This window comes from Asterias amurensis, chromosome 1 (genome assembly GCF_032118995.1).
Source record: "Asterias amurensis chromosome 1, ASM3211899v1".
NCBI lineage: Eukaryota > Metazoa > Echinodermata > Asteroidea > Forcipulatida > Asteriidae > Asterias > Asterias amurensis.
In genome coordinates, this window is record NC_092648.1 from 37,100,984 (window position 1) to 37,171,573 (window position 70,590).

The 70,590-nt window shown below is 38.0% G+C and overlaps 3 protein-coding genes across 3 annotated transcripts; 2 read left to right on the plus strand and 1 right to left on the minus strand.

Annotated features, from left to right (window-relative positions):
* Nucleotides 1-354: 354 nt before the first annotated feature.
* On the plus strand, nucleotides 355-6,723 carry LOC139938867 (ubiquitin thioesterase OTUB1-like). Its single transcript, XM_071934514.1, has 7 exons — nucleotides 355-520; nucleotides 1,231-1,283; nucleotides 3,129-3,224; nucleotides 3,513-3,631; nucleotides 4,191-4,275; nucleotides 5,358-5,552; nucleotides 6,156-6,723. The coding sequence occupies exons 1-7, from the start codon at nucleotides 454-456 to the stop codon at nucleotides 6,363-6,365; spliced, it is 825 nt and encodes a 274-aa protein (XP_071790615.1). The 5' UTR covers nucleotides 355-453; the 3' UTR covers nucleotides 6,366-6,723.
* Nucleotides 6,724-9,406: 2,683 nt separating this feature from the next.
* On the minus strand, nucleotides 9,407-30,264 carry LOC139938849 (nuclear valosin-containing protein-like). The gene is made up of 25 exons (XM_071934492.1): nucleotides 30,064-30,264; nucleotides 28,600-28,673; nucleotides 28,139-28,188; nucleotides 27,644-27,743; nucleotides 26,843-26,927; nucleotides 26,128-26,236; nucleotides 25,668-25,837; nucleotides 24,709-24,868; nucleotides 24,100-24,164; nucleotides 22,906-23,040; nucleotides 22,515-22,616; nucleotides 21,909-22,026; nucleotides 21,074-21,212; nucleotides 20,694-20,831; nucleotides 19,670-19,881; nucleotides 19,202-19,281; nucleotides 18,594-18,716; nucleotides 17,803-17,907; nucleotides 16,394-16,456; nucleotides 15,447-15,569; nucleotides 14,652-14,751; nucleotides 13,814-13,920; nucleotides 12,736-12,812; nucleotides 11,559-11,751; nucleotides 9,407-11,169 (listed from the first exon to the last, which is right to left on the minus strand). The coding sequence occupies exons 1-25, from the start codon at nucleotides 30,145-30,147 to the stop codon at nucleotides 10,993-10,995; spliced, it is 2,889 nt and encodes a 962-aa protein (XP_071790593.1). The 5' UTR covers nucleotides 30,148-30,264; the 3' UTR covers nucleotides 9,407-10,992.
* On the plus strand, nucleotides 30,179-45,023 carry LOC139938857 (elongation factor 1-gamma-like). The gene is made up of 10 exons (XM_071934502.1): nucleotides 30,179-30,312; nucleotides 30,454-30,612; nucleotides 34,349-34,412; nucleotides 35,285-35,427; nucleotides 36,287-36,430; nucleotides 37,972-38,101; nucleotides 38,770-38,935; nucleotides 39,705-39,877; nucleotides 40,631-40,755; nucleotides 43,694-45,023. Exons 1-10 carry the CDS (start codon nucleotides 30,301-30,303, stop codon nucleotides 43,844-43,846), a joined length of 1,269 nt encoding a protein of 422 aa, XP_071790603.1. The 5' UTR covers nucleotides 30,179-30,300; the 3' UTR covers nucleotides 43,847-45,023.
* The last annotated feature ends 25,567 nt before the right edge of the window (nucleotides 45,024-70,590 follow it).

Consider the following 70,590-nt stretch of genomic DNA (forward strand, 5'->3'; position numbering starts at 1 on the left):
AAAGACACACACATTGTACCGTACAACAGCAAACGCCAGCCCTAAGGGTTATTTCTTGGTCCAAGTTGGGTCATTTTGTGTGTGTTAATTTTGTCAATTTTAATTTGACAGTTGGAAACAAGTTCACTCCCACAAATTTGCCAACCCCCCCCCCCCCCCCCTCCTCTCCCCCAGCAATGTATAGATCAACAGTTATTTTTTAGCTATTATAAAACTATTTATTAACTTTCTATTTCATGCTAAATATTCTTGCTGGGTAGAGAAACCGACAGAGGGCGCTATAGTAAGCTGAAGTGAGCAGAAAACTGTGGTGTTTTGTTCGTCTATCTTTTTTTTATCTTTCGACGGCGCCGGCGTACGTGAACTGCATCTACCACTCGAGTGCAGGACGGGCCCAGTTTTCATTAAACTTTAACTATTACTTCTCATCTGAATTCTCGAGTGAATTTCGCCATGGAAGACAATCAAGTTCAACCTGATATCGTAGGTGATCCAGATCAAGAAATTGAAGAACTCACAGGTAGATTAAAGGAGATATTTGTTGGGGAAATGGTTCAACCTTTTGGCTGTGTTTTGTTTCCATCCACAGCCTTGTTTTGCTCACTGTGGACTTGTGGTCGTAAAACATTCACTCTGCTCTATTATGAGGGGAGGGGAGGGGGTCGCTGTGTTTGTCTGTTTGTTTGTTTGTTTGTTTGCTTGCTTGCTTGCTTGCTTGCTTGCTTGCTTGTTTGTTTGTTTGTTTGTTTGTTTGTTTTAAATAGGGAGGCCTAATATTTTTTAGAAAGATTATTATTAGTTTTTTTGTTCTTAAAAATGATATCTTAATAAAATAGTACCGTAGTAGAGCAAGGAACATCATCGATCGTGGGAACGGGATATCATTTTGAGGGAATGAGCGAAGAAATTTTGATAATTTTCCGTATGGCGCCACCACTTTCGCTCATTTTTACATAAAGGGATATCTCATTGAGGTAAATTAGATACTATATTATTTCATATCGAATGAAAAAGTGGTGGCACCATACGGAAACTTTTCCAGATTTTTTTTGTCTCTGTTGTACAGGCTCCTTAGCAAGGAGATTAAATACATTTCGACAAGATAAGATTAACCAAACTTATAAAAAGTATAATAAGAATGACAGGCAGAACAATAAATAAATTTGAGATTATTTAACAAATTGTAAATATAACAAATCTTTTATTGATTTGTGACACTTTTATCCCCAGGTATGGCACGTGATGAAGCAATCATCGCACAACAAGAACGAATACAAAATGAGGTAACAGAAGTAAACAGATGTGTTGCAAGGCTTACTCAATTAAATCTAGTGTTGTAGTGAAAACTGGAGAGAAAAAAAACCCCAAAAACAGAAACAGACAAAAAGTTTAGATGGTTTTGTAAAAATTGTTTGAGACAAGGTTATTTATTTCGGCCCTTTCAAAAGCAAGTTGAGACTTTTGAATAGTAATTGCATTGGAGATAAAAAATGTTTAGTTTTTATGCTCAGCACGTATCTGCATGATGTATTATTAAAGAACATTCATAAATACCCGAGACAGTTTCTCTACTCCTATTGGTGGAGAGCGCGTCACGTGGGGGTGTTTAAACGGTTGATAATGACCAGTGTTTATGACCGGCTGGCTTCCGCATGTCGGCGCGCAAGATTATCATGCAGAACGCGCAATTCATAGCTTCGTAACAGCGTGTAATCTATTTCTAAGCGCACTCGCGTAATCTATTTATAAGCGCGCGCGCGCATTCACACAACCCACCCGCAAAATACTCTTCACAAAGTTTTTGAAAAAAATATTTCAAACTTCAAATTTTCCAACTGTCAAAGTGTCTGTAATTGTATTTTTTAAACATTTTTTGACAAAAGGGCATTTATGAATGGGAATAAAAGAGTAGTGACTCGTTTTACACGTCCGTTTAAAACCTTACAGGGTCGTTGACGTGCGATAAAGGCCGTCGCCTTCGGCTCGAGCTTTTATCACTCGGCAATTCGACCCTGCCGGCTTTAAACGGCCGTGTAAGAACTCTACCCTTTTATTTCCTTAATAAAGAATCTCAACCTGTCAATCAAAATTAATCATTCAGAAAATCAAGTCTTTAATCCCTACGTAGGCAAGAATTTATTGTGTTCACAAATTTTCTATCATGTCAGTGATTGAACACCTTGGCCCAGTGGTTGGACTACAGGACTTGCAAACACAAGGTTGTGGGTTTGAATCCTACCAAGACTATTATCGTTGTTGTCTAGTTATTGAATCGCTATTTCTTGATTTGTTCAACTCATAATCATAGACGTATGAGAGAGATTGGCTGTTGCCAGCTTGGTAATTATATCCACTTGTGGGAGTTCGCCAAGTTCCCTTGATGGGAAGATCATCTAAACAAACATGCAAATAAACTTTTGGGTAAGATTTCTGGTCTGTGATGACAAATCTCTGCGCAAATTTGAGGAGCTGGTACTGCTGGGGCAGGCCTGGTTAGTCTCAGCATGGTTGGTTTCATTAGGTGAGTATTGAAATGAATTGATTCCATTGATGAGTTAACTGGGTTCTGATATATCAGTATGTCAAATATAGCTTCACTGATAACAGTGTATTGAGATATCTGAGACCATCTTCTACATGCAGGAAAATCAGTCAATGTTCAGATGTTTGTACTCTAAGAATTAGAGTGCTTTGATTAGACGCACAATCCAGTTTGTGTCTATGTCTAAGTAGATTATAACATTTCAAGAAAATATGTGTTTGTTTTGACACATTTTTTTTTTTTTTTTATGCCTCAGATTGTATCCCCTACCAAGCATTGATTTCACAATGACAAGAATAAGTATTGTGGTCTAGTTACTGAATCAAAATTATTGATTTGTGCAATTTATAATCGTAGACTACAACTCGTGCAAGGTTCCATTAAAACAGTTGTACATCTATCCAGCTACTTGTCAAAGCCTATTCAGCATCTAGACAAGTTTTAGTGGAACAGTGTAAGTGACCGAGTAAGTTGCTCAACATGGCTTCAATACAGACGGTTGTGGCTTCAGAGTTGCAGGGTATTCATCACAAAACCAGATTAGTTATTTTTAAAGTATGTGTTTCATTTGTTATTGAATTAACAGATCAAGGAGAACAATCCACTTGTTAGTCAGAGGTATCCAATTAGTGTGTTATGTGAGGAGTACTTAGATGATCAAGTATACAGGAAAAAGATTGACGTAAGTAATAACCAGTAAAATGTAAATTAAGAGTGCTTTAACTATTGATTTAAATCAACTTTTATAAATGTGTCCAAGGATATGAGTGGTATTTGTTATGGTTGTGCTCTCTCTAACAGGCTGGTCCTTGGGAGAGCACAATTTAGATTCAATAAATTATTCATCATTATTATGTATAAATGTTAGCTGCTGCATACGATACATTCCCAACGGACCAGTTGTCAATACATCAAACATTTTAATTACTTTTGACCAAAGGACTGATAAACCAATGTTGTTATCTTACAGGATTTATCAAGACAATATTCTCACATCAGGAAAACAAGGGGAGATGGGAATTGTTTCTTCAGGGCATTTGGCTTTGCTTATCTAGAAAGATTGCTTACAGATAAACGAGAGCTTCAAAGGTGAGTGGCAAGTAGTTTTACTTCTGCTTCTTCTACTTCTAACTTGTCAAAGCCCGTCGGTGACTTGGATGAGGGAGCTAGCACATACTGCTGTAGTTGGTAATTGAGAAATGCAAAATTTAACAAGCAGTAAAGTCTGGATTAAACCTTGTGTAACTTTTTTGTTTTATTCCATTTATTCTAATTATGAAGTCATTGACTCTCAGAAAAGTGACTTCAATCATTGAATCAGTGACCCCAATTGAGAGAAGACAATGAAGGAATTTTCAGTTGTGGATGTGGGGGGACAACTTCGAGGGTTTATTTCAGGGAAAACCCACACAGTCAGTAAGGGACTTAAAACCCAGTGATTCCAACTGGGGTTCTAGAGGTGGAAGGCGAGAAAGGGTACCACAGTTGTGTACCTTTAAAAACCTAGAGGTTACAAACAATCCTGGGGTCACAGAAAAAAAAAACCTGGGTTCACACAAGGTTCCAACCGAGTTATCGCTTGTTTAGTTTTACAGCCGTTGCTATGATGTCATAAATGGTAATAATTGTTTTTGTTTCTTCTGTTTAGATTTAAAACCATAGCAGAGAGGAGTAAGGCTCAGCTTGTAGATCTTGGTTTCCCTTCATTTACCATCACAGACTTCCATGAAACAGTAAGCTCACATTTGGTATCTCTCTATCAAATGAACAATACTGCAGTTTCTCAGGATGTATCAAAAACTTGGGTGTGATCCTTGGATACCTGGCCGTTACAGGTTGTATGGCTTCTGATTAGCACCCCTGAACAAAGAAATTGATAAAATGGGGAGACCACCAACATGAGGGGTTTGATAGCTTGGTTTGTGGAGCTCAAGCACATTAATCTTTGGGTCGCCAGTTCAAATCTTAGTTAATTATTCTTTGTTCACCTCAAAAAAAAGTTTAATGCAAAGTGGACTTAAATTGTATAAATGTTCATAATATTTGTCGTTGTGATTACCATTTATCAGGCTCGATTTTCTTTCTACTTTAGTCTGATTTCTAATTGTTTGGTCTGGAAAAATCTGAAAATTTGTTATTTATAAAACCAAAATGTCTATAAAAGCCTGTACATTTAGGTCAGCCCTGGTACTCGATAAAATATTGCTCCCTTTTTCCACAGACCAAAAATGACTGGACAGTCAAATGACTGGATAATGTAGCACACCCCTCAAGGCACTGGACACTATTGGTATTTTTTACTCATAACAATTGTTAGCATAAAAACCTTCTTGGCACCGAGCAATGGAGAACTGTTGATGGTATGCAATACTGTGAGAAAAAGCTCCCTCTGAAATAACACCTTTTTTATGAAAGGCGTAATTTCTCACTCAAATAATAAAATACTTTTATTAAGCCATATGAAAGCACACAAATTTGTGCAACAAGGGTATTTTTTCTTTTATTATTCTCTTGCAACTTTGATGACTAATTGAGCAAATTTTCTCAGATTTGTTATGCTATGCATATGTCGGGATATACCAAGTGAGAATACTGCTAAATGTGTCCAGTTGTGGGGTCTACAAAGAGTTAGGACTAGTCTTATCTTGAGTTAGGACCAGTTACTCATCCTAACTTAGGACTATCCATGCAATTTGTATATATCCTAGGACTAGTCCTAAGTTAGGACTAGTCCTAACTCATTGTGAAATCGACCCCTGTACCGCTAAGAAGGCCGACGTTGCTAATCCACTTTGTAATATATTTATATCCACAGTTCATGGAGGTAATTCAACAAGTTGAGCAGCAACCTGAAGTAGGTGAATTAGTGGATACATTCAAGGATCAAGGCATCAGTGACTATATTGTAGTTTACTTGAGGTTATTGACCTCAGGTCAACTCCAGAAGGATGCAGAGTTTTATGAGAATTTCATTGAAGGTGGAAAGACGGTCAAGGAATTCTGCCGCAGGGTAAATAGAAGCTATTCATTTATTTGGGGTTTAATAATATGGTGGTTGATTCTGGGAAGTTTGATATGGGTTATAAGTATGAGGTCATTGTTTGTTTTTTGTCAACGTAATGCTGATTTATGAGCAAAATTGTCATGAAAGATACATGAAAGTCACATGTGAAAGTTTCCGCTGAATATAGTCTCTACTTGTTAAGGCAACAGCGAAAAACTGTCACAGAATTGTCATCAAGAATGGTGAATCCATCCCTGTTTAGCGAGGTGACATCGGACACCAACCACTTCTCTGGCTGCAGCATTCACAAACAGACTCCTCAGAAATTTGAGTCTCCAAAACTATCCTTGCTGGTCATGTTTCTGCCATAATAAACCAGCTTATTGTGTCCTTTTTTGCAAGCCTGATGCCCCTAGTCGTAGAGCTTTCCCCAACATGACCTTGAAATCATCCATTTAGGCTGACACTGGTCTCAGTCCATCTCTCTCTAACACTATGCTTGACAGAGACATCAAGTCATCATGGTAGTGAATGAACAAATGAATGAATCAGTAAATAGCATGAACCGCTATTGTTTGTATTAACATTTTCCCCTATCTGTTAACACAGGAGGTTGAACCCATGGCCCAAGAGAGTGACCATATCCACATCATTGCCCTGACCTCTGCCCTAGAGGTCGGAGTTCGTGTTGTCTACCTAGATAGAGGAGATGGTGGCAAAGTTATCCCTCATGACTTCCCAGAAGGTTGTACACCTCAGATTGTTCTTCTGTATAGACCTGGACATTATGATGTTCTTTATCCTCTCAAAGGATCATAGAACAAAGTTAAATAGTTACTTGTCCTCTATAAATAGTTAACCCTCCTACTTTCCATAACATTTGCCTGTGAGCCAACCTACCATTCAAGACCTTTTAACTGCAAGGTTTGTATGATAGAAAATCTGTGCAATACCATAGTTGAGGTTGGCATACTTTTTTTATCACTCAAAAACAGTATGGATAATGAATGGTTAGGCAGTAGGAGGGTTAGGATTGATCATACTCCATGTTTTGATCTCTTTAAGAAGATGTGTTGGCTCTGGGAAGAGTAGGTTGGTTTGTTCTCAACATGTCAACCAGATTGATGTATTGGTGTAAGAATTGCATCAGGATAAGACTTTTACTTTGGTTGTTGAGGGTTTTATCTTTACCCCAATCTGTGATATTCTCGGTGGTCTAGTGTTATTTTTTTACAAAATTTTGAGTTCGAATCCCAACAAAGAAACCTCATTTCTCTGCAGGACTTTGGAAAGCACTGAGTGTACAGTGCTTGTCGTGCATCCAAATAAGGGTATAACTAAAATATACTCAGTCTGTTCAAGTCAACAACAGGAGACTGAATGGAAGTTTTAGGGAAAGCTGGTCCCAACTTGCCTTCAAAGAAGCTCTTTTTAGAGCCACTATCTCTGTTGAAAGAGATGGTTACACGATGTATCCACAAGATTCAACAATGGTCTATCCATAATGCAAAGCTTGATGGAGAATTCTGATTTTGTATTCTTGCATATCCTATATTGAAAGGGGCCAAAATTTAAGTTCACATTCACAACAATGCTCTATTCCGATTCAACAGTTTTGAGTCTTTCCTAAACTCCACCAATCTGTAAATCCTAAACTGTTGACATTATGACGATCCTATTAACCAAAGTAAAAGAATTCATGTGTAATGGGATGAAGTTGGACTGAATTGCAAACAAGATATGCCATAAGTTAACTTGAAGTTGACTTAGTGACACACAGTTTTATACTAATAAGCCTTTAGTTTGAGACCTGTAATGTTATCTAAATTGAATAAAAATTTTACAGAGTCCAGACACCTACCTGAGAAACATTGTTTCAAAATACTATGGACTATTCGGACATTTTAAAAAGATTGAATATTAAAAAAACGGTTATTAAACTCCACTTTCTTGAAATGAAATGATTTTCTTCTGTTTGTCTGCGTTTGTCTTATCGCTAAGCAGTTAAAGTAAATAGGTTTAACAGTAGCCTGTTAAATATCGGTCTTCGTGCCACAACTTCATACTAAGTCACAGTGTAGCAAAGACAGATGTCAAACCAGATTATTTCCAGTTTCTTTAAAGACTCTGGACACCTTTGGTAATTGTCAAAGACCAGTATTCGTGCACTCAATTGGTCATCGAAGTTGCAGAAGAAAAGAAAGAAAAACAGCCCTGTTTGTGTACTTTGATCTGCCTAATAAAAGAGTTCTTGGCCTTACAACCAGAATAAATGAAATTAAATGAAATGGCTACAGTTGGAGCAGAATTCAGGCGTGACTAGAACTATGACATTTGGTCATATTCAAGAGTTGTAAAACATCTTTTGTAAAGTCTTTAATTGAGAATTTTTTTTAAAGCTTTAGCATTTGTAAATAATAGTTTCAGTAGATGTCGTCTTTGATAGAATTGTCACATTTCTTGTTCCCCCCCCCATGTTTTTTGTCATATCAAGATTTTGCTGAAAGAATAATTATTTATTTGTATTAAAAATGGAAGAGGGTGTTAGAATGTGTCTTTTCAGTGATTTGCTCTCGTAAATATATATTTTAATTGACAATCCATTTCCTTGCCAAGAATCAAATGAGACAGTTATCCTTAATCGCATTGTTTTGTCGTTTAAAATCAGTTGGACTTGTTGACAGTTTAAATTCATTTGTGTGAAATGCAACTTATTTACATGGATCCTCAACATTCTTTAAATGGAAGCTAGTTCAATGCATTTCCTATGGCCTACTGATAAGCGTTCTGGCCAAAATATGTTTATCTTTTGAAAGAACAGTGTACTGTTGTGAACCACCTTTCTCATTTGGGTACAATGCACTGTATTTCTTACAATGAATTTTCCTTTTTTTTCAGGAAAAAGTTGCTATTTTTTCCCTGCCAATAAAAAGCGAATCTTAGAGTGCAAGGTTTATATGAATAAAAGAATAGCAGTCTTGGCAGCAAGAAAAACGCATCCTTTTTAATGTATTCTATTATAATTTTTGGTTTGTAGAAAATTTAAAATTTCTGAGGAATTTGGAATCCCCAAGTTGTTAATCCAACTAGATATGACAATGATCAGACAGAAATTTGCATAAATTATTCACCCGCTGCCAAAACATAGGAGTCAAATTGCCTTTAGCTACCAGGCAACCTCGATATAGTCTAGTTGGTAAGACACTGCTCAAGAATTGCAAGGGTCGTGGGTTCGAATCCCACCCGAGTTACATGCCTGTGATATTTTTTCTCAGGACTCGGGGAAAGTACCGAGTATACACACATCATCGGTGTATGGTAAAACCAAAATTACATTCTTTATCCCTGATGCAAATTTAACATCTCTTATAAATTATTCACATTTGCTGAAAGATTGACTCCTTCTAAGTCATGTAATGTTTTGTGCTGAAATGCTTTGACAAATTTCGTCATGTTTGTTGAGCATGCCACATGCACAAAGAATACAAGAAAATAACTTGTACTTTGTGCAGATGCTTAGAGCTAGTGTAAATGTCCTATTAAAGTATCATGTAAGGGCACACCTCAAAAATCATTCAGTAGTTTCATATAAGTTAACCAAATGTACTGCGCAGATTACTATGAAAAAGATGCCATGCCTGATGTACAAAACAATGTTTAAATGGGCCTTGCTGTAAATGGTAGCGCTCTCTATGTTGAAATGAAGGAATTCTGCAAACTCTTAAGGGAGTTGACATGCTTTCTGAGCAGCACTTGTTAAAGCCAGTGGCACTTTGAAACTTGGTTTAAAAACCTACTAATACCTGCTTTTATTAATCTCAATGCAAAATGAAAAGGAAGAAGACACGTACGCAAATTGATTGACAATTCAGAAAAGTTTTGTTACTCTCCATACTTATTGTAATGTAACCATACAACCTAATAGTTTTATACAGTCATTCTGTACACATTAAGACTACAGCCATTACAACGTCTTGTATTTATTAACTTATGATGTAACATAAACCTCATGATATGAGAGTATTGTAATGGGGAGAATAAATTAAACAAATCATTACAAAACAAATGTGTCATTTCATTGTTTGAGCTTACGTCAAATGCCATCCGTAGTCATTCTACATTGACTAAAGGTACACAAAGTTTTGTTTTTTTTAACTTCAAAAGAGATAAAAATATTATGAAAGTTAATTAAAAGGTGAATATTGACCTTTGACCTAACCGCTGTACCGCATGACCAACCTGTACATTTTTGCTGCCAACTTGTATCTTCCATGCTTTATCCCATTATAATTAATACTAGAGAGTTAACAAACTGTTCAGAACCATTCAACTGCACCATTAAAGTGGTGGCACAACTTACTAAGCAGAGTCAGCGCTTACTGCATGCATTACATGAAATACTGCAGACTGGCATAGTGAATCTAACAGTGATATTGATTGGTCAGACAGTAAGAGGGTTGACTGTGTACTGTGTAGATGCATTCACCACATGATATCATATTGCAGCCTGGCATAGTACATCTTACATTTAAAACTACAGTGGGTGATATTGAATGGTCAGACAGTAAGATGGCTGACTGTACTGTGTAGATGCATGCTTCATGCTAGCATAGTGAATATAACAGTCAAAACCACAGTAAGACGGCTGACTGTGTACTGTGTAGATGCATGCACTATTCAATTTTCTATTGCAGGCTGACATGTTTATCTATCAGTCAAAATCACACTGGATGATGTTGCATGGATTAACAAAGATTAGTCTGCATAGCTCTCGGAGTTGAGACACTGCTCTGCTTTAGGTAAGTCCTAATTGTGTTACAAAATTGTAAATACAATGTTCAGATAAATTGGACGATTACAAACCCCTCTGATCATTATGGTTAGCCATCTTTGTTTTCTTTGCTCAAACCAATTTAGGGCCGCATCCAAATGGGAGACTTATGAGACGCTGGCGGCAGCAGACATGGTCTTTTTTTGTGGGTCAACATGCGTGCACATGCTCAGTGTTGCACCCGTAGGTCTGAGCATGTGCACTACTAGGGAGAACTGTGAAAAAGGACCATTCAAAAGTCTCACATTGGCAGCTATAGCTAAGGTAAACAGTGTTGCTTTGGACGAACCATAGTTAATGCATGATGCCAGGGAAACCTAGCCGTAGCTATAGCCGCTAATCGGACTCGGCATGACCTAACCTCATTCCCACAGGTTTGTCAATCTTGGCACATAATTTTAGTCAGCAAGGCTTTAAGTGAAATATGCTTACATTGAAAGCATGGAACAGCCTGCTACCAAAAGCGGCGCTTTTTCCTGACTGTATTAAAGCAGAACTATTGGAATGGTCCTGGTGACAACAAATTTACACTGGTTGAGATTAAAGGTATTGGTAAATAATTTGATATTGCTGCTTCATGTATATGGAATTTAATTTACTTTCTTTGCAGCCACTTCAAATACTTGTTTCTGCCGCTGGTTTTGATTCTGCCGATGTTTTTGATTCTGCCGATGTTTTTGGTTCTGTCGATGTTTGTGGTTCTGTCGATGTTTTTGATTCTGCAGATGGTTTTTTCTCTTCTGTTATTGAATCCAAAGCATTGGAACGCAGCTTCTTGTATCTCTCTCTTTCCTGTAAATCAAAACATGAAAAGATTCTTCACTCATTTACCTAGAGAAGGTGGAACAAACACTTCCACCAAACTAAAGGATTCTGACAATTCCATTTACACAATATTGTGACTGTGCCATGCTTACCATTTCGGACTCAACAGGTAACCTAAAATGCACACTTCACTGTACAACACATAGGGACATTGCGTCCCAAATTTGCGTAATGCAGCCTATTGTGTTGATGTTATTGCTGGGTTTGGGCAACAAGGTCAAAAGATGTTTTTTTTAGGGAAATTCATTTTCTATTGTCATCCTGTAATTATGTGAGCCAGTTTGTTAGATGAGGCATGCTTTACATGGTTTACAGTAAATTTACATCATACTAAGTAAAGAACTTCAGTAACGTACCTTTTTGGAAACTGAAGCTTTCACTTTCATGAAAGCTGACTGAAAATTGTCTGCAACTACCACTATACGTTTATTGAATACACCCCTCTCAGCTGAATCACCCCTCTGGCCAGTCACTAATGGTACAGTCCGTAAGACTTGCCTTAGAGCAGCCATTGATGCCTCTCGTACCAAAGCTGCCAAGTCAGCACCACTGTGAAAAAAGGGGGTTTTACATGAATAAAAATCACTGTTTTAGAATGAGAGAATTGAACAAATGTTTTGATTGCTTAGGCATAAGAATGTGGGTTCGAATCCTGGCCCAGCCAGTCACCCAATTGTGTCTTTGAGTAGGACACTTCTTCTCTTCACCAAGGGGTAAATGGTAGGCCTGGGCGAATAATTTGAATATCCAGTTAACGGCGAATAGGTTTTCCTATCCGTAACCGCGAATGCCTTTTTTTTCTTAACCGGATATAAGGGGCGCGAATACCGACATATAAGCCGGATAGTTGTGTAATTACAACCAAGTAACCGGATAATCCTACTATCCGGGATCGTCTGGGCGACAACTGATAGGAATGTTTTGTCTGAATCCTTATGAAACTTCTATTAAGACAGCATAAATTAAGTACTCAGCTAAGCTCACCTCCGCGAAGAGTTAAAACAATGACATTTCTGACGTAATTTGTTCAAAGATTACGAAAGTTTTCCTTCACGTAGAGTCAATCACGATCAGAAGAAAAAGCAAATCGCCATCTTTAAATTAGATCTGTTTTTTTGTTGTTGAATGAACTGAGTGACACTGTCTAAAACAAATATCAATCCGCTCATTCACAAACGAACAGCACCCTCTAGCGACCAAAAAAGTGTGTGTTTTTTCAAGTTTTTTTTTTAGCGTCCTCTAGGGCGGGAAAAAATATTCGAATATCCGAGTAAATTTCGGACAGTTGGCCAGCAGTAGCACTAGTTAATGGGTACCTGTCAGGGCAGACATGGTTCTTGTGATTATAGCTTGATGAGCTACGTTAAAAATAGCAAAGGCTGTATACTCTGAAGGGATCCGACTTTTAAGGAATCAAATAACATTTCCAATGTACTACTGTTCAGATACTACGAGGGTCATACCATTGACCATTAAATATACCCCACCATGCAATGCCTCAAATCCTATATTAAATATATCAAAACTCCTTACGTGAATCCATCACATCTGTGGTCTTTCCCAATGTCATCCAAGTTTACATCGTCTGCTAATGGAGGTTTACTACCATTCTAAAATCAAATCAGAAAAGAAGAAAAAAAATTGTAAAAGGGCTGGTACAACATGATATTCACTGATAGATCTTCAACCAGTTATAATGTATTTTTTAAAAATTGTATTGACCAAACCAACAACCAACAAGCAGCCAATTAAAGGAAAGGGATAACATACGCAAATATTCGTACATATACGTCTATGTAAATCAATTAAATAAAACATCTTTGGAGCTAACATAAAAGCAACTATTACAAATACTGCCTCACTGTGGAACTTTTCATGTGTGTCCTACATACGCACGACATCCACTCTGTTTAAATACAAGTTAATTCACATTTGTCTACATTCTCATGTTCACTCTTTTTGTTATGTCTTTTGAGAATTTGTCTTGCTCTTTATTCTACTGCTGCGGAGTAGATTTATATGAGTTCAGGAAACTTCTCAACTGTCCTGCTTATTAACTACAACCGGTGGAAGGTAGGATATCAGCCAGGACTTCTACTCTCGCTTAGGGGACTTCTCGTTAATAACTTCACTGGCGCAGAGTGAGCTCTTAATTGGCCTCAACATTTTGACTAGCTTGCTCTAGTCATTTTCACGAGCAAGTAAATACACACATGCTGTTACCGCAAACCAAATATAACTTGATACTTTATAATGCCTCAAATCCCACATTTTGTTATTTCCTTGTCGACTTTCCATTTTTCTTGTAGCGTCATCATTGAGTCGCCATTAATGGCCTGATGATAAATATATATATATATATGTATTTATAATATCCCTCATGAAAAGTGCCAATACGCCTCTCTTAATATTTATCGTGAGTACGTCACAATTCTAACCCAAAACGAGGCCATAGGTGCAGCCACTGCAAGTGGTGGCAGACGTTCGCCTATGGCCTCATTTTGGGTAAGAGAGGCGTCTAAGTGCTTACATTCTTTCAAAAAACAGGTCAAATTTGTTGGATTGAGTTTTTTAATCTACAGTTGTATGGCTCCACTATATAAAATATTACCTTTGTAATAGTCTTGAGAATTGCTACTCTATCATCAGGGCTTGGTATTCCTACATATAACGTCTTATCAAGACGCCCTGGTCTTAGCACTGCTGGATCTATAATATCTAAACAAGAATAGAACAACAAGATTTATCAACTTGAATTCTATTTAGAAACACTGTTTCTTGAAAAATCTTTAAAAGTCTTTAAACTAATCAACCACAAGGTAAAAATTATTCTTTTCACTAGTTGGCACAAAAAGTCTTTCATTGAGAAAAGATTTAAACAGTCCAATTGAAAAATTGTAATGTTTTTTTAATGCAAAAATGCATACAAAAATATTATAGTTTTAGAGTCAGAAATGGCTAACACTTGTGCACGCAATCATTGAGCATTTACAGCTTGACCCCCCAAGCTTACAAAAAGGAATGGGACAAGAGACTGAATAGAAGTAAAGCTCAGTTGCTGTGTTTGTGAGAGTAGCTTTTAATTATTTTCAAGATTGTCCAAGTGATGCCCAAGCTTATGCCCCAGGGCATTGTGGGTAACAGTCTTCAGAGCAAAACTCCTTTAAGAATGAATGGCAAATCAACAATTGGGGTAGGAGAGAGAAGTTTTTCAGAGCGCAGCACCAAGGCTTTGAACTCCCTACCTGAAACTGAAACTTTCAAAATCACTTGGCATTTTCAAGACCAGTTAAAACAATTTGCATAAAGAAGCACTTTGTTAACTTTGTTCTCTACTTATGTGATTCTACTTTCTTTTTTTTGTATTTGGTTGTTTTTTGCAGAGCCATGAGTGCCACTTGCGGCGGATACCGCGCTTTAAAACTTTCCATCATTATTGTTATTCTTACCTGGTCTGTTGGTTGCACCAACGATAAAGACTTGTTTCCTTGACTCTAATCCATCCATCTCAGTCAACAGTTGGTTCACAACACGAGCACTGGAACCAGACTAAAAATATAATCAACAACTCTCAGTTTTTGAACAATGAGATAGTGTCAACAATTTTAGTTCCCCAACTCATGTTTAGTGCTTAGACTTAAAGAAGTAATATCCAATGTTAATTACTTAAGTGAGTTGGCAATTCATTAACAAATTAGTTGATGATCATATTTGTTATACCAAATAAATTTAAACATAGTAATGTTGAGCTTGAGTCTATTTGTAAGTGACATCCACGATGTCAGCCATGAATTACCAAGACAACATAACAAGTGTGAAAAGTTGATCACAACAACCAATAGAGAGTGCAAGTCCCACACCTTGTCAGACACTTTTGGGAACCTTTGGTATCATAATCATTACTTTATTGCGAGAAGAACAAAATCAGTGGCCTAAACACAAGACTTTAACAGTCTTTTGATAATCTTAACTTTGCAACAAGCCGAAAAGCATGCAAGAATGGCCAAACAGTAAATAATTTAATTCAATAATGGTTAATTCTTTAAAAACACAAATTCCCCAAGTTGCCCAAGGGACAAATACAGAAAAATATACAGGGAATACAAAATGTTAAAACATGATAGATTTACAAAATTACAAAAATATCAAAATCTCTTTAAAAACAGTAAATTTCCAATGTAGATATAGATACATAGATGCACTTTGCATTCTTAAGGTTCTATCTAAGAGTTTTATGTTCTTACCTCTGGTGAATCTGATCTCTTTGGACAAAGAGCGTCCAACTCATCAAAGAATATAACGCAAGGAGCTGAGTTCCTGGCACGATGAAAACACTGTCGAACAGCTCGCTCACTCTCGCCAACATACTACAATGAGTCAATGTCATGGCAGTCAGATTCAGTGATTACTTGTTTTATTCCAAAAGGAATATATGGCTGGACCATTGGGAAGGGTTAGAACATTATTTACAATTATGCAAATGAAATTTACTTCATGACAATAGGGTTAGCAAAAATGAAAATGCTGGCAGCATGCTCAAAGTTTAAGAATTGAGGAAAATAAACAGGGAACAAAAATCAAACATTTTTTCTCATGATATTGAAAAAACGAATCTTCTGTATTACTAGTGACAACCAACCCACCAAGCAGCATGCTCCAAGAACACCTAAAACCATCTAATAATATATATTGCAGACAGATTTCAGCCCAAATTTAACAAATTTTGCTTCTAGAAACTTATCATTACTTAATTTGATTACCAAAAATGAACTTGCACAAATTCCCTGACAAAACATCAATTTTAAAAATTGTTTTCATTAAATTGTGGTAATATAGTTTGATGAATATTTCACATGTTGGTTTAATCCATACTGTAAATTGAAAACTTGAGGGACATAAATGAATTGACTCTTCTAGAAACACAATGGGCAGTCTGGTTGGCCTAGTAGTATCTTGTCTCGCCCTCTACCTCCGGGACCCTGGTTCGAATCCCACCGGGGGCAATAAGTGGATTGGGTTTTGAATAATTCTCTAGGTTTTCTTCCCACATCTCAAACTGAAACTTCCTTCCTTGTCTTCTCTCCCTTAAGATCCTGGCTAGTACTGTGATTAAGTTCACTTTTCTGAGAGTTCTTGGCTTCACAATCACAATTGATAAAGAAAAGAAATGATGTGGGAAGAGTAGACTTACCATATTCATCAGTTCAGGACCTTTGACCGATATGAAGTTAATTCCAGACTCATTGGCAATGGCCTGTTGAAAACAACATCAAATAAAATGTTCCATTTTGTTAGCGATAGTACCCGACCTCTTTTCTTTCAATAAAATCAAAGATTGATTGGACAAACATACAAAACATAATAATCCTGTCTCCTGTGTCAACTAGTCTAAGAATAAATTATCATATTTTATTTAGGACATATTTGTAAATTTTCAGTGTGTACACAGACAACATTTTGCTACCAATATCATTATTACAAGCAACATTTTTAACAATTTTTAATGTTCCTCCAGAATCTAAAACTTAGTTTTTGTTCCCGTTTCGTAAAAGAAAGCGTCGTGGCTGAGCAGTCTGGATTTAAGTTCTGATGATTTCACTCGAGTCCTGAACCATAATTGTTTCACCCTTTGGATGGGACGTTAAGCTAAGAGTCCTGTGTGTTGTGTAATAGACTGTGCAAGTCTTGCGCGCACCGGAGCGAGAAAACACGACAACTGAAGAACTTTATTTTTTTGTGAATCAAATCTTTGCTTTAATTCATTCTTAATGCCGAATCTGAACAACAAAAATACACATTAGAGCTTGTTTAATTAAGTTTTAGCTTTTTAAACAAATACACAATTATCGGTTAAAGTCTATGTATGGACACAAGTAAAACTCTGGGACAAGAATGTTTGTTTGATTTTAAATGTTTTGAAACCCCTTTTGTAAATCTACGCCCGAATGTGAAACTACTGAAAGCTGGTTTATACGCGGACGCACGATGGTCGCAAGGGCGTTAGATAAACGCGTGACGCATATTAAAGAGGAAGCCGACGCCCAAGCAACCAATGAAAAGGCTTTCCACCCCGCGCGGCCAAAACAAGCGTCTGCGTAAGTTTCTTGATCGGAGATGGGCACAAATTCTTAATTTTTTACAACACACCTGACCTGAGGTCAAGTTTAAATATCGGTTTGTCTTCGTTATTTTGTTGACTTTATTTTCACTTTTATATATGTTGTTAATTAGTATTACATTTTTAACAACATATGTCATTTTTATGGTCATAAACTATATTAGACTAAAGTAATGAACAAAACAAAATCTCCCCAACGTAAATCTCCATAAGGTTGGGACCACAATGGTCCCGGAAGTTCAAATCCGCGCGAGACTTGCACAGTCTATACTTGTAAACAAAACAGTACACTTATTGTTGAGAGAAGGGGTTTGCCCAAGTGCCTTTGGCATGACTGGCTGCAGATTGTGTGACATCAATTTGCAAACTTTCACAAACTACTATAAAACAAGTTTCAGAATTAATATATAGATCTGCACATATGTCATAAAAACACTGTACACTTTGCGATATATAAGAATTGCACTATTCAGATTTCTTACCTTTGCAAGTAATGTTTTTCCGCACCCTGGGGGACCAGCTAGCAGGATACCGGGTGGGTTTGATAGACCTAGGGCCTTGAACGCTGCTGGATTTCTTACTGGTGCCTAAAGAACAAAGTAGCAGCAAAAACTAAAACATGTGTTTGAAAGCTAACAGTCGTCAAATCAGTATGCCTTTATAGACTGTGCAGGTCTCGGCTTATTTCAATGCTTGGACCTGTGAAACTGCACAATTTTAATTCCTTCAGACTTTCAAGCAATCTAAAGAGGCTCTCAGAAGTGTTACAAAGGTTTGAATTTGTAATCAATAACTTAATTTAACTTAATTTAATTTAATTTAACAAAATTATTTGTGGGTGTTTTACCAAAGAAATCATAAGATAACATTGTCTACTACAAACCCATCTCATTCCTTCAAAATAAAACATAAACCATAATATTTTTAAAACATAATGACACAAATGCTGAAAGGACAAATAGATAGGAGTAGTATAGCAATTTGATACTTAGTTTAAACATGCCTAATTAATAGGCATTTATGTAATAAATGCCTAAAAAGTAGTTAGTGGTCTGACGTCTTGACACTACCTGAGTCTTTCTCTAAGGCTAAATGATACAACAAACATAAACAGGTATACTCGTGTAGCACAAGCAGTCAAGTGGAAATAGATGATAGATATGAAAGCACACAGAGAAAGCAGGGGATGAATAACTTTAATAAATGCCTATTGCTAGTATCATTTTGTTGGCAATACCTAAAAAGTCATTAATGGACTTTAAACAAAAATTACCAGAATTGCCATAGTGAGTTCCTCTCTAATGGAATGCAGAGCTCCGATGTCATCCCAAGTCACGTCTGGTATTGTAGCAAAACCTTCTCGTTTAGCTGAAGGCTGGACGTTGGGTAATGCTTCCTAAAGACAGGATTGATTATTGTCAGAATAGTTAATTGATATTGGCACTCTGAAAGCTCACTGATTGCAAGTGAAATAAAATTACCTGACAAAAAAAGTAACTATTTTGAGATTTTTCCACAAAATGCATGTTTTGCCAACTTCGCGGCAGCTAAATAAACTCCAAGCAAGGAACACTCCTGTAGCACACAAGTTAATAATAATAATTATAATAATAATGCGTTCTTGTTTAGTTCTTATACAGCACTTGATCACAACGGATCAATGTATCAAAGCACTCAGTACTTTTTTCCCATCAAGATATGTGGAGCAACATTTTGAAGATCTTATGTAATTTTTCAAAACAATGTCTGACAATCTAAAATAAAATCAAGGGAAATTTGAAAAAGGGACTGTATTTCTTGTTGGAGTTTGCCTGGAGCTGGTAACATGTAATTGCCTCATGTAGCAAAGGCACTTAAGTAATGACATTGTGTTTTACTGACCTCAAAATCTTGCATCATAATGTACAACGCCTCCAGTTGGTCATCAGTAAAAGGGGGTTGTTCCTTCAACCAGGTCAGAACTAGGAGAGTCAAATTGATTTTATTTATTTCTTATTTACCCTTTGGGAAACCAGAGGTGCCAAGCAAATACAAACACATTAAAATTGTAAAATCATGTGATGGGGTTAAACATTTATTATTTTAACCCTTCCATGCACCATTTATTTGAGTGATAAATTGATCACATATACACATTAACTTTTTACCTGTTTCTTTTACAAATGGGGACCCCTGACAAACAAGTCACAATAGCACAAAAGAGTCCTGTTTTCCATTCTGAAAACTGTTTGGCCATGCAGTCTTTATTTTTATTTTTACTACTAATTTTCTGAAGGGATTTAAACCAGTCGCTAACTTTTCATTTTTACTCCTAATAATTGAAAACATATGTAGCAGTTTGGTACAAACCTGAGTGATATGATGATTTGGAGTCTATGACCTCATCTGTATTCATCTGTGTGGTATCTGGACTCGTTGCTCTGATAGATAATGCATCCTGTGTGTTGGGGTTCTGGCTGTTTTCAACTGCATCAGGCGCCTGAATAGCGGGTACACTATCTGCAGGTTGGGTTGTCTCTGATTGGTCGTCTGTCGGCACTTCTTGAAGATTCTGGAATATTCTAGAAGGTGTGATTGTACACAATAGTTTAAACTCTTGTCAGTGTGTGGCAAACTCCTCTTGATTAACATTGAGACTGTCTTACATTCAAGGTGTTACGTTTAAGAGGATTTTTCAGACTCTCTACATCACTAACAATTTGAATCCAGAGTCTTGTATTTCTTCCCTCGATGGAAAGTTAACATCATGATGTAGAATTTGAGGTTTTGCTTGATGGAAATTAATTTATCATTTTAAATCTTTTGGGTACACCATGCACTAATCTCATGTAGGAAGACGTGTTAGCTCTGAAAGGAGCTGGTAAGTACTTTGCTCTCAACATTTTGACAAGTGTGCTCTGGTTGTTGACATCTTTCAAGAAATTTGCAAGACAAGGAAAGATCTATGAAAATGCTGCAATCAAGATAATTATTATAACTTACAGCTCTGTATAATGTTAAAAGTAGAAAGTATTGTAAGAATTCAATCTAACGGTTATTGTGCTCAAGGCAAATATTCAATCTAAGGATTATTACATAACTAAACTGTGTATGTAGATGCAATCACAATGTGGATTATTGAATGGTCAGACAGTAGGAGGGTTAATGAATTGATGTGATCTTTACACACATTCACAGTATGGGTAAAACCAATATTTTTTTTCTCCGATTAAGGTATACAATGCTTCAAACTCATCAGTGTATGGGTTAAACCAAATAACATTCTTTATCCCAGATACAAATTCAGCGTCTATTACCAAGATGAAATCTTGTTTTTGAATGGATGACAAATCCAGATGTTTGTACACGACAACAAGTTCTACCTCCATCTTACCTATTAACAGCACACATAGCAGCCTCCCTGCATAGTGACATAAGATCAGCTCCAACATACCCTGGTGTGAGCGATGATAGACTTACATAACTAAAGTCTGATGACAACTTAAGATTTCTGCACAACACTTGTAATATCCTGAACAAAACAGTGTGAAACAAGTTTGTAAATTTTAGGGTTACAGGATTGATAGTTATAAAAAAACCTATGTGTCACTGAAGTCTACTGATTTACTCTTCCTAAAGTTATTAATGTACTTTCCATTTAAGGAAATGAGATGGTTGACTTCTTCAGTTAACCTCTTTTACTCAGCGCACCTCCAGTAAGAATAAGTCTACCTGTATCTACTCCAAACGTAACATTTTTGTTTTGTATCGTACCTTTCCCTTTCCTTCTCGCCAGGAATTCCTAGACAGATCTCGCGGTCAAATCTTCCAGCTCTCCTCAAAGCAGGATCGAGGGAGTCTGCTCGGTTGGTTGCTCCAATCACCAACACATGCTGTGGACTTGCGCTTAGGTCTGAAATATTGACAAATAAAAGTCATACATGAAACAGTGGCACAGCTGTTTGTCTTATGTCAAAATACTTACCCTTTTGGCCAACATATGCAGTAATTAGAGTCTTTGTTCTCTGATACGGACAAATGAAGTCATACATGAAACAGTAGCCTGGCTGTTATCAAAATACTTAAGATATCAATATAAATCACAAGGGAAACCGACTGGGTAAATTTTGAAATGATTTTTTGGGGTTGAACAAAGAATTGACTAGAGTGGGATTCGGAGCAATGACCTCCGGATTAACATCCGGAGGTCGTTGGTTTGAATCCCACTCTAGTCAATTCTTTGTTGAACCCCCAAAATCAAAATACTTAAGCTACATTAAAACATGCAGTTACTTGGTTTTCTGCTTGAGTTTTGCTTAGAGAGTAGACAAAATACATTTCCTGGCAGGATCAACACAAAATACTCGCTAAGAAAACTGGAAATAACCTTAACAATAAAAAGCTCATCCCTTATGAATCTAGAACTTGTTATAAGAGAATAAAACAGAGGTAATGTACAGTAACACTACAGACAGAAAAAAATGGATGAACATGCAAGTAGTTCTTGAAAAACACAAGTGACAAACAAACATATTGAGCAAATAAAAAATAAAAACAATTAAAAGATAAGTGGAAACAATAAATGGATCAATGAATCCCTGATACTGACCATCCATACATGATAATAACTGAGCCACTATCCTTCTCTCCATTTCTCTCTGTGCTGTCTCTCGTTTAGGAGTAATGGCGTCAATTTCATCCAAGAATAGAATACAAGGAGCTAAACCCTGGAAATAAATAAATATATCTCTTTACATATATTGAGCAGAAATGTGGAAAAATGGTCTTATTAAGAGTACGTGAATTCAAATCTCAACCTCAGGTTGGTCAAGATACTTGTGCCATTATGCAAGACACTTTACATCAACTGCTTTGATTTTCAGATGGGATGTTAAGCAGTAAGTCCTGTCCGTTGTTCTTAGTGTTTCCATCTTAGTTGCCTTTGGATTTCTTACTGCAGACTTTATCACAAGTGCTTACCACCAGTGTTGTAGGTCTCAAGACCTGGTCTCGGTCTCAAGACTGTTTTTGCGGTATCAGGTCTCCTCTTGGTCTCGGACTCCAAAAGTCTCAGTCTCGGAAGGGCAAGTAACAGGAACATTGGTCTTGGTCACGGATGTCAAGGTCTAAATCTTGTTCATGGACTTCCAGGTCTTTACTACAACACTGCTTAATACACATCAGTTTAAGAATAAAACTAAAATCCTAAACTTACCAAAGCTTCTTCAAAAAGATCTCTGATGTTTCCCTCTGATTCACCAGAAACACCGGACACAATTTCAGTGGAAGCTATCTTCAGGAATGGAAGCTCCAGTTCCTAGGTTTGGAAACAATAAATTATGGAAAATTTTAAAACCCCGATGACACAGCTCCAACTTCATCTAAGGCTTCCTTAGGGATTTCAAAACTCTTCATTAAAAAACATAGTTAAATTTTGACTTTGAAAAAAAATTGTCACTTGTAAACTTTTCTTGTTGACTTACCCCAGCAATATGGCATGAGCCAGTAGGGTTATACCACACCCTTTGGGGTCTATGAAGCAATACACCCTTGGGTGGGGTAACCCCTTGGTGGGGTAACCCCTAGTTACTAAATGATTGACTTACCCCAGCAATGGCATGAGCCAGTAGGGTCTTACCACACCCTGGGGGTCCATGAAGCAATACTCCCCTGGGTGGGGTAACCCCTAGCTGTTGATACACCTCAGGGTGACGCATGTGAATCAGTAACTTGCACACAGCCTAACGTTAAAAATAAGAACGGAAAAGGTTCAATTCAAACAGTAATTGATTCCAATTTAATCCGATGAGATCTGAAGTTCGTTTGTAGAGCATCTTCATGAGATGATTCAAAGTGTTTGGAGAACAGACCGATCAATAGGTTCCACATTGTAATGAATTGAAAAATCAGAACTATGATTGTGTGCTTTTATATTCTCTTCCTTATGGAGACCGAAAACAAAACAGAAAATGGGAAACAAAAGGTCTCATCATAGGAGAATTCTATGGGGTGATCTACAAGGAAATTTGTGTACAAAATCTATGAGAGGTTTTTAACTACAGGGACAAAAGAAAAAGCAAAAGGTGTTCAAAGTCTGACACACAAATCTCCAATTTCAAATTGAAAACGAGCTGTCATGAAACCAAGGTCAAATGTCATCCCTCTGCTTACTGCAAGTGAACAATTTGCACATACAGAAGCTGAAAAATCCACACTTAATATACCCACCAGGGCCCAATTTCATAGAGCTGCTTAAGCAAAAAATTTTGCTTAAGCAAAAAATTCATTGCTTAGTAAATCAGATTACCGGCCAAGACTCCACTCAATTGTAATGCTAAGTAAACAACAGCTTAATACTAGTCATAAGCAATGTATATGGCAGGAAATTTTGGCCAGTAACATGCGTAAAATAAGCGAGCTATTTTCGTGCTTAAGCAAATGTTTTGCTTAAGCAGCTCTGTGAAATTGGCCCCAAAAATTGATGCTTCAAGCCTTTCTCTATGCTTCAAGTTATGGATAGCATTCTTCGCTTGCACAGATCTGTGGAGCTTAATCTGTAACCACAGAATTCTACGCAAGTGATAAGCAGAGCCATGAACTAAGTCATATAGTGTGTATTTGGCTTTTACATTCCACTGGCTGAGACTTATTTGACCATTGCTGCTGCTAAGCAGTTCCCCTGAATGACAAAGTCTTACACATTTAAATCACATACTTGCATCATTTTACTTATGAGATTAAATTCTAATTAACTCCTAGATCATGTTATGCTTACTTGGTTAAGCAGCAATCAGACTTACATGTAATGTTTTATCATTGCCTCCAATGTCGCTAAAAGTTACTGTAGACATTTGAGGTTCCACAACTGGGGGAATAAAAATAGTTTGAATTCATTAACAATAAACAATCTTTTTAAATTAAACAGTTAAATGCCGCATTCTCTTTAGGAGAAAACAAGAAAAAAAGGCAGTGATAAAGTGAAGTGGTTTTTTATCTATTGACAGCCAAAGATCATGTGATATATAAAACTAGCTGCAAGGTGCATGAGTGACATGGCTTTACTCCATGATGGGGCATATCAGTCGAACAGGGAATCAGGTTGCCTCAGTAGTTTCTTTTCCTGCCTTTCCCCTATGTGAACCTCGGTTCAAACTCAACATTTTGATTGATGATATGCTCCGACAGGCTTGTATGCTTCGTTTTTGAAAGGGCATGGGCATCAAGGCATATTCTCCTTGGTAAAGGGCACCCTATAAGGAAATTGTAAATTTCTACTGGAGCTTTTCAAGGGCACCAAGGCAATGACCAGGGGCATGAGGGCAATCGCCTTTGTTGCCTATGTGAAATATTATGCCATCTCCGAGCATCTTAGTTATACTCCCACCATGCAAAGTTTCTACAAGCCTTACTCTTCTTCTTAGATTTACGTCCTTTTTCTGCTCCGTTTCCTCCTTTCTTCATCATGCTCTCCTCCTCAGTCAGTGTCTGATTGGATGATTTCCTCTTCTTGACAGATCGTTTCTTGGAAGTCTGAGGAGTGGAACTTCCTGATGGAGCTGGTGTTGATTGCTGAAATGTAAAACACAACAATCCAAATCACAGTTGTCAGAACTGAGGAAATATCAACAAAAGATCTTTTTAACTGTTGATAAGTGATCGATGACCGATACTTTCTTAGTCCTTGCATTTTTTTCTGCAGGATTCTGAGAGCACAGATCATAGTGTACAAATATATAATAGTTTGAGGGTAGATAGTTGATATAAACTACTCGAGGTATTAGAAGATGATAAACTAGTTCCCGAGATGAGCTGTCCATCTGAAATAATCTGTGGTATATTTGTTTTGCTAACTAACCTCACACTTCTCTAGTCACATGATTTGAATTATATGTGTTTCTCTTCACCGTGTAGTTAATAGTTGTCTCTTTGGGCAGAGACTATTCTGGTGATTGATTTAGCTTTACAAGCTGCATACTCCACAGGCAGCTAAGTTGAATGATGGAATGAAATAACTGGCTAAATGACCAGGGCCCGATTTCATAGAGCTGCTAAGCACAATTATTTGCTTAGCATGAATTTTTTGCCTAGATAAAAACAGGGTTACAAATCAAATTACCTTGTGATTTTGAGGATAAGCGAACAACAGCTGAATATTAGTAACAAGCAATTTGCAACAAATGGAAATTTGGTTGGTGATCCTATTTTATCAAGGAAGAAATTTCATGCTAAGCAAATTTGTGTGCTAAGCAGCTCTATGAAATTGGGCCCAGATAATAATAGTATGACTGTCAAACTCGATGGATGCTATCGCTACATTAAATTACAATATTATCAATTGTGCCAGACTAAATGAGACTAGTTATTGTACCTTGATAGGTACCCTTGGTAACATCATTTCCATCCTCCTTCTCGGTGGTTCAACCTCATCTACATCATCAGGCATATCCATTGAGAGATTGCCGAGCTCTACGCTCTCTTCATCTGAATCTACATCTTTGTGTCCGTCGTCCGGTCTACCAGGGGTTGTATCTGGGGTTCCTTTAAAGGTGTGTGGGGGGGGGCAATCAGATTCAATGATTAGATTACTGTAACTCTTACCACCCTAAAACCTTCAATTTTCAATCAATTCAATTTAAAATTCAGCTGCATGTTTTGTTTGATTGTTGGACTGAGGACTGCACTAGTATAAAAAGTGATTATGCTTCATAAGGAATCAGGCAAAACCACCAGTACATTTTTTCGCCTCTAGTTATCTGTGCAAATACTGAACCAGACGTAATTTGAGTTTTTATTAGACAATCAATGTATAAATCAGATGTATTACTCACCTGAGTAGTTTGGTGTGAGTGACTTCAGACCATAACTCGGTGAGTTTGCAGCGGATGATGGACCCTTACTGTAAAGTTTGCTCAATGCATCATTGACCATGTTATTGTCCTGACACACAAACACACACAGAAAGATGTAAGGTACAAACACATCGTACAAAGAAACCTGTTTTTAGACTAATTTCAACAAGTTAGCTTCTCATGTTCTCAGGTGTGATATTTGGTCCTCGGAAAACAGTAGGAACATTTCATTAAGTACAAGGGTTGACCTACATGTACATTTCATTATTGTGTAATCTTTACAAAATTTTCAAGGCTATTTAATCACAATTTTGCTGATTTTTTACCAAGGGTAAACAAATTGAAAATCAGACTTAAGTAGGAAGACAATTGTGCCAATGATCTTGAGAACTTTAGGAAAACACCGGATAATGCTTATGGTTTGTCCAGAACTTCAAGCACATCTTTGTGTTGTTATTTGGATGTTGAGTATTGGGGGACAATTAGACAATTCAGATTAAAAACAAATTATTATTTTTCTTCAATCCTTTCTAACCATGTCTCACACCTTAAAATAACTTAGTACTTTTCCTGTGAGGTGTGTTGGAGGGGTGGGTGGGGGGTGGGTGGGGGGTTTGGGGTGATGGATCAGCCAGGTAGAACATTCCACAAGATGTTTGTTATTCTCTCCATGTTTTAAGTAAGAAACTCTTACCTTTGATTCTTCATAATCATCAAGATCAGAGGAAAAACTTGAATCATCATCTGACTTCCAGGACTCAACGGTGACGCTTGTCTCTCTAAGAAATTACACAAGACAAACATTCCATTGGTTTGAGAAAAACCAATGATCAACATTCCTGATTCTTTAAACCAGATGGAAAGTGCTGTAGAAACTAACGATGCAGTTAATAAGCTGTGTTTATGAAGCATGCTTTACAGAGAAACCAAAAGTGCTCTACAGAGGAAGGAGAGAACAAAATCAAACGGAGATCAGATGAGTCTGAGAAGATTGAAATTAATTTTATCTTAAAACTGTGTATTCTTTATGAGGCGAGGAAATTGGGTAATTGATTTCTTTTATTTGATCAGACAGCTCAATTAGCACCAATAATGGGATGAAAAATAGGAGATGAAAAGAGACATTCAGTTTTAGATGTGGGAGGAAAACCCCAAATGGAAAAATACCCAAGAAATCAGGTAGGACTAAAAACCCAACCTACATGCAAGGCTCAGTCTGAGGTGGGACTCAAACCAGGGAAAGAAACCACTGAGCCAACCTGAAGGCTTCAGTCTGAGGTGGGATTCGAACCAGGTCCACAAAGGTGAAAGGCAGGGAAAGAAACCACTGAGCCAACCTGATGCCTTAGTGATTCTGTAAACTAACACTGTACACCAACGTTAAAATACAAGCCTCTGAAGAAAAGGGCTGGGAGTGGATTAAAAGGGCTGGGAGTGAATTGAGAAGCCTTTTGGAATTAGAGTTTGTGGAGATGTGGAGCGTGGGGGGGGCTACCTGTTTGTTTTGTCGTGTTTTCTTCTCTTAGTGAGATGTCTATGCTCTGCTGCATCAAGACTCGTCTGCTTTGTTTTCTGCTTTGAAATCCAATCACAAACTGTAAACAAAAACAAATCACAAACAAGTATTTGGTGTAAATAGCTTGTTTCCATATTTACATATTTATACCAGTGAAAACATTTCCAATAGGCTTATACAAGTCGATATAACAACCTTTAGGAAATTAAGCTAAATTATGTTGTTTTCTAGATAAGTATAATCCTGGTTGATCACTGTAGTACACCAGATTCCTCAAATTCTGGTGGCCAAAACATCAAAGTGTGGGTTCAAATCCTGGTTGTTACAATTTTGCCTTTGAGCAAGACACTTATAACAAAAATTGCTTTATAGTTTTCTCATCAGTCACCTTGGAGTAAATATGGACCTGGGAGGGTAGACATTGTTGATGATGCACTCATTCCTGGGGCTCATTTCCCATCAGGATATACTTACCTCTTTGAACTGATTTCCTGAATGCCAGTTTCTTTCGTCTTGTGTACTCCCTGGTTCAAAACAGAGGAAACATATACAAAACTATAGTTATTAATGAGAACTTGTTAACTTGTCAAGCCTGATGCTTCATTCTTGTATAATGTCAGAAAAGATTTTCCTCCAGGTGAAAAGAGCCCCTCTATGAAGATAATTGAGGTTTCTAGAGGAACACTTCAAGGGCCACTCAAGGAAAAGACCAGTGACATTGAGGTACTTGCCTCTGTTAAATGTCAGGCCATGCATGTCTCCTTGCAGATGCTGCCATTGCTGAGTGCAACCTAATCCAAGAAAATCAACTGGCTAATGAAAGGTCTAAGTTCTTCCAACCTGAGTGAGGGCATTGTTGGATCTTTAAATTTGAATTCAATGGGTAAATAAACAATAAATAAAAATAAAAGCAAGCTGTTGCCATGGTAACATACCTGTAGTTACGCTGCAGATTATCAGCAACTGATACTGAGTCAATGTAGCATCCTTGTGGACAGCTGTCAACGTACTGTCAACAAATTGGAAAGATAGACTAGGCTTAGTTGTGATAATCTTAACCCTCCATTCTGTGACCGTTGGTAGGATGGAGGGTAATCGGTCATAGAGACAAGGTGTGTCGTGGCCGAGTAGATAAGAACACCGAACTCAAGCTCTGGTGCTTCTGTTCAGCAGAGTGTGGGTTCGAATCCCGGTCGTGACACTTGTGTCCCTGAGCAAGACACTTAACTATAATTGCTTCTCTCCACCCAGGGGTAAATGGGTACCTGTGAGGGCAAAGATGGTTCTTGTGATTGATTTAGCCGAGTAGCGCATATTAATGTTGCACAGGCTGCATACTCCCCACCAGGGAGCTGAGATGGTTTAAGGAGTGATTTAAGGCCCAGTGACCAGGGGTAATAACGTGAAGCGCTTTGGGACGCCCTCCGGATGTGAAAAGCGCTATATAAAAACGGGTTATTATTATTATTATAAGGCTTCAATTCAACATTCAACATTATGCTCTAGTACAAAGCTCCAAATGTGAAGCCATCATTACTTACACAGATGATTTTCTATACCACATGTCAACACTGAAGCAGCATACAACTTCAGCGATTTCACAAATTAGTTTAAGTTTAATTGATCTTGTCTGCACTGCCAGCACACTCCAGCATTATTACTCCTAGAAGATGAGGTTCGTTCCGCTACCGACTCGTTGAAGATCAAATCTCATAGTTCTAGGAGTAAGCAGATGACTGAGCTGAACCGACCGTATGAAAACTTCATTTGTGATACAGATGAGATATAAATAAAAATACATCACAGTATTTATCTAACCAACACGCATTACAACTGAAGTACAACAACGTCACTAGCATTATTGTAAATTGTACTCAGTTGTACTTATTTATATAGCCGCCCCTTACTCCTAGAACTATAATGAGGCTCTTTGGGCTAATTGATATCCCGATTATAGTGGAGTTGGTGTGCACTACTGAACAAATACAGATACATAGGATAGTACTAGTAAAAGTAGTATAATAGTTAGTTAGTATAGTAGGAGTAGCCGGCTAGACTCAGCAGACTGAAACTTTTCTCTGAGCCTTCGTGGAAATAAACTTTGAATTACGAAGCACAGTTAGAATTTAGGATTGTGTTTTATTTGTGTTACTGCAGTTTGTGTCTTTCGCAATAAATAATACTATAGTGTTTTTTAGTTTGTATGTCACTTTGTCAGTGCTGGTCAGTGTATGTACGACGTACTCAATTACAAGTGAAGTGACATCAGTGCAGTTTGCATGTACGCTACTGCGCAGTACTGAGTAACTCCAGTGCAGTTACTCAGCCAGTAAAAACTTTCCTTCACGTGCAAGAAACCACCCTATTCGATCACAAAACAAATGACTGATTTGACAAACCTCCTGGACACGTCTGGCCAACTGTCTATCCCCGGTGTAAAACGGTCGTTTCGTTGTGTTTTCGTCGGCCATTGCTCGTTTCATATCTTTCAAAATTAACTGACCACCATCATCATCGACGACGACTATCAACACAAAACACGTGTATCAACAGCGCCATCTATTGACATTTAAAGGACAACCGGAATTTCCTCGACACAGCTGTTTTACGTGTCCACTGTCTCTTCAACCGGCAAAATGGCTACCGGGGTAAGGCTACACATGGACAGAAAAATAAATCCTCAATTATCTTATCCATCCTGTACATTTCTTACCATTTCACACTTCAGTTATCGAGTTAAATGTTTAAACTATCATCCTGAATAAATTTTTTATAAATTTTCTTTTCAGACACTGTACACCTACCCCGACAACTTTCGGGCCCAGAAGATCTTGATCGCTGCTAAATACAGCGATGCAAAGATCACTGTGGTGCAAGATCCACCGCAGTTCAAGTTTGGTGAGACAAACAAGACTAAAGAATTTCTGAGCAAGTTCCCGCTAGGAAAGGTGAGGTTTGTGACATTTATTAACAACAAAAATGCCTACGTTCCCGTGGGAAAATTTGTCTGTCCGGGTTTTAGACCCAACTCAACTGGGCGGTACTCCTTTTATTTGAATTTGTGAAGAATTGTAAAACAAAAATGGGGACCACAGATGTCAATTTGTTTAGTACAGCGCCCCAAGTTACTGGGTCCAGCCTGGGGCTGATTTCATAGCGGCTGACCAATTTTGTGCATACTCACGGTATGAATTTCCATTTCAATTCATAGAACGAACAAATTTCTGTATCCTGCCTCCTTTAATTTATTTCACAAATTTGACAAAAAAAGGAATATATCTCTTTTGAAATTAATTTTGGACTGCATGCTGTGCTGGCAGGATACAGAACTTTTTCCCAATTTTGTGAACACCGCCCCCCATTGGTGTAGAGTGATCATGGCGTTAGCCAATATTATATTTATCAAATAAGAAAAAAAATATTATTAAAAAATCAATAATAATCAGGGGTTGCCCTTAACTTTTTTTTCAACTGGCCAGCAGGACCAGTTGGCTTGATTTTTCGGATAACTTTCCGTATGGCGCCACCACTTTTTCACTCATTTTTACAAAAAGGGATATATCAATTAGGTAAATTAGATACTATATTATTTTATTTCGAACGAAAAAGTGGTGGCGCCATATGGAAACTTTTCCGATTTTTCACTGGTCCGCCAGGTTTTTGACTGGTCCGTCAATTTTTGTTTATTTTTTTTAAACTAAAAGTATATTTAACATCTATTATAAAAGTATATTGTTGTATACCAACTAATCGATTTCCGATCGTCGCTATTTCAAAATTCAACATGAATTGCAACATCAACTTAACTGCACTGGAAGCCATACTTTATTTATGTGTACCAAGTTATTGTGTTTGTAAGAGGGCTCACTAATTTGAGAGTATTTTTTCTTTTAAAATGTAAACAATAATATTATTAAAATTAATTTAAAAACAGTTCAAATTATTTGTCAGAGCAAATTGGACAATTTAATATGATCTTTATTTAGGTAGTTTTTTTAGTCCACGGTTTATCGAAGTATTCCCAAGTCAGAAGAATTTTTATATGAAAACAAATAAGTGTTTTACTTAACAAAAAAGAAAACACTTTAAAACCGACTGTTAAAAATATCATTAACTTTTTATGTATTGCCTTCAAATCTACCGGGGGGAGGGTTATGTGCGATTGCTCAATTTATTTTGTCATGTGTAAACATTGACTATTTGTACTTTTAATAAGTATTCATAAACATAATACATCATCCCGATAACCGAAGTTCCCAAAATCTTCCCACTTTCGTCCAGAAAATTACCCCCCCCCCCCCCCCAAAAAAAAGTAGACATCAAAATAGTTGAAACATCCATGAAGATTACATATGAGTTTTATGGTATTTTTTGTCAATCACGTGTATGGAATGGTCGGTGCCGTCGTCTGTTTTGTGAACAAAATTTTCATTTAAAAGCAGCAAAAACAACTGCGCCTTTGTTAAACCATGGAGGTATTGCATTCTAGAACCCAAGGTTTTTTTTAAATCAACCCGCAAAAAACCCCAAACAACCGCGCATTATATTGACCGATAAAACCATGGAGAAAAACTAGATCGCCACCAATCGCCCGCAAAAAAAGACAAGCCGCAAATAACAAAAAAATTCAGCAAAATCAGGACGGAAGAACCTTACTAAACACAATAAAAAACTCCTTTTTGCTCATCCTGAGTATCCTTACGTACTTGGTAATTTTTGTTGAATGAAGCCTCACCGTCTAGCTCGTTTTTCGTAAACACGCTAGACTCTTATTCCCGAACGGAAATCTGCTCCGGTTGTCGTCAACCATGCTGCTGACAGAATGTGTTTTGCTTTGTGGTCTTTTGTCAAGGCGATTGAAGCTAGTTTTGTAAGCTATCGCGTACTTTCACCAATAGAGGGCGTCTATTCCCACGCTATCGAATATTCTGAAACGTCCTCTAGTGTTCAATGTTTCTTACACTTCTTGCCACATGTGAACTAATACGAAGACTACAAGCCTTTGCGTTGCATGATGGGATTATGCGATGTGTGTACATGTGTATGCGTGATCGTCGGAAGGTTGCCAGCGTTCTGCGGCACTTCGAGTGATTTTTTTTACGTTTTATCCAAACCTTGAGTGAATGTTTTTACGTTTTATTCGAGCCTCAAAATATTTTAAAAATAGTAATAGTTCTGTAGTACCTCTGCCGATATTTTTGACTGGTCAGCCGGACCAGTTGGCAAGGGGTTTCAGCTGGTCCGCCGCGATTTCTACTGGCATTTGGCCAGCGGACCAGCGTTAAGGTCGAACGCTGATAATGAAGGAAACTTTAATTTTTTTGTATGTAGGATGGGTAAATCCACTGATGTCATTTGTGATTGTAATTTACACAAACCATTTCCTATGGTTTGACCTTTTTTCAATTCATTTTTGATATAATCTTCTTTGAGTTTGACAAAGAAACCACAAAAAGTCGAGCAAATTTGTATTTATTGCATTAGGCTATGTTCCAAAGAGCACTAAACAAATAATTGGGTGCAAGTGTAACTGAATGTGTATGCTATGATGAATGATGATAGTACCAAGCACTGTTGTGCAATAAGGTTAATTTGTGTATTCTATTGATTTGAAAGTGTTCCCTTCAGTTTGTGTTCTTCAGGACATCCGTAGTCCATGGTGCAATACTTGTGCAAGAGAAACTGTAGAAATTTACAATTGTAAACAACAGTTAGAGAACTTTTTGCCTTTGTTGCCAGTTGATTGTTTCTTGCGTTAGAATTGTATTAATTGTATTCCTCATCTAAGCAATTTTTCTCATTTTGGAAATGGCTTTAAGAAGGGATTTTGTTTTAAGTTTTCTCAAACTTTCTGAGAATAGTTTAACAGAAACAATATTGTAATCAACTTTCACTGGCAAGATGATGCAATCAGATGTAAAGGATTAAGTGCATTACTCATTGCAAAGCACTGATAATGATAAGTAGTGTACAAGGGAATCCAAAGGTCATAACTAATCTAGTCACAACTGAAACAAGACTTGCCGTTGTTACCTGGACTTGGTACCCTTAAAAATGTTCTTTAGCCATAGAAAACATATTCAGTTTAACTAAAGTTGGATTTGAAACTTTGCATGGTGTGAGTATATTGAGGTGAGGTTTGTGGTAGAACTATGTGTTGTTTCTTAGATGACGATCTGATAATTTCTATGCTCGACCCTAACCATCCACTCCTTTCAAGATCCAAGAGGATACCAAATTTTTACAAGCAGACATTCGGTGTTGTGACCTTAAACCCATAGGTCATGGCATCATTAAAGTAGGGAAAATCAAAACTCTAGGATTTTACGTGTCTGTATGGTCAGTAACAATCTGTGACAGACCCCGTGTCCTAGAGACATTTAGGCAAACATGAAGAAGAAATATCAAATTTGTGATGATCTGTCTACTTTGTAGTTTCTTGCATTTTCAGTCTTAAAGTGTTCCACCCGAGTAATGTATCGGCAAGAAAGGCAGGGACCAAGGTTTGGAATTTTTTTTTAACCATAATCCTCTAACCGAAGCTCTCTATGAAACTGGGCCCAGAATAGCAAGAGACGGGAATGAAGGAATACGAAAAGGGCTTTATGCTTGAAAAGTTGCCCCAACTAGATGATGATGGTTTCTTTGTATTAACTAGCTATCCTGTGTGTGTGTATCTTGTAGGTGCCAGCATTTGAATCAAGTAATGGCATATGCCTGACTGAGAGCAATGCAATTGCTTACTTTGGTAAGGGATAACTTTTGTTTTTATCTCATGAGTAGCTTAGCGTTTAATCTTATCTAACCTTATTCTATTGAATGGTTTTGGGGGTTGAACAAAGAATTGAATGTGAGGTTTTTAAGGACTGTCATCAATAATTTTGGGTTGGCAAACAAAGACAACTTGACTTGAGCAAAACTTGTGACCTCCAGCTTAATGTGCTGGCGCTAAGCTTGGGCGATATCACGATATTATCGAATATCGCGATATTAATTTGGACACAATTTCGCCATCAGATGGATTTGGTTTTAATCGAAATATCGATATATCGCGATATATCGCGATAATTGCGATACATCGATATATCGATTAAATATCGCGATGTATTTGCTAGCTGATACCCCATAGATTTGGAGTAAAACCAGAAAAATATGTCATTAGAACATCTCTCTTATACTAGGACTGTCTCTTCTACAACTTTCACTTGGAGTTTTAAGACTGATGATGTCAAATTTCATTAATCGCGATTATATCGAATATCGCGATATATTGTCGGCGATATATCGTGAATAAAATAAACCGATATTGCCCAAGCTTAGCTGGCGCTCAACAACTGAGCTACCTAGCCAAAATGGTGGAAGTAAATAACTTTGTTCACAAATGCATCAATTTTGAAACATTGAGTCTGATCAAATTTGGTGTGATGTAACACCACAGATGCAAACATTCCAAGATTTAAGTGGTTTTTTTTAAGGGTTTATGGCTTGCTACCCTTTGCAGTTGTTAATTTACTCACAACTCGACTTAAACAAAAATTGATCTCAAATTGTGCTTGAGTTTAAACTTTTTGTGTAACTCATTTCTGTTGCTCATCAGTGTTGGTTAATTCTTGTACACAGTTGCCAATGAGCAGCTACGAGGTAACGACGTTGCAGCCCAGTCCCGTGTCCAGATGTACATGAACTTCGCTGACAACGACATTCTTCCGGCAGCCTGCAATTGGGTCTTCCCAACCCTGGGGATAATGCAGTACAACAAAACAGTAAGTCTCTCCTTATGAAACGCTTCCGGTCGTGATTTTTTAAATGTACAATTTTCATCTTGAGATGAGTTGACAATGGATTGATTTGCTTCAAACCTTCAAAGTTTGTTTGACTCTGGTGGACTGAGGACTGCAGCAGTAAATGAATCTGGCTTTATATTGCGATCAGGTATACCACCATACTGAGTGCAACAGTTTGGGTGTTGAGTTACTGAATTGTGTTGGACTGAGAACTGCGCCAGTGAAATAATTTGGCTGTTTGACACATGGGATCAGGTATACCACCATACTCGGACGACTTTCTGAATCTTCTTTAAAAACTTGAGAGAATGATTGTAATGACATGAAAAATTACCCAACCCTACAAGCAGACATTCGGTGTCGTGACCTTTAACCTATAGGTCATGGCATCATTAAAGTAGGGAAAATCAAAACTCTAGGATTTTACGTGTCTGTACGGTCAGTAACAATCTGTGACAGACCCCGTGTCCTAGAGACATTTTATAAGGTACTTACCAAGGCTCACTTTCATAAAACACTTAAGTAACAAATTTTGCTGATGAAGATCCAATGTGTTGATAGAACAAAAAATAGCTTGGTTGGTGAAACATAATATTTAGTTGCAAATGTCTTGCAGTACATGCTGACTAGTGAATAATCTTGTGGACAACTCAAGTTCACTTGTGTGGCCGACAGAAATTTACGTGCTTTTTGCTTTGCTTCTGGTAAACAACAGTTTTACAATAAGAATTCTTCTTGAGAGCCTCCCAGTTAAGTAGGAAACATTTGATTGCTGGGCTTTATGAGAGTAATCTCTTAATACAATGTATTTAATATTGTACCTGATCCATTTTTGCAGAACACAGAACAAGCCAAGGGGGATATTAAGAAGGCTCTAGAATACCTCAACGGAGCACTCAAGACCCAGACCTTCTTAGTCAGGGAGAGAATCTCCTTAGCTGATATCGCCGTTGCTTGTAACCTTCTAATTCTGTACAAGAATGTGAGTATTAAAGCTCTTCCTATCCCTAAGATGGAAGGAATGCATCACAGGGAACCATGCCAGAAAAGGTTGATTTTCCATCTATTTTGTTTGGTTGACCAGTGAAAAAGAACAATAAACGTACATAAATGATACATCTTGCTAAAATGTTAAAAGAACCTGTTGCCTTGGATCGGACGAGTTGGTCTATGAAAAGTGTTTGAAACCGTTTGTTATGAAATGCATATGGTTAGAAAGATGTTTTAAAAGTAGAATATAATGATCCACACAAGTATCACTCAAAATTGCACGGTTTTCATTTTACGTCGCGAACTAACACGGTCAGCCATTTATGGGGGTCAAAGTTTTGACTCCCATAAATGGCTGACCGTGTTTGTCGATGAGGTAAAACGAAAACCACGCAATTTCGAGGCATATTTGTGTAGATCATTGTATTCTACTTTTACAACATCTTTCTAACCATATCGATTTTATAACAAACGGTTACAGGACGCTTTTCAAAGACCAACTCGACCGATCCAAGGCAACGTGTTCCTTAACTTAACAAAGAAAACATTTAAAGAACTATTTCAGTGATGCAAAGACATGCGCTGTGCAATGTAAAGACATGAATAGTATCTAACCCTACAAGCAGACATTCGGTGTTGTGACCTCTAACCTATAGGTCATGGCATCTTTAAAGTAGGGAAAATCAAAACTCTAGGATTTTACGTGTCTGTACGGTCAGTAACAATCTGTGACAGACCCCGTGTCCTAGACACATTTAGGCAAATATATTAAAGAAGTATCAACAGATCAGGGCCCAATTTCATGGCTCTGATTACCGCTGAATGTTGTGCTTTTGCTATTCTTCACTTTCATTGCAAGCACTGAATTCCTTCGCTAGCTATGTAAGTGAATACTGCCTTGTAACTTGGACTTAGCACATACACAAGCAGTAATTCCCTGTTAACCTTTGAAACCTGTTTAACCTTGATGTAAGCACATAATTCCGTAAGCACCGATTCTTTGGTTGTGGTAAACAGAGCCATAAAACTGGGCCTAGGACACACAGTCCGTTGGGTGCAGAGAATAAATAAACTTTTTTAAGACACTGGACACTATTGGTAATTGTCAAAGACCAATCTTCTCACTTGGTGTATCCCAACATATGCATAAAATAACAAACCTGTGAAAATTTGAGCTCGATTGGTAGTCATAGTTGGGAGATAACTATGAAAGATAAAACACCCTTGTCACACGAAGTTGTGTGCTTTCAGATGCTTGATTTCGAGACCTCAAATTTTAAACTTGAGGTCTCGAAATCAAATTTGTAAAAAAATTACTTCTTTCTCGAAAACAACGTCACTTCAGAGGGAGCCGTTTCTCACAATGTTTTATACTATCAACCTCTACCCATTACTCATTACCAAGTGAGGTTTATGCTGATAATTATTATGAGTAATTACCAATAGTGTCCACTGCCTTTAAATATAGCATTTTAATCCAACTATTATTATTCAATCACAATTATGAAGTTATTGTGTTGATTTACTGAATAGGTTCTAGAACCCCAGTTCCGTGCTCCATACACTAACGTGAACAGGTGGTTTAACACAATGCTGAATCAGCCAGAGTTTAAAGCAGTCCTTGGTGAGGTCCAGCTATGCACCAAGATGGCTCAGTTTGATGGTAGGTTTACTTACAGACTGTCGTCTCTCTCTCAGGGGCAGGGCAAATTTTTCCTTCCTAAAGTCAAGCTATTTTAGAAGTTAGTTTTTAAAAAAGCAATTGCAGATTTGTGGTTTGTCAGGATTTCAAACAATGAGAAACTAACCCTACAAGCAGACATTCGGTGTCGTGACCTTAAACCTATAGGTCATGGCATCATTAAAGTAGGGAAAATCAAAACTCTAGGATTTTACGTGTCTGTACGGTCAGTAACAATCTGTGACAGACCCCGTGTCCTAGAGACATTTTACAAAATTAATATGAAAGAGAAAAATTAATATTAACGAGAAACTATTTTTTGTAACGCCATCAGTCACTGGATGCAATTGTGTTGGCATTTGATAAGAATTATTAACTGTGATTTATGTGAATTTCTCATTTAGTGCCTGATATGTGGCAGAGTATACCCCCTCCCCACCCCTATTGTGTCTTCATTGTTACCCTTACAATATCAGGAGTTCTTTTTCTGCCTTTTGGTTTGGGGGGGGGGGTAGGGTTACTTATTATTTTTGGGGCGGGGGGGGGGGGGAGTTGGGATGACACACCCTCTACCACATACTGAATTTCTGGTTGACTCACATTTTTTTCTTAACATATGAATTTAACCATGGTGCTATTCCAATCTGCAGCTAAGAAGTTTGCCGAACTCTCAGGCAAAGGAGACAAGAAGAAAGATGACAAGAAAGAATCCAAAAAGGAGAAGAAAGCAGAGAAGCCCAAGGCTGAGGAGAAGGCTGCTAGTGAAGCTCCACCAGCCCCTATAAAGAAAGACCCATTTGCAGACCTTCCTGAACCGTAAGTGTACCTTGAGATCTGATTGTGCCTTGTGTTGCTAAGACTGGAACAACATGTTTCCTTTTCACTTCTCTGAGTTATCTATTGATGTATTATAAAGTTTTTTATGGTTATTTGTTGTGTCAGTGTAACGTACATGTATCTCTGCGAGCTCTGATTTTGTGATATTTGAACCACGATACGTTTTTTTACACTCTCACAACAAGAGTGTTAATCGATGAGAAGGATGCAAAATATTTCCTTTAAATACAGGAAAAGGATTTCTGTTAGTATTGTTAACCCTACATGACATGAATAGTACCTAACCCTACAAGCAGACATTCGGTGTCGTGACCTTTAACCTATAGGTCATGGCATCTTTAAAGTAGGGAAAATTAAAACTGTAGGATTTTACGTGTCTGTACGGTCAGTAACAATCTGTGACAGACCCCGTGTCCTATATACAACAAGAAATACCAATAGGAATGAAGAAACTGTCTTATAATCACAGGTGCAAGCTCGCGTGTCACGCCCATGTTTCAACAAACAACCCCTCGTGATACCCCATTCGACCAATCAGAGTGGATTATAACTGTCTTAGGTATTTATGAATATAAAATCCATCACTGCACGTGAAAGACCCCAGTACACACTTGTTGCAAAAAGAAAGGGTTACGCCCCAGTGTTTCTGGTAGTGCATTTATCTTCAATCATGAAAGCTGCACTAAAGAAGAAGACCCAACCCCTTCTCATCCACTTAAGCCTCTCCCAATTATCTTTGATTTCTTAGATCGATGGACTTGGATGCCTTCAAGCGATGCTACTCTAACAGTGACACCCTTACTGTCTCTGTACCCTACTTCTGGGAACACTTTGACAAGGAGCAGTACTCTATTTGGAAATGTGAATACAAATACCCTGAGGAACTTAAGAAGTCATTCATGTCATGTAACCTCATCAACGGTAAGTTTGGAGGTGTTTTTTTTTCTTTTCCAAACAGATGCTACAATTTCCTTGTATGAGCCAGCTGATCTGAGAAACATCATCTTCCATCCTCCAGCTGATTTCACGAATTTTCTCGAGTTCTGATGAGTAACTTGTCCTAACTTAGGATGGGTTCAATGTGTCGTACTGTCTTTGGATGCGTAATTGAACTCGTCGTAAGACCTAAGATTAATCCTTAGTTAGAAATAGTTTGGTGAAATCATTGGCTGGCCACTTAGAGGCAAAGTACACCTTTAGTTGTTGGATTTGATTGTTTTAATCCTATTTAAATGTAGGCGCATACAACAAAACCAACATGTGAAAATTTCAAAAGGTTGTTGTGTTTTTGAGATATTGCTTGAAGTCCGAAGTGAATATCTCCCTGCAGGACGAACAATCCAAACAGGAATACACAATCTGAGTAGCATTACGCAGGTTCACATTTTGGAGCATATAAACTGTCATCTTTTTTTTTAACCACATTTCTTTGATGTGAATCGTTTCTATTGCCATTAATCTTAAGAGTGATTACATAACATTCATTTCCATTGAAACTTGAACAATAAAATAGGAACACTCTCCGAATTAAACCTACCCCTATCACTTTAAAAAGTCAATGCCATTTGATGGCGAGTTTTACCCTAAGAAAGAATTTCAATGAATATTGGCGCCTTGTACATTTACATAACTGAAAGTTCATGTTTTAGTCTTGTGTTTTGTTTTTCTTCTCAGGAATGTTCCAGCGTCTGGATAGAATAAGAAAGCATTCGTTTGCAGTTTGTATCATCTTTGGGAAAGACAACGACAGCACCATCTCTGGAATCTGGTTCTGGAGAGGACACAATCTTATCTTTGAGGTAATCCTTCACAAGCATCCCATCTTCCCCCCCCCCCTCCACCACCACCACTCACAATCGTAGAATTGAGTTAGTCCTGTAAGAACGGTTTCTCTTTAGCTTTACAAACCATGATGTTCCTGTTAAAGGGTCTGGGTACCTTTTGTAGGACAAAAAACACAATGTCCACAGATTTACATTAAACTTACACAGTTTGAAGATATTGATAGTAGAAAGCTTCCCTGAAAGTTTTACTTGCTGAGGTAATGTAGTTTTTGAGAAATGAGTAAAACAAATAATTTTCATCTCAGTTTTAGCTTGTAAAAACGTATTAACCAGTTATGCTAAGATTATGGTATAATATCATAACTGGTTAATGGGAGTTTACACGCTAAAATGCTCACTGAAACGAAAATTATTTTGTGACTTGTTTTACTCTTTTTTTAAAAACTGCAGAACCTCAGTTAGTAATATTTGAAGGGAAGCTTTACACTATCACTATCTTCAAACCCTGTAAGTTAAATGTAAATCTGTGGACATTTTGAAAAAAAGTACCCAAATCCTTTAAAAATCTAGTTTGTTTTGTTTAGAGAAAATGACTTATAAATCACTTGGTTTATTTGTATGTATTGCAGGCATGCAACTCTTCCGCGTTTCCGCGGAATTCCGCGTTTTTAAAAATATGATTAGCGCTAAAAAAATACATTCCGCGGTTAGCGCGATCTTAAGATAAATTCAACAATGCATCGTAACGCATGGTCTGGCCTCTGCCTCGGTACGCAATCCATTCTACTGCATGGTCAATCTAAAGCCCACAGCAAGCAATGCATACGTTTACACACTGCGTGCGGTCATTAATAGCCGTGTTTACGGTCGAAAAATCTGGAACAGTGGAACGCACCCCGTGGCGCGGGCGAGTTGTGTGCTAAACCAAGTTATTATACAGCCTTGAAATGAGTCTAAGGTCGTGTCTTCGTCTGGTCCCGCTGTTTTGCAATAGTATACACGTGTTGTACATGTATGTGTGTGTGAGTTAGTTACCAAACGTACATGTATACTGTGTGCTTGTCTCACATTGCGTTACGAAACAGTCGCATCTTCAAACGTCCGTCAAAATGACATCCAAAAGAAATTATATTTTAGAGCGGAACCGAGTGGTACCTGGCCAAATTAAAGCCATAGATAAAGGAGTAAAAACTACCTGGAAGTGGTTCTGGTTGGGAAAAAAAAAGACGTAGACGGTAAACTGCTCTCCGAAACCGTCCGGAAAGTGGACAAGCCAGGAATGGCATATTGTGTGGTGTGCAAGAGGGAGATTTAACGACGGCAAGCGGGGACAAGTGGCTCGCACCGACCATTGTAAGGTGGCAAAGCATCGGGAATTGATTAAGTTGAGGAAAAGTATCTATTGTTTCCCAGGTAGTTATGAAATTTGCATAAAATTATTATTCCCCTCCCCCCCCCCCCAAAAAAAAAAAAAAAACTATTTTTTTTTCTATTTTTTTTTTTTTTTTGGGGGGGGGGGAAATAATAATTGTATGCAAATTTCATAATTACCTGGACAACAATAGTTAGTTTTCCTCAACTTAATCAACTCCCAATGCTTTGCCACCTTCGAATTACGGTGCATACATAGGCAAGGTGTTTTTTCCATGTTATTTTAGTTGTATAAAACACTCCACTTTGTCTTACATGCTAACAATGAACCTAAGAGCATAAAAAACCTCAACACTTTTTAGGGTACCATTGTGGGTCGTGAAAAGTTTCCTCTTTTTTTTTCATCAGGCAGTTGCATGCCTGGTATTGTAAATCCTGCTGAAAAGAAAGACCCATTTACATGTACCTTAAGATCCAATTGTGCCTTGTTTTGCAAACACCGGAATGTCGTAAATGTGAGTGATGTAGTGCAAAAGTCTCAAGTTATGCTGGTGTGGGTTGGGTCCTTTACACATAACCATAATTGTTTTTTCTTTTTGAGAGTTGTAGCAACCTTCTTGCCTCTGAAAATTTAGCTCCTAGGGTGTCATTTTTACAGAAATATTACATTGTGAATATTTTTATTGTAATTTTGTTGTGTCGGTGTAACGATGTTGAGTCTCTGGGAGCTTTAATTTTGTGTGTACATTTGAGCTATTTAAAGCAAGATACATTTTTACACTTGCACAACAATTTTTTATTGTGAGTGATAATTGATGAGAAGGATGCAAAGTATCTTCTCTAAAAACAAGAAAAGGATTTCTGTAATAGTACTTAACCCTACAAGCAGACATTCGGTGTTGTGACCTTAAACCTATAGGTCATGGCATCTTTAAAGTAGGGAAAATTAAAACTCTAGGATTTTACGTGTCTGTACAGTCAGTAACAATCTGTGACAGACCCCGTGTCCTAGATACATAAGAAATATTCATAAATACCCCAGACAGTTTGACTATTCCTATTGGTTGAGAGCGCGTCACGTGGGAGTGTTTAAACGGTTGATAAAGACACAGCTGAAGCTGTTTAACGACTGGCTTGGCGTGTTGGGCGCGAAAGCTAATGTTCCCAGTTTGAATTATGCGGAACGCAGTTCGTAGCTTTTTTTTGTAATAGCGAATAATATATATGGACGCGCGCATAAACACACCAACCGACTTGCAAAACACAATTTTTCAAAATATAAAAAAAATAATGCAAACTTCGAAAAATTTACAAAAAAAACAGTGTCATATTGTCTATAATTGTGAAATTATTTCACTTTTTAACTTAAGGGCATTTATGAATGGGTATAAAAGAGTAGGCGACAAGTTCTTAAACGGCCGGTTAAAACCTTGCAGGGTCGTGGCCGTGCGATAAGGGGCCTCGCCTTGGGCCTTTATTGCACGAATGGTTTGGCAACTCATTAGGGAAGTTATAGCATTATACACTGTAGATGCACCAATCCCATTTGAGCCTTGATTCATTTTTATTTATCTTTTAACAGAGGAGTGAGGACTGGCAGGTTGATTCAGAATCTTACAATTGGACCAAGCTAGACGTCGATGCTCCAGCAACAAAGAAGATAGTTGCAGAATACTTCGCCTGTGAGGGAGAGTTTGATGGGAAAAACGTCCTGGACTATAAAATATTCAAGTGAGATCAGTGTCAAACAAAAACTGAAACATCCAAGAAACAATTCAGAAAGCACTGAAAATTTTGCTTTAAAAAGATACATTTTTCGGTCAATCATATATGTTGGTCAAGTTACATATCATTTTTTTCTTCTCTTACCTTGTTTTTGTTTGTTTACCAAATCTTGAACTGTTTTCATTAATCTTTGTTAATGTACAAGTAGGGTACACATCAGTTTAATGCAGGAAAAGAATGGAAATAAACTCATCATTATTTTGCAATATGCTTTTAGTCTTCCACATGGTACTTTAACAATGTATAACAATGTGGATAAGCTTGAAACATTTCTTTTGAAAGAATGTTTTTCGGAGAAATAATCTTGTCTCTGGTTCAAAGTTTCTGAAACTACACCACAGAAATTGCACTTTCAAAGATGCATATAATACAAAGAAAGAAAGTTTTATTTAAATTGACATTTTATCATTGGACGCCTACTGTAAAGTCGACAAAAGATAGATATCAAATTCAGAAGTTTTGCCAATATACTTAATATTTATCAAAAATATTCTTAAAAAAATTCACTACTCAAGTATTTATTTCATAAAACAAAAGATTTATGCTGACCCATCTTTGATGGGATTTAAGCCACGCTCTAACCACGCCCAAATCATGCTGCATTCAATGCTCTTACAACACTATCCTGCAATACTTTCAGTGCTTTGTGAAAAATTTACATTTAGGGGACTCCACAGTTCAAATATTTGTTTAATCATAGTTTTCCTGCTTGTTATACTTCCATTCTGAAGCTTTTTCAATAACAGAATTGAATTTCCAGTTTACTACAGAACTTGTCAAAGAGTTCTTACCAACCAGTTCTTACCAATCAGAAGTCATTTATATAAGAACTACACAAAAGATATTATTCAAAATGTCTATATTGGTATTGAAGACAAGGTTTTGATTTGTTGTCCTGTCTAGGAACAGTTTTACTTTAATTGGCAATTATTTTTATTGTCAAACTGAACCTTAAAGACTCATTTAAGAGGTCGGAGCATATTACTAGAATGTTGTTTTTTGTACCATGAGATTATCGTCATTGCTTTTATCCAAACATTGCAAACACTTTAATAACTTGGATGGTTAAACAGTAGAGTTTTGTCGGAATAAACACGTACCGTAAGTGTGCACTTTGTATTCCAGTATGCTGTGTATGTTGTTTGTTTTTAGTGGACTGCGTCATGCCTAGTGTCAAAACAAGACAGATTTTTGAAGAAGGTTTGGGTTTTGTGTTTTTTTTTTTTTTAGTGGAAGGCAAATTTTTAAGATTTGTACAAAGCGGTTATTGAAAGCGCTGCTTGGTCATTCTGTGTTTAATTTTACTTTGACAGGTTGCCTAGTAGCCTAGTACCTAGTAAACCAGACTTAAATTTCGAGGGAAAATCCACAAGACTAAAGAAGGGCTTGTTGCGAAATCTTTACAAGCCCAGAATTTCTCTAAACAAGACCAGAACAGTTTAACTGTTTTGATTTGAAAAGCACGATGAGACAGCAAATGAGAAGATCTACTTCATTTGTATTTATTGGTACACATACTTCAATACTCAATAGTATTGAAGGTAATTATTGTACTCAATTTGAAACATGACCTGTTTTGGTTTAAAAAATTACACAGTGAGGATCTATTATTCAATTGAAGAACAAAAACCTGGACTTTGGTCCAGTGTAAAATTGATCCCCCCCCCCCCCCCCCGTGAACCATTACTGCGCACAGGGTGTTTTCTGCCTGGTTAGCTCACTGAAGAATGTACCCACTTGTTTACTTCACTAACCCACCCACTGAAAAGAAAATGCAAAAGAAATCGGTGTATCTACTGAGTAAATATTTCCGGCAAATAAATGAGCTCAACTTGAGGTACTTGAGTGAAGACTCCTAGAGTGTTGACCTAAAGACCTATGTCAAGGACTAAGAGTCAAGAGCATGGAGACCTGCTGGGGATTTGTAGTACTTTGGGTGTTATTGAAAGAAGCCCCATGAAGGCAATTGAACCTCCTGAGAGTTTTTGGTAGTGGTTGTTTGGGGGTACTTTTGACCAAAGTGCAAGGGTTGATGGTGAGGTAGGGCACTACTGTTCGAAGTTGCTTTGCGTGCAACGGTTTGAAGGGAGTTGTACTGAAGAGGGTAAGAAGCTGCATGTAAATAAGATAGAGGAGTTGTTTGCAGAGGAAAAGGAAAGAATGAAACTTGCATTGTAAATAGCCTTATAATGAAGACTGAAGATAAGATGTGGTATGATGCAGTACTGGAATGAAGCATGTGTAGATGGGGAATAGGAACTTCTTATTGATTATATTCTTCACACCAGCGCCAATCCTCCTGAGAAATATTTCCACCTGAAACACTTTTCTAGTCTTATAAATTAATATTTCTAATTGTGATTACATTATGACGAATGTACATAAATTCCTATCAGGAGCTACCGTGATTAAATAAGACGAAGCACAAAAATCAATCAAAATATCAATTTTTTTATTTTTGTCTGATATTAGTTTTATATATTCATCGATCATGGTCAGATGGTATATTTGATGAGAATAAGAGAATGGAAATGGTTGACTCTTCAAGTGTAAGTTGAAGTCGGCTGATGGTGCTGGAAATGTAAATTGTGGTTTATATAATTATCTGGTCATGACACTTGCGTTCCTTGGTCAGACACTTTACTTGTACCTGTTTAGGGCTGAGTTTGCTGATGTTATTGATTAATGGCTTGTATGCCAATGTGGCTGCTGATGCTGCATACTCCAAAGGAGTTGAGGGTGGTTTCACGAACGTTCCCTTAATAAATGGGTAGAAATTTGCTTTATGTTTTGACAAGTGTTTAAAAAATTAAGTGCTAAAACGAAAAAGGGACGAAAATTACCAGGGCAAAATTTCATACAGCTGTTTAGCAGAAAATGCTGTTGAAGCACAAGTCACACCAGTGTAAACTTAACGTAACTTTGGCTGGTTACCTATTTCTGTTTAGCAATACTTTTCTGTACTTAGCAAGTTTCTTTGCTCGATGAATTGTTTAGCTCTGTGCCAACATTTGCTGTGTTTGACCAACAGAGGGCGTCATGCTCACTCTCAGCTTCCAAAACTACCAGAGCCTAGCCTAGCTGTGATTGTGTTGTGCATTCTTTGCGACCACAAACTGGGCGTTGTTACTTTGCATATTATGCCTGCTTTTCAGAGCAGCACACATGGGACATTGGCTCACACTGGTAACAAGTCCTGGTCCTTGAATTGAGTAAGCTCGGTGGAAAATCCTTAAAAAGGTGCAACAAAAGCTTTCTGTGGGATTTGAATACTATGCTGGGACTGGGGGATTTAATTGTGGGTTTTCTTTTGTGTGTGTGTAAATTTCTTTCCTGTGTGCAATACAACACGTTGGTTGTCAAGAGGCTCTTTAATTTAACGCTGAAACTTTCATTTTGGCGCTGGCCATTCCAATTGCTGTGGTCATCAAACTCGGTGTGTAAATCAAGATTGAATTTTGGAGATCAACAAATACGTGCTTTTACATCACCATATTAATTAAAGTACTTCAATTACGTAACATTTGAGAACTTTAGAGTCTCTTCCGCTTTTTGACTAAGCAATCGGCCCCAGTGCCGAGACAGACAAGTTTACTAGCAAATCTTTAAAATATTTACATGAAGGAGTTGTGAGCTTTGTGGTAAATAAAAGCACACAAACTTGACATGGAACGGGTTAGGTGCCAGTTATGTTATGTTATGATGATGGGGATCTTATTGAAAGATGTTTGCATATTGAGTGGCACATGCAATGGTTGGCGAGGACCAGACTTATGGGAATAAACACTTCGGAAGTGGGGTGCACGCGTAAGAGTTTACTTTCACTACCCAGACCCACTGTTCATACAAGGCCAGTACTCACTGAGTGGAAAAGCTGTGCATTGAGACAGACACAGCAGGCGACGATACTGTCAACATGGTATCAACACAGATTCTATTCCAATGTTAGAGGGCTTTACAATTATTTGAAGGTCGTGTTAACAAAACTATTCTACATGGCTGATAGTGGGCTGCTGCTGCTGTAGTAGTTAGCATCCAGTGCTGTGCCAATTTATTGCTTGAAGCACAGGCTGCATTGTTATTTAGTATAGTTGGTTATTCCAAGGAGGAAAATTGTCGGTTTGTTGGTATTTTGTTGTGTGTTTGCTTGTTGGGTTGATCCTTGCTCTATGATCGGATTGTGCATGGTAGTAAAAATCATTGGTTACGATGGTTGAGGTTGTGGGAACGTGAAGAGGTAATCATCATGTTATGGTTTAATATGGTTGAAATATTCTGAAACGTTGTTTGAGGAATGGAAGGTCATATAACCCATCCTCCATTTTTTCAATTACCACTCGATATTCTACCTCCTTGGTGTATACCATTAAGCTGGGTTTTTGGTACAGTTTAATTGATAACAAAAAAGGGTTCCCAAAATGATGTTTCTCGATAACTCCGATTTAAGGCGGCAACATTTCTCGGAAGTAGTCAGTTAGATTTCCGATTGATTTAATCCACAACTTTGAATCTATTTATTGATTGACTCGGAGATGGCGTAACATCAATCGACTATTGACACAAACAAACTATTTGATCGGGAGATGATGCAATAGTAGCAGCAAATACATCAAATTGACCCATAAGAAACTGTTTTTAGTTCGATTGCTGCGTGCGATTGAAATGGGTCTGGTGAACAAATAAATCACTGTTGAAGTAAAAACCGGTTTCGCAATTTTTTATTGAAGAAAACTAAATCATGATGGAATAAATTCAGTCTTCCAAAAAGCTGTCATCCACTTTCACTTTTGAAGTATTTTTTAACCTAATCGCCTATGATTTTTCGAGTTCAAATAAGTAATGAAGTTACCAGACGTTTTCTCAAGTATCATGTACAACGTATCCTTGATGATGATTTGAAGGAATACAAAATCTTCCCAAACCCTTTTAGCATGGAGGTAGAGACCGCGTTTCTCAATTTTACTCCAACTGAATTGTGATTATATTATGTTGACTGATTGAGTGCAATTCGGGTGTCCATGTGTTGTATTTTGTGTGACTGTTTCTGTTGGTGCAGCTCACTGAATGAAGTGTAGTCATGCACGAACACATTGTACTTATGTATTAGTAGCCTAACAATTCATTTGTTATTCCGATTGTAGATGGGTATAATTTCTTAATCCCTGGTGGAAGTTATGGAGTTGGGCCTTGTTGTTGCTGCTTATTTGCATTGGCTTCTTGAATGTACAATATGGGATTTGTCATCAAAAAGTGGATTAGTTTCCATCTGAAAGGTCACTGATTATCAAAGTTTAGGCCATTACCAATCCTCAAGAGAAGTTGATATGCCTGCATTAAATAGTTGGTCAAAGTTGAGGAAGTGGTATTTTACCCCCCCCCCCCGCCCCCCGCAAACAAATTACCGTTATGAGTGATAGAACATAAACAAACAACACAGGCGTGCACAACATTTCTGTCAATACCCAACGATATTGCAAATTTACAAAATTATAAGTTAAAATAACAGTAATTTATGCCAACAAAATTACCTTGGTGTTATTTTAACACACTCTATGGTGTAAATGTTGATTCTCTCTTAGTATCTACATGTGACAACACCATTGTGTGAATTTTAAACACCCCGGTTTTTGCAGTCCATGGATATAGAGTTTATATATAAACTTAAGCAGAGGTTTGCTTCCACTGCTGCAGGTAGCTTTCTTGCATGCTTCGTTGCCGATACACACAAACTTCCTTTTTGATTTATTTGTAGATTTGTTTATTATGTGTGGGCGTCCAACATTATCGCAGTAGCTCTACGTGCGTAGGAGAAGGCATTGTAAACTTTACCACGGTGCATGATTTCATAAACTAATAATTGTAAAGCAAGCAGAACGTGCGTGACTCTATACATGGTTTGAACATGTATTTCTCATTCAAAAAGGTTTTTATGTAGGAGGGGCCAAATCAATCTTTCTGTCCGGAGGTGCCCTTAATGGTGACGACTTTCTCAGAAACTTGTTCATCTTGAATTGTTTGTAGGCGTGGCTTCACTGTGGGCGTTATGATGAATGAACGCTGATTTATGGAAGCTCTTCAGAGTATTGATGACCATTAAACTCCTCCATAAAACAAAGTAGTCCACGGTCAGATAACTTCGAATAAAGTGAACTTACTATATAGTAGTAAAATAATGACTTTCCCTGAAAACAGCGACAGCCCTTGAACTTCTTCCAGTTCATCATATAGAAACCAATAAAACCACACTGTACTTAGAGCCTTATGACCAGCAACATAATATTTGATGTTGTGTGAGTTGATTGTGACGGTTATTTCTTTCGCGTTGAACAAAAGACTGCTATCGGCTGAGCCTGCTGCATTATGCACCCAGGTTTGCTTATGGTGCAAACCGCGTATATTATGGACGAAAGCAAAGCGAGAACGTCTTGTGTAGACCTTCCCCGGATCCTTTTTTGTGGAAGTCCTCGGTTTAAATTCGTAGACATTCCCACGTAGCCTATACTCGTCTTTGTCATAGCACACATCTGTGTCGGGTCATAAACCCAAACCTTGGTAGGTCTCCTCGACTCGTTCAAGTCCAACAAACACAGTCTTGAAAATGTTTTGTTCGTAAGGAGTGATTTATGGCATATATGTTGGATTGTCAAATTCCATCCGGCCGCGACGCGTTTTTAACAATATGCAACAAAACATGAATAACTAAATTCCATGTAAAGAAATATTGTATCAATGGGCATACACGAATTTATAATATAAACCAGAGGAAGACTTTCTCACATCACGTTTTAAAGTAAACTTCTGACAAAACTCAAGTTCAGAAATGTTGTTGGTTGTTTTTTATTTGGTACAAACAAACAAATTTTACAAATTTTACTATCTCACATCCCGGGTGTCTTGTATCGTTATAGAGTAGAACTAGAAGTATAGGCCCACACAGAAACAATCATTGCCAAATACACGGGTCAGAGCTGTGCAGCTTTGACCGCAAACCATTCCATTTTATACTATAACATGGAAACGCCCACTTGCAGTTAATCCATCACCAGATCAGAGCGGTCATTTACTTCACGCAGTTCAACCGGCTGTGTGACCTAAACCACGTAGGCCATACTTCAGAATGTCTTTCACTCTCAACTTGTTTTCCTCAAAAAAAAAAAGGTAATGTATCTGACTAGTCTGGTCTCTCAGGAGACAGATGATTGGTAAAAATGCAGATGAACGAGTGGTACCAGGGGAGCAACTTGGAGCAATGTCAAGATGAAGGCTAGCTATAGACGTCCCTTGGACGATAAAGGGGAAGGGTGCATAGAGATAAGTTCATCTTTCTTGAAGGCTAGCATGAACTTTGCGAATTATCTTGTTTATGCACCGTAGATATAAACAGGGTGCATCAAACCTCGTGTGGTAGCCTCAAGGGGTTTATATACATCAGTAAACTAGCAGTGTATAGATACAGGGTTTATTCATGAGGTACAGGGAGTATTCGCCAATATTAGGTACATGGTGTAACCACCAACATGAGGTACAGGGTGTATCCACCAACATGAGGTACAGGGTGTATCCACCGACATGAGGTACAGGGTGTATCCACCGACATGAGGTACAGGGTGTATCCACCAACATAAGGTACAGGGTGTAACCACCAACATGAGGTACAGGGTGTAACCACCAACATGAGGTACAGGGTGTATTCACCAACATGGGGTACAGGGTGTACCCACCAACATGAGGTACAGGGTGTATTCACCAACATGAGGTACAGGGTGTATTCACCAACATGAGGTACAGGGTGTAACCACCAACCAACATGAGGTACAGGGTGTAACCACCAACATGAGGTACAGGGTGTAACCACCAAAATGAGGTACAGGGTGTATTCACCAACATGGGGTACAGGGTGTATTCACCAACATGAGGTACAGGGTGTAACCACCAACATGAGGTACAGGGTGTAACCACCAACATGGGGTACAGGGTGTATCCACCAACATGAGGTACAGGGTGTAACCACCAACATGAGGTACAGGGTGTATCCACCGACATGAGGTACAGGGTGTAACCACCAACATGAGGTACAGGGTGTATTCACAAACATGAGGTACAGGGTGTATTCACCAACATGAGGTACAGGGTGTATCCACCGACATGAGGTACAGGGTGTATTCACCAACATGAGGTACAGGGTGTATCCACCGACATGAGGTACAGGGTGTATCCACCGACATGAGGTACAGGGTGTATCCACCGACATGAGGTACAGGGTGTAACCACCAACATGAGGTACAGGGTGTAACCACCAACATGAGGTACAGGGTGTATTCACCAACATGGGGTACAGGGTGTACCCACCAACATGAGGTACAGGGTGTATTCACCAACATGAGGTACAGGGTGTATTCACCAACATGGGGTACAGGGTGTATTCACCAACATGAGGTACAGGGTGTAACCACCAACATGAGGTACAGGGTGTATTCACAAACATGAGGTACAGGGTGTAGTCACCCACATGAGGTACAAGGTGTACCCACCAACATGAGGTACAGGGTGGATTCACCAACAAGGGGGTACAGGGTGTATTCACCAACATGAGAGACAGGGTGTAGTCAGCAACATGAGGGACATAAGTTTAATCATCAATTATGCTGCAATACCAACAAGGGATACACCAATGCATTGCATGATATTCTGACCTTTAATTTTGTAAATGAAGCATTTTAACACATTTCAAGTTTGTTACAGGTTAAAATTTACTATTTTACATTCCAGCAGACTTTCATATGTGCCCAAAAATGATCGTGTTTAACACTTTGCATGACCTCCGTCCATGGTCTTTCACGGCTGGAAGTGAGGCAGTTCACAGAGGGGGATTTACGTTTTAAATTCTGCTAAACTTTTGCTTGCAAAAAAAAAACACCACTCACTCCAACCATAAACGGAAAGCCGCTAAATGCTCAAAGAGAAAGTGACTCTTCAACTCTCAGCAGGTCTTTCTTGTTTCCGATTACCCATTCTTCCCAACTGGACACAACGGAGTGGTTATTTTCCACCAACGAAAGCCTCTTTTTTGTATTCAAAGTTATGTAGAAGTAGCGCCAGAGGAGGGTAAGAATTTACGCAGATTGATCTCAAGCTTCGCGTTTGGTAAACACCCATAGAATGAAGAATGCATAAAGCTCTCTATTCAGGTGGGAATAAATCCCCCAAGGCCCCCTGGCGAATCTCGTCTCATGGTAGGGTGGGATGCCTGAATTGCAGAGTGTACAGGTAGATGGGGGAAAACGTGGAGTTAGGGGGCAATGAACATTGTCGATGTGGATGTGGAAAAATGAGGGATCATCCTGATAAGTATGTTACAAAGTGGCGATCTTTTCTTCAACTTGAACATTATTAGGGTGCATGTTACCCTTGACCCGTACCATGTGACGTGAATTTGTCTTGAAATGGTTTTTGGGTGGTATTTGTTGAGGTTATAGGTTAGGTTAGAATTTTATTTCAGAAAGACATTTTTGGTGATTTGGGTTTGTGGATTGGAGATACATTGCTCTATGCTATGTAGAATGGTCACCTTGTTTCGAAAAGAGTGACATTTCAGGCATTTTATGGCATGCAAGAACACCATGCTATACTGATACAGGGATAAGCTTAACTCATTTTTGTAACCGTGTTTTGACCTGAAATTATAAGTATTTTAAGAACGACCTCTTAACAATGTTTAAGATTGGAGCAAGATAACAGATCCTTTCAGGCATCACCAAAAAGATGTTAAAAACACGTCCACCAAATGTCATCTCGGAGAATGTAAGGCATAGTGTTGGTCTGCAGGAAGTCCATGCTCTGTGGCTCATGTGATGCAATGAGTTACCCATCTTCATCTGACAGCCATCTTGGCAGAGTGGGTGGGCATCATCTTAGCGTCTTGTGCCTTCTCCGTTCCTACGTTGTCTCCTCCACACTCCAATGTAATGTGTTACACAATCCCAGCGACCCATCCATGCATGCTCTGGAAAACAAGGTATGCTAGTACTATAGAAAGCTCACCACATAATTTTGAGATAATAGGCTCAATTGAAATTTCCCTCTTTTTGATCCCACGCGAAGAGGGTTGAATCACGCCTACCTACTCCATGGGGCAGGGCCACTGACCGGTCTCAATGGCCTGGCGTCAGACCCAAGGACAAAACCAAAGTATTGCAGAGTCTGTTTATGAATCATCTTCACAATGACATATGTCACAATACATAAGATCGAATAATAACAGTGACTGACGTAAATGATGCTAGTTGCAATGAGCAAACAGTTACATATTATACATTTTAAGTATTGGTTGAGGTGTGGAGAAATAAGAAGAAACAGGAACTTGCGGGTACAACCATGTGTAAAAAATCTTTTAGTGAGTGTCGGCTCTAAAAAGAGCAGGTTTCATGGTCCTGACGCTTTTCAAAGAGTTTGCTCTGCTAGTCTTTTTGGTTTCGACGTTTCGAACAGTATACTCTGCTCTTCTCTTAAAGATGAACAGAGTATATACTGTTCGAAACGTCGAGACCCAACCGGCTCTTTTCAGAGCCAACACTCACCCTAAGAGATTTACACATGGTGGTACCCGCAAGTTTACTATTTATTTATTATACATTTTCATTACAAGCTGTGTGTGGAGAAACATGAATAAAAGGGTGTTATTTCAGATTTTAGTGGAGTTCTTATCGATCCATTCATGGCTAGGGCTTGGGAGGGGATTCTTACCCCAAACTCGTATGCAATAATTATTATGCAATCGCTCTTTCATGAAGTGTGTGTGGATTGTCATCATTGTTTGCCCGTTAATATTTATTAACGAAGTTCAATGGATCAGGAAGACAACACTCTCCTGGTTGTGTGAAGATTGTTTTTTCGTCAGTTCATTTTGGGTTTATAGTCTCCTTGTTCATGTGGAGCAGTCATACATCTTTAAATCATCAATGTGACTGTTTAATGTTTTTGAAAGAGTGCAAAGCTTAGGCCGAGTCTGAAAGCGCTGGCTACGACTACAGCTTGGTTGCTGCACTACAGGTTGTCCTCAGCAACACCCTTAGCAACAATCGTAGCTGTAGCCGCCAATTCGGATACGGCCTCAGTAACATTGTCTGTTCAGGGACAACCAACCTTTAAGATGTAATTTATTTTTGCTGAATTAAATGAAAAAGTGGCAAGGACCGAAAGACTACACTATATTGATAGTGCATTTGTGAAAAAAAGTAAAACTGTCTCAGTTTCTTTATGGTGAAGGGCTGTGATAGACTATGACAAGTTGACTCGAGTCGAGGGACATACGGAATTTACCCTTAAGTTTTAGAAGGGAAGGGAACCACTATCAAATGCAAAGCCTCGTAGTCGACCGCATTCACATGTTGCTATTGGCCGAGTTAGTTCTAGTAAAGTTTTGAGTTTCTGATGTAAGCCTTCCCTGAGTTGAACACTTTGCCATTCTACTTTGAATATGAACAGAAACAGCATACACTTTTATAGTTTAATGGTGCGCTGCTGAACAAGTGTAAAACATACACTTCATTCTACAGTGACATTTTACGAATGTTAAGAATTTTAATGTGAACAGATAACAATACAACCCTTCATAGAAAGAAGAAATATTCAATACAGATTGGAATTTATATTTCATTCAATCTGTTCACACGGTAGTTTCTCTGTATTTCTTTAGTGGATTTAAAGGGTGAATATCTGGACATCATTTGGAAAATTCGTTTTACCCAAAGCTCTTGTATTCAGTACATATGTACACAACTTCATCAAATTAGGTGAACACATGAAAAACAAGGAAAAACAGTTCATGATTTGGCAATAGCTTGTTTGTACGCATTCTAGCGGCATTTGAAATAAGCGAATGCTACTTTCCTGACTTTGACAGGATTACAAATGGATTGTTTCTCTATGGGATTGTGACTGAATGGTATAAAGTGAGCACTCAAATTGATACACCTCCGTACTTTAGTACTTCTTTACTTGAAGTAACATAAGTCAACAAACGACTCAACCATCGCCTCCCTCATACCCATCATACATGACATTGAATACAGAATCATAATTTAATAGTTCCATATAATAAGAAGTCGTTTGTGCTTTGTCTCTTAAACGCTCGTGAAAATAAATTCAGGTAATCTTGAACATTTTATTTTTCATTGTGACATTTTCTTTCCAATTTCATATTTTAAACAGTCTAGGTATTTTGGGTCGAATAGTTGTTAACTCATCGTACCCACTACCCATCAAGTGCTTCTAAATGACCCCTGATACTAAATGACTTCCTGGGAAGAAAATAAATCATTGTACATTAATTAAACAATTCCACGACAACGATTGCTAGTTGGAAGCTATGCCACGGCCCAATTTCATTAAGCCTGCACAAAAGCTTTCTATGCCCAAATCTTGCTTAATAGCAGAAACCGGTTACCAGCGAGATAACCATCAGTTTACATTGATGTGGCTGGCATCCCAACCATTTTTTGCTTAGAAAATGTCTATAAGCAGAATTCCAGGCCTGCTGAATAGCTTTTTGAAATTGGGCATGTTTGAGTTGTCGAAAGCTTTGTGCGCAGTGCGCATGTTTACAGTCATGCAGAGCACCACACCGGAGAGACACGCCTACTCACACTCGCTGTGGACCTTACGTTTATTACATTACTGACATTATTAGTTGGAAATACATCCCTAGTTTTGTCAATAAACACACCATCCAACCATCCAGTCAAACAGTAAACAAATCAAATTCCATTGTTATGGCTTAGTGGAAACAATGCAAAAGTTTTGTTACGGTTTTAATGTTGTTGCAATTGTCACTGTTGTTGTTTGTAGTTTAAGTTCTTAAAAGTTTGTTTTAGTTGACGACCAAACTGGATGAATGTTTGTTGATTTGTTGGTTGGATGCGTGTGTTTATTGAAACTAACCGACTGTTTTCTCTTCCAAAATGCGATTATCCCTGAAACAAGAACACTTTAAAGCCAAACTATCATGGTCTTTGCTCTTCATGCATGCCTCCTTGGCGGAGATACAGTCGCCCCTCTAGCGTTATGCAAGGAATCTCTGCAATGTAGGATCTCTGTGTAGTAAGATGATGGTATCTCAATATGCGATCAGACCGCGGCCTCGATGGTATCTCCAATCTACACCATGTTTCTATCATCGTAGCTTTGCTATAATGAGCCTTATTACACTGTACTGGTGTTACCTATTAGCTTATTACAGTTATGGCATATAAATCCACAAATTACAGATTAATATAGAACTATTCTCGACTGAAAATAACTTGATTTATTGGATTATTATTCTGTGGCGTGTTGGTATTTCCAGTTCGCATGTAACTTGTCCACCTTGCCGTTGTGTTTACAAGGAGATACGGCGATACCCGTTACACGAGGAACTGGAACTGCGATTCTGTAGTGTGTACATAAATCAAGTTCTTGATTGAGTTCATGTATTATTGAATCAGGAAGCTGGTCCTTGCTCTATATCGTGGCCATCTCGACAAAAAACAGAATTAAAAAAAATAAACGGGCTAGAAAAACACTCAACTTTCACACGTATAGCGCTATCGTCCAAACCTTACAGCAATTGTGTCAAGTTATAATCCCTGTATTTCATCCACCTCTCAGAGCCCTATCAAAGTACAAACCCAAAGGCTTTAAAGTTAATTGAAAACACAAGTTACACTTATCAATCATAAAATTACGCCACACGGTCCCTTAAAGCTTCAACCCAGACGCAGGGGTCTTCATAATAAAGTTGACAATCTCTATAATAACTCCACGTGTGTTTGCACTCTGTAATCAGAACACATCGTCTATGGATGCTGCTGCCAAGCTCTGATGGTCGAAGTAGGGTGGAGGGTAATGACTTTATAAGGCGCACAGCTGTTAGCCTGACGAATGCCTCATCCATGGCCCCGCTGTGTTGCTCTTACATTCTTAAAATAGATCAACAACCCCTGGGCATGGTGTATCTCTTCGCAAAGAGAACGAGGTGGATATATAATACTGGGGTGTTTGGTTCTCTACCATGGCAACAATAACCCCCATCATTTTGGAATCTTCTCAATAAGCAAAAGTCGCTCTGCGGGTTGCTGGCACGTCTAGCATTTCCCCCTGTCGGTTGCTGTGAATACGAAATAGATATTCCGACATGACAATGCTTCGCAGTAAGACGCAAACTAATTGCATTTAGATCTCATCGTTAATTACCAAATTCAATTAGTTACGATATGATATGTTTTTAAACATAAATTTCCCCTTAATTTCGTCTTTGAAGAGGCAGTGATTTGTTTCCACTGCGGCTAAAAAGGCACTTACGTTAGCATAAAAACTTACTTGAGCAACGGAGAGCTGTTGATCGTATATATGTGAGACCGCTCCCTCTAAAGTAACGTAGTTTTTGAGAAAGATGTAATTTATCACTCAAATAATAAATCTAAAAAGACTTCAGCTGTAGCCTCTTATATGCATCTTGTATCTCCTGCAACATTAATGACAAATTAAGCCAACATTTTCACAGGTTTTATGAATACCATGTTGGGATAGGTCAGCACCAAGTGAGAATACTCGTCTTTGACAATTAACAAATCTTCAAGACATAATGATACAGACATATATTATGCAACAAAAACAACCTTCTGAAGGTCAGCTTGTTCGGTATACATGTAGGCCCTTCTTGCAGTTAGAATAGTGCAAATAAACATCGTGCAGATTCGTTGACACATACAAAATGTCCCATACATCATCAGCTGGTGAACTGTTTCAGCTGACATACATTTGTTCTAGTCTAAAAATAACATTGTATTTGGGTTTCTTTTGATGTAATTGTCAATCATACTAGATTTAACGGATTAATCATTATTTACTGGTTGCATTATAATAGCAGCCAGTAAGTCAGTCTCCTGACGATGACTAGAGCAAGCTAGTCGAAAATGTGAGACCAATTCAGAACTGACTCCGCGGCTGTACAGTTAATTACGATCCTATAAGCTTAAATAGTAGTCCAAGTCTATTTTCTATAGCATCCGTCCTGGTAATAGTTAAAAAGCAGGACAGTTCTTTTCAGAACTGAGAAGTCTCCCGAACCCCCGATTATCTACTCCGCGGCAGTAGAATAAAGCAAGACAGTTCTCTAACAACAAACTCTACCTGGCATGTAGATACACACATGGTGTTACCGCAAACCAAATATACATTATAATAGCTCAAACGAAAGCCTAGTTTTCTGTCAGACTGGAACTGTTCAATAATTTCTTGGTGAAAATAGTGTTGTTTAGTGAAAGTGGCACTGTTTGATTGCAGTTAATGGTACGAATTAATTATTATCATGGTTTATTTATTAACTGCACTGGTGGCCAAGCAGGCCGAAAAAGTACATTTACAAGTAAAAATAGCACGTTTAAAAAAATATAAATTTTCACATATAATATGGGGAAACACATCAGACCTTCCATGCAAAAACAATGCAATGGAAGTAGTTGAAAAAGATGAGAAACATTGACTTGTCTTCTTCTAATTTAATAGTTTCATACTTTATGCTCGTTTTATTTTCATAAGAATTTACAATTTAGGCGCGTATTTTTTCGAGGTTTGACATTGACATTGTCGTAACACTCATTTCTGTCGCAGGTGTACAAAATTTCTCACTCCACCGTAGTCCACAAATGAAAAAATTTAACCAGACAAGTTCTATAGTAAAACATCTTTGCAACCATATTCATGTTCATAACAAATACTTTATGAAGCCCAAAGGCAACACCAACGTGCCCCTTTATTATAGTCTAAATGATACATGAATGATACATTAATTGTGGTCAATAAAAAGTTCTGCACTTGAAGACATCCTGCTGTAATTGCATCTTGGCATGTCGTCATCCCAACCCAAACCTATCGTCTTAGTCCAAGATAATTCTCAGAGAAGTCGATCTTGAAAGTTCAAAATCTTCTTAAATAGATTTCTAACAATAACCCATTATTATCATGAGACCGTATAAAAGCAACCATTCTTGGATAATTTACTCGCGATAACGACAACCAAAATCTGCCGATAATTTAATTGGAGATAAAGACAATCTCGCGGTGAGAAATGTTGGCACTCAGAAGTACTTACTAGGAAGAGTTATCATTATCACGATCCTGGAATATGTCGACATTTGGATAGTAGAATATTTAACCGCACTGTACACTATTGGTAGTTACTCCAAATAACTAATATCATTATTATTATCACTTGGTAACGAGTACTGGGGAGAGGTTGATAGTATAAAACATTGTGAGAAACGGCTCCATCTGTGTAACAAAGTTTTTGAGAAAGGAGTAATTTTCACTAAAATAATAAAAAGGCTTCAACTGAAGCCTTTGATCATGCATATCTGAAAGAACACAAAGTTTTGCAGTTAGGGTGTTTTATTCTCTCATATTCTCTTGCAACTTCACTGACCAAACTGAGCCAAAATTTTCACAGAGTAGTAACAGTACATACGTTGGGATACACCAAGTGAGAAAACTGTTTCTTTATAACTACCAAAGGTGCACAGTGTCTTTAAGAGCTCAATGTTAAGTCATGCTTTACGTCGTCAACCAAAAGACAAAGTATATTTAAAAAAGAAAATGTTCCTAAAATCACTTGCCCTCGCCAATTATTACGTCGCACTGCAATCCTTATAGCTTAATAAAATCTCGGTTGGCAAACAGCAAAACATTATCCATGAAATAACTGACTAATGCAGTTAAGATAAGCACTTGGATTTGTACTTGTGGGGAGTTGTTGATGATGTTAGCAACCAGTGTGTCATCACACGGTGAGATGCAAAGTTGATGAGCAGAGCAGATCAACTCAACATCTGCAACATCCCTTTACCTCCCACACCAGATGCATATAGGATGACTGTACATACAGTCATCGTCTTCACACAACAACATAAATTTGATCTCAAGTCCCTAGTTTCAGATATTTGTATTTATGCCGAGTTGCGCATAAGAACAGCCTGGTCTGATTATAAGTTACTTACGTTTTTGTATTGTATGTAAAAACCAGGCTTGAAATCAAAGCTACACAAATGGCATGGAACTGGCACCACGCCGATTTTATGGCGCATCCCATTTTTTATCATCTTATACTGCTACCAAATAGCAATGGTTTACAGACAAAAGATACAAAGGTGTTAATTTGAAAACCATCTTGACACTGACTGAGGATTTTATAGTAATCTTAAGAGTTTTTAATTCTTTGTTTAGTTCAATTTGCAAATTTGCAGAGAGACAAGGAAGTAGGCTATTCGTAACTATATTATGTTTATCACTATTTTTGTATTATGTTTCTATTCAGCATCAAAACAGCGCAATAACGGGATGAATACAAATATTTAACATTGTAACATCTAGTTATAGGAAATAAACAAACATAAAAGCATGCACATGGCAAGAGGGTAAAACCCTAATATAATTTTCCCGGAAATAAGATGGTGATAGGACAAAAAAACACGCCATTTTACAAGCTTGGCTTATCCCAAAGATGATTTTCCCACGTAAAAAAAGGAATGTGTATTTGAAACACATTGTGAATGTTAACTCATGTCTGAAAGGGAAGAGTTCACAGCTCGGCTCTGTTTACACCAGCTGCAGAGGGGTATATCATGTGTCGTCACAGATTCCAGTGCGACTGACGAATACAGAAATGGGACGGGTCAAATCAAAATAAAGAATAGGTCCTGAAAATAACTCTCTCATGGTGGATATAATTTACCAGAGTCTACCATCAGACCGGAGTTCAACTCGTATTACGCAGAAAGATATTTCCCGGACACTCTTACGCACAGAGAAAAAGTTTTGTTTGACTTGTGTCAAGAAAAACCCCGTTATAGTACGGTAGGCCCTACTCCTACCCAGATCGTCGTGTGCAAAATTGCAACAAGAACACTTTGTTATAAATTAGATTATAGAATTCAACCATTGATACATTTTCAATGCAATTTCGGGCTACCTCGTAGACATTTCAAAGATCGAATTGGATGAAAGTTCATAAATCCGTTTAACATTTTTTAGCAGATTACAGATTTACAGCTTCTTGACACAAATCAAGCCGTAGCTAAGTTCACAAATAAGATGCTGTGCCGCTGAGTGACTTTTCCTTTTGGTAAAAAAATGACACTATCTCGAGCAAGTTCCCATCGTCGTCAAAGATTGTAACTGAACCAAAAAAATAAAAAAGAAAGCAGATCACCATACGGTGATAAATCAGTGTTTTAATGGCGCCCTGTAATCTAGAAAGCCTTCCAAAGATGGCTAAATGTCAGACATAGTTGTCACATTCGCTCACGGCCAGTGAATGTACATCCCGCGCTGTTTGAACCCGCGACATTGCACGTCGTATACTGCACATTAACGTAACCCGATTGCACATAACGTAACACAGTTGTACTTGCATAGTGCTTGCTTGGTTTGATCATAGATGGTCCTTGCTCTATAGTTTGATAAACACGACATCTGGCTGCACTGTATATTGAACAACATGTTAGCATATCAGCAGCACAAATATATGCCTGGTTTAATTAAGTTATTTGATTTTTGTAAACCAATACTACAATTGTTGAATATGGTGTAATTTTCTAACCCAATATTGTTAACATTTTCCAGCATTATATAGCTTTACTATTATGCCTTGTTCAATCATGAAGGAATAAGAACAAGAAACCTCGTTTGACGAGACCGATCACGAGACTGGCAAGTCTTGCGTGTGGCGCTTGAACACGCCATGTTGTGTCCCTCACACTTAAAAGCGCGCGTTCGTTTCTCAAAAATGTTCAAATACTCCCGCGAGACTTAAAGAGTCATCCAAGAATTCTTCATCATGCACCTTTAATGCAAGCAGAAAACTGCAACAATGTACCGCACATTCTCCCATGACTAAGGTCACCTACTGAAATTATTTGGCGCACATTAAAACGACGGGGCACATAATAAATGAACATGGCGGTTTATTCCCTCCCACAAGTCTCGAATATCAACAGTGTGATGTTTATTTGGTACACCATTACGACATCTTGCGTCGCCTGCCTCGGTGATGATATATCGAGTTGTATCATCTGCACAACTTGATGAAACGTGAGAGGCGGCGACCAGTTCAGGTGCTTTTAAAGGCAAACTGGGATTGTTTTTGTCGGTAGGAAAGCAGTAACCATTCGTTATTGTGGGATTAAGGCTGTAGTTTAAATTTTTGTTAAATAGTATATGCGGCCATAGAAACAAAATGTGGTGTTTTTGTGGAATGTGATTTTGATTTCGGCGGGAAAAGTACACAGAGCTAGAATATGCAGCCATTGTGATGGTTGTATTCACGAATTGTCTCCTTTGGGTTTTTAAGTTGGGTCGAACAAATTACTAGTTTTCAACTCGAAGTTTCGAAGGGGCTCTTTTCGTATCCGCGGGATGCGAAGCTCAAAGAGATGAGGAGATGAAACTGGAAGGCATTCCCAAAACACGGCGTGAACATTCACACTTTACTGGATCCCTCGAGTTGAAGGTTACCAGCGTTTAATTCGTTCCTCTCGATGATGAATAACAAATAGCAATGATCAATGTCACGTGGAAGTCACGTGCCATCCTGGTATAATTAAATGAAAATTGCCCTGAAATGGGAGGCTCATTATGACGACATCTCTGTCACAGAATCGACGCTGTGGATTTTTTTTCTCGTATAGTCTACATGTTCATGTTTAGTTTTAAATCACGACGATAGGCCTATTCGGGTTTATTTGTACAATACCTTAGATGAAAGCTTATAACTCTCTGGAATCTATAACAAAAATAGCTATGACAAATTTGAATCTCAATTTTCGGGTAAAATCGGCCAAGAATCGGACTTTCAGTAATAATGAAACTGTAGGCCTATTGTTAGGTGTCTTATATTAATAGTTTAACTTATTACGCTGTGACGTAACACTGTTTTTCGGCAGTCATCAACCTGTGGTTAACAATGGTGTCGCAAGAAGGTACATGTGTTGTGTATTGTCAACATGCACCGAAGCTATTGATATAAACACGATAGAGGTTTATTCTTAAGAAGTTGTTAACACTAGAAGCAACAATTCTCAGGGTCATTTTCACAATCAAGCATCAACCTGCTGCTGACGAAATCAAAGAGCCTGAGCTTTCACAAAGTGACATAAAAGCTTTTACTTCCAGATGAACAAACATCCATTCAAAGCAATGACCCAGAATCACACATTATGGCACACTGGACGAGAATCATATGGCAGTGACTTATCAAAGATTTGGAAATGGGGTTGGTAAAAGGAATAATTGTCCAAGGTCATTGACATTATGTGCCCAAGTTACCCTGTCTCCCTCATGCCCTGATCATGTGGGAAGGAGAACATGCCCTGATGGTGTTCAGAGACGAAGTCTGTGCTCCTTCTGACTCGACTGAGAGTTTGCCCGCCGCTAAAGTTTTGGAAATACTTTGTGGAAAGAGGCATCGCAGAAGAATGTTTGATTTTCTGAGCCATCGAAAACCAGTTTACCCTAAAAACGAGATCATTGTGAATACTTTGAAAATGTTCCGCTGAAAGTTTATCAATCTTTTTTTGAAGAAGCATGAAGTGATGTCCATCTCGACAAAAACTTACTTTTGGTTTTCTATAGACAGAGAAACATCCCCCATGCATTGGCCCAGCACGCGAGGGAGGACGAAAGTTTGAGTTATGACATTGGACGTATAGATGGAGGAAAGTATTGAACCATTCATGGCTAAACTCCATTATGATATCAGTGAAAAGTAAATTGTATAAGTTTGGGTGACGATAAAAGACCTACAGGTGTGTCAATGAAAAGTGGGGAAAGGTGAAAACCACTTTTGTTTTTTGTTCATACAGTCAAGGTTATTATTTTTCAAAGGCAAACTACGTCACGGGAGCTTTCAATAGTTTTAAAGTGTTTGAATAGTTGCGGTTCATTACAATCAGTAGGGCATGCATTCCTGTCCGCGCCAAATTCCTTGGTTCCCTTTTTCAACTTGTCGCATGAATACTCATGGAGTTACCGTTCCAAAAGTCAATGAATTGGTGTGCCTGTTTGTATAGAGTCTAAGTTTAAAGCACTTTATGGTGATTGTTAAATGACGATATCGATGCAAGCTTGTTTCGTTTGTCAAACTAAATTAAAGTTCAGCTGTAGTTTAGAATTGTTCATGGTCGAAGCAGGCCGTGAGGTTACAAGAGGTATAGAGAGAGCACAGCTGTTTTTTGTGGTTACGTTCCTGCGTGGTCTCACAGGGTGTCGGCAAACCGGCACATCTTGAAAGATTGACACCAAAAACAAAGACAGCCATCTAAACGGGGGTAAATATTACCGATTTTCTTGTTCCATTGAGAAGTTCGTGTGAATCGCACGTCACCATGCTTTTATGAATGGGATAGGTAGGCTACTATAATATGGCGGGAGCTTGGCATTTTGCGCCGATAACCCTTTTCTAATAAAAAGTGTTTGAGAATGTTTCACAGTACGAAATAGTGTTTGAAGATTGTATCTTGCACTTTAAAGCCAACATGAAGTTCTCTAACATAGTGAAAGTTTACTTGTTTAGAGGGGTGGGGTGGGGGGGGGGTCGGGCAGGGGCGGTTCTGGCGAATTGAATTGACCTCATTGCTGCCAACCATAAGTCTCTTAGTATTTTCTTGGACTATACGAAATACTTGACAGTTAGGCTATGGCTTAATTGGAGGCTGTGGTTGTGGCTACGGCTAGAGCTGAAAGCCACGTCATCATCATCAGTAACAGCCGTAGCCATAGCGGCAAATTCGGATATGGCCTAAAGATTTGAGCAGAGCTTTATGAACTACAATTAGAATTTAGAATTCGTCCCAGTTCCGGAAACACACAACTTCATAATGCTATGATGGATCAAATAAAGCCTCTGGATCAATTGCTATAGCAACCTGACTAAGGCGTTGCCCCAGTGAGGAAAACAACAAAAACATACGAATATTTCATTTGAAAATGAAAGGTTGTATTTGAGCAATTATCTGGCTTGTCTAAATTATTGAATAATGGCCCCATTACACTAAAATAACCATTGAAACAATAACCTATTGGAAGGGTTCCAGCCGATCACACTTCCAAGCCCATGACCCGGACATGGTTGAAATCTGCAGATGATTTTAAATGACTGTGTTCATTATAATAGAAGGCCTTTAACATTTCAAATTACGCACAACTCTGCAGAACTTTTCCGACCTCAAGATACTTCAAGGTTTGGCATCTAATGGAATTTCTGAAGACTGACCCGGTGGGAAAACTCACGATTACTATGATTATTGCTGATTGTAAGAGAGTGACCCCCTTTTTTACCTTTTCGTGACCTGTGAACCTTTTATATCATTGCTCTTTCCAGCAACCCGTGACGGTAGCAATTATTAATATACGAAATGCTTTTAGCCAATATTTTATTCAAATATATTGCTTATGAAACAGTGCAACCTTGGAGGTTTTTGATGTGGGCGGGCCAAAGGTTACGGTGGGGGTTTCCAGCGTGAAGTCCAGACCAAATTAATACAGCTCAAGCATTTTATGTGCCTATGCAAATATTATGCAGGGAACCAGGCACGAGTGTTGTGTATTACACTAAACCATGGATGAAGGATGAGTGAACTATGGCTGGTAAGCCATTTCTACTTAGCAAAATTCGTTGTATCGTGGATGAAGAAACCAAGTTCTTCCATGGTGTATCAAATCATAGAGCAAGGAATCAAACAAGCGTGAAAAAGACTCCCTGGTATTTCCAAGAAGAAACGAGGTCATACACATTACCCTTATGTCATGGCTTCAACCATCGTTGTCTTATTGTCCCTGTTTTTCTGGTCTCATTGGCTGCACAACAAACGATGGTTTCTTTCTTGGTCCTCGTCCTACGTGGCCCAATCTGATCCCCAGAAGACGACCAGACAATATTCTGGTCGAACGTCAAAGGAAATCGTCTTTCTTAGAGTCACTTTATGCTCAAGTCAAAGGAGATCATACCATTTTGTGTTATACACTTGCCATTGCATGAGTTTACATCTAATACAAAGATCCATTTAGAGTATTTTGTATAAACATCGCAAAGTGTTAAGATGCCTAAAGGTAACACTCAATAGAAAAAAGGCTCATTGTTTTAAAACTCATAATTTTGACAAGGTTTCTGTGGGGGGTGGGGGGGGGCACTACTTCATCAAACCATAAACCTCCGCATGATGAAACAACGAAATGAAAGATTGATAAACAAAAGAAACGTTTTGATCTAATTGGTTTTGACTTGTTTTGTGTGTGTGTGTGTTTTCGTACAAGAGTCAAAGCGAAAGCGACCTACTTTTTGTACCCTACTCTGTGTCTAGCCGTCCAATTAAACTGTGGACAACATCAACGTGCATTAAATCTAATAAAAGTGTCTTCTTTTGGTCTCCAATATTCCGGGTTAAGAGTACACTGCGTTAAGGGCAGGTAGATCAAAGACGGAATTGTGGGAACTTAGAGCGAGGGGTTATTACCCCTTTGAGGATAGCTGTGGGAGTTATTGCATATCTCTCTAGAGATACAGAGGTATTAACCAAACCTGCCAGTTTAAGATGGGCTTGTGGGAACTTCAGAAGTCCAGAAGTCATGATGTTGAAATATTATTCTGGCAAATAGTCAGAGGTGGGGCCAGCACCTTCGGGAAGGTTTTATGGCGATCATTTGATCGAGGTTAACGTCTTCAAAACAAAGTGAAACACTACCATGGAGTGGCTGGCATAGTTAGGATATAATAATTATCCAACGTTTTACACTTTCGTTTTATATAAAAGCACAACTTTTAGATTAGCACCAAACGCGTAAATATAAGCATTTCGAACATTTTTTTTTTGTATATTTAGAACTGTGTCTGATGAATACCGGTTTTTGAAATGTTGAAGTTAGAATGTGTGTAAACAGTAAATCATTTATCATGATTGTATTTGTCACTAATATTATGAATGGATTATTGGGATTCCACATTCGTCAACTACGCTGTATTTTTTATGGGAACAATATTGATGTCTCATTGAAATCATATGTTGTGAGCCTTACCACTGTAGTTTATATAATCTCTTAAATGTTGTATACAGTTGGATTTTTAACACTTTCTAAAGTTGACGGATATTTTATATATAGGGCCCAAATAAATCAAACAAAAATATGAATATAATATGTTTGTCGTGAAACTGTGTCAGATGTTGCAAAGCGGTATTTTCACTTAAAATTGTGGAAAACAAACTCAGTTAAAACATCAAATGATTATATGTGTACTACTGTAGTAACCTTTTCAACATAAACAAAAATAAAATAATTATAGCTATTGAACACTTTTGAACTTCCATTTCGGTTCCTTGAGTTTTAAAGAAAGATGAATCTTTATAATGAGGGGATTGTAGTGCAAACTTGTCGGTAGTGTCAGACTTAACACATTCCGTTCACCACAATGGTGAAGGAGCCCCTAAAGGAACGAACGCATTATCACATTATGACTGCTATAGCGTTTACCGTAGTAAGCCTCAATCAAAAATTGACTTGACCTCAGTTAGGGTCAAACGAAAAAAGATCTGAGAAAAAAGAGCAAACAGTACAAGCATTGAGAATTGTAAAGAAGGTTTAGAGTTCAGCCAAACTCACATGCCACATTCAGTATTTGTATAAAGTGTTGATATCTTGCTAAGAATACCAGGTTTATAAAAAGGAATGCCCCGAGCTGGGTAGTCTTGTGCCGTTGTATACAGTTGCAGTAAAACGGGAAACACTTTTGACACTTTTGACCTTATGCTAAAAGATTTAATACACTTATAGGGGCCAGATCTCCAAACTCCCACAATCTTTTAGATAATCAGATTGAACCTCAGTTATTTTCTCAAAAAGAATTTTGTTTTGGTAAATATGATTTTCTCTGCTCGCCGGAGTAGTCTGTAGAAGGTGTGATGTGGATTTTTATCATTGACATATTCTGTCATCATTTAAAGGAAACTTTCAATAACAATATTAGAAAGTACAACACATCCTACCTAGGTTCAATATAGCTCCATGATACCACAGGGTTATGTCTGTACGCGGACAGATATCATTGTGACAGTGGGTCTACGCTATGGAGGCAAAATTCATTTTCATTTTGTTTCAACCACACCTCGTAAAAAACTGTAGAAAAATGACGTTGGCAACCGGGCGAATTTATGAGACTTTGCCACCTGGACTACACAGGAAGAAATCCTTTTCTTAGTTCTTCTTTAGATTGAAATTTTATGAAAGCAAAACCTTTACAACATTATAATATTTGATATTTGATAACATGGCCCACGTTGCCTTAACTCGGTTTACACGATGATTTCACGCACATCCTTAGTCAAAATCTCCAACACAATTTATCAATGTTTGAGAAAGTTTTAAAAGAGACCCACTACAGTCCAAACACTTTCGTCCTTTGACACAGGGTGCAAAATTGTTGTTCATTTCAAGCAAGTATGTTCCTCGGGTTTTTTACTCGCCCGTTGATCGTAAAAAGTGCTTCAAAATATTAGGAAAAACGATCATAAGTGTTCAAAAGGTATCATTTTTGTGTCTTTAAACTCTTGAGTAAAATCTGGTCCAAATTTAATTACAGAATCGTGTGGGAATAACAGACAAGTATGACCTTCGTGGTCTCTGAAATTCGAGTTGTCCTCCAAACGCGCATTACACAAATCACGGCACCATTTTGCCTTGCCTGTACACTGGGTGCAGCATGAATAGACCAACCCTTTGGTACCTGTAAGTTACGCTCCAGAGTTTTCTGTATAGTTTTTATCCCTCTATTCAAAAGGAATTATTGTTGATTTTTTTTAACCACAAATATACAACCAAGAACATCTCTATAGCAACCACGGGTCATTAAGTCGCCCACAACCAGGCATTGTGATGCTTCATTCTTGTCTTATAGGCTTGTGAACGTGAACACCTCAAAAAACCAATACCTTGTGTACTTTGGGTTCAAGGCCATGCCTTTTGTAGGAGTTTCGAAATCACAGTCAGGGATTTAGAGTTTGTCGAGTTGGTAAGCAGTTTAGTCGAGTTTGTTTGTAGTGCTGTCGAGTTGGTTAGAGTGTTGTCGAGTTGATTAGAGTGTTGTCGAGTTGGTTAGTAGTAATGTCGAGTTGGTTAGTAGTTATGTCGAGTTGGTAAGCAGTGTAAGCGAGTTGGTTTGAAAGAAGGATTGTCGAGTTGGTCACTTTTTCTTGTCGAGGTGTATATGTTGCTTGGGCAAGCATTCGACTCGTTGAGATCTAATATACCAGAAACGTTTTAAAATGAAATCCTGATACTTAACTTGGGGATGACGAAATCTTGAAAGATGGATGTTGTCTTCCCAGTAAAAGCGTTCTCAGGATGTCGGCATCCTGTAAATAGGATGTCATCTTCCCAGTGGGGATGTTAAGATGTTGGAAGCAGAATCTCGTCTTCTCACTCAGCAAAACGACACCCGAAAGAAAGATGGCGTATTCACTCTTCCAGATATATTATCGGGGGATGGCACCCTCAAAGTAGGATGGCATCTTCCCGAGAAGCCCAGTGGCCCCCTCTAGGCATGTGAGAGAAATTATCTTGAATTATCTTCGGAAATATGTCGTCATCTTATGATGATGTCATAATCCTGCAGTAACT

What these genes read in the sequence shown, in the direction of transcription:
- LOC139938867 (XM_071934514.1), top strand. Translation starts at nt 454, where the DNA reads ATGGAAGACAATCAAGTTCAACCTGATATCGTAGGTGATCCAGATCAA. An exon ending in AAGAACGAATACAAAATGAG is followed by an intron (nt 1,284 to 3,128) that starts GTAACAGAAGTA and finishes TTGAATTAACAG; the next exon opens with ATCAAGGAGAACAATCCACT. An exon ending in TCAAGGAATTCTGCCGCAGG is followed by an intron (nt 5,553 to 6,155) that starts GTAAATAGAAGC and finishes CTGTTAACACAG; the next exon opens with GAGGTTGAACCCATGGCCCA.
- LOC139938857 (XM_071934502.1), top strand. An exon ending in GCAAGTTCCCGCTAGGAAAG is followed by an intron (nt 30,613 to 34,348) that starts GTGAGGTTTGTG and finishes TGTATCTTGTAG; the next exon opens with GTGCCAGCATTTGAATCAAG. An exon ending in GTCATGTAACCTCATCAACG is followed by an intron (nt 39,878 to 40,630) that starts GTAAGTTTGGAG and finishes TTTTCTTCTCAG; the next exon opens with GAATGTTCCAGCGTCTGGAT.
- LOC139938849 (XM_071934492.1), bottom strand. Translation starts at nt 30,147, where the DNA reads ATGAAACGAGCAATGGCCGACGAAAACACAACGAAACGACCGTTTTAC. An exon ending in CAAATCATCATATCACTCAG is followed by an intron (nt 19,282 to 19,669) that starts GTTTGTACCAAA and finishes TGACTCTCCTAG; the next exon opens with TTCTGACCTGGTTGAAGGAA. An exon ending in GTCCTGAACTGATGAATATG is followed by an intron (nt 15,570 to 16,393) that starts GTAAGTCTACTC and finishes GACTCATTGTAG; the next exon opens with TATGTTGGCGAGAGTGAGCG.